This window comes from Papaver somniferum, chromosome 9, assembly GCF_003573695.1.
Source record: "Papaver somniferum cultivar HN1 chromosome 9, ASM357369v1, whole genome shotgun sequence".
Taxonomy (NCBI): Eukaryota; Viridiplantae; Streptophyta; class Magnoliopsida; order Ranunculales; family Papaveraceae; genus Papaver; species Papaver somniferum.
In genome coordinates, this window is record NC_039366.1 from 18,188,315 (window position 1) to 18,260,403 (window position 72,089).

The following is a 72,089-nucleotide window of genomic DNA, read 5'->3' on the forward strand; positions in this document are numbered from 1 at the left end:
GGGTTTAGGCTTGTCGAACTGACGACCCTTTTACTGTAACTGAAATTTCTCGGGTGAATTTTTTTTTTCCTTGGAGTCGTTAATGGAGGAGAAGAGAAGACTCGAGGGGGTGAGAGGGGAGGGAGTGATTTTTTTGTTTAGAACTTGAAATGAATTGGGGCTTAAGATTAAGGGTTAATAGATTTTTAAGATTTATTTTTAGTAAAGGGTAAAATATTATTTTCACAAAATTTTAGTACACTCCTGGGTGCAAATAAAATGGGTGAGGTCCCTAATTGTTTTTTGGGGCCCAATTAAACTAGGTTTGAAAAAATCTACTTGTTTCTGGGTAGATTCGCTTCTAATTCACGAGTTGGAGTGTTCACAAAAATTTAAGGGGACATGTACCAATCGAAGCGTGAATAGTACGCCTTTAAAAATCATGCCGGGCCGAAGGAAGGACTCTACTACACATGTAAGTAAACGTGTCAACATCAGTTTTGTAACAACGAAGACCGTTGTTACATACACCTCCTTGAAAAAATGACCTTGTAAAAACGACCCCCCAAAAAATGTAGCTACAAAGAGGAGTCAAGAAAAACGCGTTTTACTTTTATCAAAATTTCTAAGAAGTTGTGTCTTGAATGCTTTTAGTCCGAGTAAATCTTCACCAAGGGCCAGTCAATAGGTTTTATACCATAGGTCCCCAAAATTGAAAATTTTAAGGGTGAAAATAATGTAGGAATCTGAACCAAAAATCTTTCACTATGGATCAACAGCACATTGACTAATAACATCAACCGAATCTACGAAGTTTTGCCGAAGGAACTCGTGATTCAGGTGGCACATCCATACTGAATTTTCGTAATCTTTGTACGGTTTTCTTTATTTTTAACCTAATGTCAAGCTTTCACAAGAAGAACGGGATTCCTTGATTTACAAAAAAAAATACATTCTAAATAACGATTTTCTTAAATAGAAACGAATTAGAAAAAAAATATTTTAATTACACGGACTTTATAAATAACTGGCTGTTGCTCCGGTGCTTTGCACGGGCTCAGATTAGTTGTCCCCAGAAATCCAAGTACTATTATTAGCTTAAACAATAATCTTATTGGTAGAGGTCACTATATGGCTCTGAATTTCTTCAACTGACAATAGTGGTAATAATCCTATTCAAAATTATAAATCTGACTTTGACGAATATTCAGATATCGAGAAAGAAAGAACAAATTTCCACAAAAAATAAAATCTCAAAATCCAAGTTCCCGTTAAGCAACAACAATACAGTAACTGTGTTTACTGGTCAATTCTAGAACACAAATCCAAGCTAACAGTCCCATACTACCGCGTTATCTTTATCCTCATCGACTGTCTACTTCATAAAAGCATATATAGGCTGCAAATGTTTGCGATGTCCAATGTTTTTACTTTGCAGGTGCTTTATTCACTGATCTTCCATTGCCTCCTGTCTTCACTAAAACGTGTGGTGGTTTGCCTATGCCTTGTGCTTTTGCATCCCTTCAATTCATGAAAAAGAAAGGACCGCCAATTGTAAGCATATATAAGAAAAGTTTATGCACATCATGTAATATCCCGGGTTCCAGATCTGGGTCAAAACCATATGAAGATCCGAAGTCGAAGCGTTACGAGTCGGAACGAGACTAATGCGTACATTATTTTCTTTGTTTATTATGTTTCATACAATTAAATTTAAATACAAATATTATCATTTTAAACATCTTTTATAATATTCTTAACAAACTATAACACGTCAGGCAATTACAAGATATATGCACAATCAACAAGATAACTAACCTCTTAATTTCCACTTCCACATTCCGTAATATCTGCAAGAAATGTCAATTGGGGTGAGATGACAGCTCAATAGAATGCATTCCCTTTCTCAAAACATGCGAAAAATTATCAATCAATTAAAGAGCACATACACCATGAGACTTCAACAAAACTTCAAGGATTTACTTATATATATCCATTAAAGAAACTTATTCATTTATCCTTATGCACGAGTTTTCTCGGTCCGTACCCCGCATATCTATATTCAAGTGCCACAACATAGACTAAAGGAAAATGAAATTAGTTATGAACAACATAGTAATTAGCTATGTCGGGTAAAACCCGACACAAAAGATGAATAAAAATATTGGGTATTACACATCCATTTGATGATCCGGATTCAGATGTTTCACAAATGGCGGTGCCTACGCAGGACTGAGAGTGTCGCAACCATACCACTTAAAATTCAAAAATTCGAATAAAGAATTAAGAGAGAAACAATAAACTTGGTACGTATTTGGTATGTACAACCATAGGAATCCCAATGATGTCAGATTTTGAACCAAGCTCTTACACATCGGCAAGTTCCTGAAAATTACATTACTCTTCACTGATATTTCAGGGTTTGAATCATTTTCTCCATATCGAGCTCTATCAAACTATAAAATATCCACAACAAGTTCTTCGATTAGTCCTACAATTTGAAAACATCAACTCGTTATTGAAAAAGAATTGTTAACTAACACAGGAGGAATACTATACAAAACAGAAACAACTGAGCATTTTTGCTTCTTAGGAAGTACATAACAAAAACTTAAGATTGATTCAAAAATTTACCCTAATAAAGAGCAATAAATATCTAATTGATAATCTGAAAAATCAAATCAAAAAGAAATCTGAATCAGTCTTTAGAAAAATACTTGAGGGATTTTTACAGTAGCCAATACCTTCTAAGATATGAGGATTTTTTGGTACCACAAAGCTATGTCGTTCCTCCCTTCGCCAATATACAAAGCAATTTCAAAAATCAGACCAAAAAATGAGAAATTAAGTCTTACAACTGGTACTATTTTGGGTGTCACTTAATCTTCGACCATAGCAAGCAGAACGAACCCATTATAAATTAGGATTTTTTGGTAACACAAATAACTAAATGTAAAAACAAAACAAATAATCTTTGTAATCTTAAGAACAAACAATCTCGATGGAAGAACTTTAGATGTAAAAAAATAATTAAGGTTTGATTTCACCAAAATTAGCAAAATCAAAAGGAGTATTTACAAAACGATACGAGATCATTAACTTTTTTTGTTGTTGTTGTTATTGATTATCCTGCAATAAAAAACAAAAGAACAATTCTAACTGAAAAATGGGTTGGGTATGAAACAGTACATCGCAAAGGTTTAAGAAAGCTTGATCCAGCTTTTAACCACAGTAAAGGAAATTCAGCTGAAATCATTTTTACATTACGGGAATAAAGAGATAAGTGGGGTTGAAAATACCATAGTTTGTGGTGGGAAACAACCGAAAATTCCCGTTGGTCTAAATAATTTTGGTGAAACTAGAAGCTATAGGAAGAAAGTTTGATGCAGCTTTTAACAACAGTAAAAGAAAATCATCTGAAATTATATTGTTAATTAATTAATTAATAATTAATGTAGTTTGTTAACCTTCTTTGACTTCTGGTCAACAAAGGTCGTAGGTTTATCGATTCCACGTTTTACTCCACTGAGAATGAAATATATCACTTCCTCATATGATATCATTCTCATGACCATATCTAAGTAAAAAAGAAAAGGCTTGAAATTTTTGAGGAACCCAAACTTGGTTCCTCTCTCTTACAAAAATCCATCATTAAAATTGTATATATTTTTAGCCCAAAAAAATATAATCTACGATTAAAAATAACATTTTTACATTGAATTTAAAATTCCAATTTTTCAGATGGACTAAATTAACCTTCATCTGTTATTTAATAAAAGTAATTAAAAAGATTTAACGTAATTTCTTTAAAGATGAGTCATTAATCTGGGCGTTTTTTGTGGGCATTTTTTTTAGAAAGCGAAATTGGGGTTTAAAAAAAGTAATTGGGGGATATTGATTACTTCCCCCAACCCATGGTGTATGCTAAGGGGTGGGTATGAAAATACTAAAATACCCTTTGATTAATTAAAAAGCATTATGAAAAGACCATTATACCCTTTCTCCTAAAACATAAAAATCAAATAACCAAAACATATCCCCCATTCTCTCAATTCACTACAGGCACTCTTAGGGTTAGGTTTTGAATTTTTTTTTCATCGTTCTTCATCCGTTCTTCGTCGATCAATCGTCTATTCAAAAATTTCTTCGTTGATTAACCCACCTGAATCATAAACAATGCCTCCACGAAAGCAAACAAATGCCCAATCGAACTCAAAATCGATTGCTCAACAAAAACAGGAACAAAGAATTGCTAAGATTGCTCTAGAGAAAGAAGAAGAAGATTCGGAGAATCAACCTCTCGCAACCATGGCTTCTGTGAGAAGGTAAGTGATTTTAAACTACTTTATGAGTGTTTAAATTGATTTATAGCAATGGGTATAGGTTAGAATCGCGAACCCTAACTGAAATAGTTGAGTTTCAGTGAGTACCGACACTGAAATATGTATGAATACGGTGCCGGTCTTGTGTTCCGGCATTCAATCTTGGATGAATGCAATGCTGTTTCCAACCCCAGATTCACTTGAAACTGAATTTTCTATACCGGCATAGAATTTGGGTCGAAGTCTATGCCGGTTTTAGTACCGACAGTCTATAATAATAATTCATGTATGCCGGTAGTGGACTTAAAACATACATGAGAGTTTATGAATTTGTCACCAGTACCGACATAGATTTTGGGTTGCATTATATGCCGGTTTTGGGTACCGACATTCTTTTGTAATAATTCGAGCATGCCTATACCGGCACAGCTTTTAGGTTGATTTGTTTGCCGGTACAAATTTACGGCATGGAATTGATTTATTTCGAGAGTGCCGCTAGTAGTCTTTTGATATCTAGGAGAATTACATATGACTACCGGCATTCTCGATAGTCAATGTTCCCTGCCGGAACATTTAGACGGCGTGGTTAGTTTAAGTAAGTCAATGCCGGTACAAAAACTGAAAGTGAGTTGTCTCAAATTCATTCCGTGTGCTTGTGATATAGATCAAAATCCAAGGAAGCTAGCAAAATAAAAACTAAAGATGCGGTGACTAAGAGAAGAAGGAAGGACGGTCTTGATACTCCTCAATCTCTCCCTCCTCGAGGGAAAGATGAAGGTCGCAAAAAGCATTTGGGGGCTGAGACAAGAGGGATAATTTGGGAGAGTGGTGGTGACCGTAGACGAGTTGTAATCCATGAGCACGATGATCAAGATGAGCAAGATGAAGAGTAAAGTGAGGATGAAGATAATGTGGTTCCTCCAAGTCAATTAGCAAGCCAAAGCGAAGTTGGTGGGCCAAGTCAACAACCAATACAAGGAAATGGCAAGAAAGGAAAAGGAAAATCGAAAGTCAAAGGTTCCCACCTTCCTCATATTAATGACATGATACCGACCTTGAACGTGGTAGAATTTGGGGTGAAGCTCCGGAACCGAAAACACTATTTGGATACAAGCACTCGTGGGCTCGTACTATCTATCAAACCTATGTAAGCATTTTTATCTTGTGCATATGTATTGTTGTATATTTATGTAAAATATCTTAATTGTATTGTCTCCTAATTTTAGGATCATAAGAAGGCTGTGCGTGTTTGCCGAAACCAAGCCGCGGATTGTTGGAAATTGTCCGAGGAATGTGAAGAGGTCCAACAAATAGTAATGGATTCTGGTATATATGCTTTGGTTGAAAATTATGTGAAGCCTGATTTCGTGACTGTCAGTTGCTTCGTCGAAAGGTATCATGGTGAAACCAATACCATGCACTTCCCTTTTGGGGAGATGACCTTCATCCCTGAAGATGCTCAGAACATTCGAGGCTTGAGTGTCATCGGCAAATAAATTGCAGAAGGAGTTGAGTCTTTGGACCTAGAATGGTCGAAGTTGCACGCTCTGACTAACAAGTTATTTGGTTGGGACTACAAAACTTCTGTGTAGAGCTTTTATGATTCCACGTCTGGTAAGACAAAGACAATCAAGTTGACGCTGCTTAAGAACAAGTTTGAAAACACAAAAGAAAAGAAGTTTGGAGGATGGATGGGACCCTAAAAAAATTCGTTATACTGCCGCTGCGTACCTGTTATACATCTTGGGCACTAGGGTATTCCCTGACACTAATGGCAACAGGGTTAATGCGAACTACCTTCAGTACTTGGATTCGTTGGAAGATGTCTATGGGTATTCTTGGGGCACCGCGGTAATAGAACATTTGATGACTGAGATGAGAAGGGCCTCTAAGGCTAAAACCAACCAATTTGTCGGAAATTTCACTCTACTGCAGGTAATTTTGTTTTTAAACTTATGTTATTATGTATATTGCTCAAATGTACCCTTGTTGTGAACTTAGAAACAAAACTTATTTCTTCCCCTTGGAATAGGCGTGGGCTTATGAACACTTCCCAACCTTGTTCAAGGACTGGACCTCCTTGAAGATCAAAGACCTTCTCGAACCCGATACGCCTATAGCTAAGAGATACGAGTTCAACAATACTCCGAAGCTCGGTAACATGGGTCGACTGATCGATATGAGATTGGCTTTGGATGCGATGAGTACCAAAGATGTTGTGTTTGACCCTTACAAGGAGGTTAGAGGAAACCACCAAGTTTTGAGGTTTGGTAACGTTGCATTCTACCATGGGTCGTTGTTCCACCCAAAAGGATACGTTATGGACAATCCTATACGTGTGATGCACCAAATTGGATATAAGCAATTATCACATATCAAGACGGACTCTTTTCAATATTTTGTTCTTGACCTTTCTCGGTGTTTTTCAACTCCTAATCGGTTGCATGTAGAGTATAATCCAAAACCGGATCCAACAAATTGGAGGGATAGGGAACCACGTCGTTTGGTAGATATTAGTCAGTGGGATAAGTGGGAGCTTGCGGAAAACGGTGATGAGGTTGATGCCGACTACATGGAAGATTACCTGCAATGGTCACATCCTTTTGTCGTCCCCCCGGATGACGTCCAAGTTCCACCCCGGAAACACCCTCCCGTTCCAACTCCGGCACAGGCACCACCTACGATCGCCCAACTTAATAAGACCGTTGGATTTCTAGTAAGTATTGTTAATTACTTAGTCGTTTAATGTACACATAATCTTATATTAGCATATATATACTAATTATGTGTTGTATGTATGAAACTAGCGGCGTCGGCTTGGCAAGTTGAGGAAGCAGTTATATTGCAAGTACGATGAAGGAGAGGGGCTACCCAATGAAGAAGTGAAGGAAATCATGGAGAAGCTTGTTAAAATTGAAAAACCCGATCCTAGTGCAAGAAATTTGTTCGGGGAAATTAAGAAGAAACCGGCACAAAAGAAGCAAAATACCAAGTGATTAACTATTTAGTTGTGTTTCTTTTTCTGGATGGTGGTTGTTACGTCTTGAAAAATTCTGAAATTGTTTTCATTTGTGCCTCATGGTTAACTCTTTAGTTGTTTGGCTTGCTTTTAGTTTATGTTACCTGGATTAACAACATTTAAGCAGAATCCAGTTGTTTGGTTTATGTTGAACATGTTTAGATTTCTAGTGATTGCTTTATGTTGAACATGTTTATATTTCTAGTGAAATGTTATTTTTGGAAGATTTATTTACGACTGCTGCCGGCGTGGAAAAGCTTAGGTTCAACAACGCCGGTACTCGTTCCGGCATGCACGGAAATTGCAGTTCATAGCCGGTTCCTCGTACCGGTAATGAAATGTTTTATAAAACCATACCGGAACTAGAAGATTAAAAATTTTATGTTCTTGTATAGAAATTGGAAGGTACCGACATAGTCGTTTTTCTAACATCTGTGCCGGTTTTATGATTTTTTTCTAAATTTTCATAGTTGACAAAAAACCGGCACTGTAAGCTTGGTTGCTTCTATGCCGGCACTCTGCTAGTTTTTCATATAAATCCATTTCAAACATTCTTTTATTTTATTCCTAAGTAGTCTATTACATTGGATTTGAAACTTTAAATTAAAACATGCTAAAAAATATAGAATGGATTACATTTGGCTAAAGATTATCTATTTCCATCCCTTTTCAACAATTGCGGAACCTTTGAGCGCTTCTCGAATCTGTTCGAATACATCGTCCGGGATGGGGGTGTCAAGGATCATCTCCATTGGTTCTTCTTCTCTTTCAACATATTCCTTTCCCTTCATATAACACCCATCATACCTGTCGATAGGCTTGCATTGGCCCTTGTGGTTTTATCTTGACTCTGCTAGTTCAACAACTTTGTCAAACCATTGAAATTCATTGCACTTTGGGTGATTCAAACACCTTAGAAACATTCTTCCATTTTCAGCATCATCATTTTTTGCAATCCAAAACCGGCGTGTCCCATCACAATTTCTACACTTTGAATAAATAAAAGGACAGTCCATGGCTAGATGAGAAGGTGACTTGCAAATTTGACACTTGCAATGATGACTCTGTAAGAGAAAATTATATTAGTTATGCGTCATAGTAGTGAAGATTATATTGTTAGTAATGTTTAATCTACTTACTTTGCAAATAGAGCGATGATGAATCTCCCATCCCCTGTGAAGCTTTAACCGTGCTTGCTTTCTTGAGAGAAGAATTTTTTTTAATTTGGTGGGTGGTTTGTGTATATTTTTCCTAAGGAATGGGGAGTATTATATAGAAATGAATCACCAACGGTCTTATTTTCAAAAAACTAGCCGTTTTTTTTTTAATCTCACAAACGCCGACGTAGTCGCTATTATAGATCCAATGTCGGTTCCCTGTAACGGCATTGATTATTTTTTTAAAACCATGCCGGTAATGGTTGCATATTTAGCCCAATCTCTGTAAAGAAATTCCCTTGTGCCGGCATGATCAGTCTATGGCAACACTGTACCGGTACTTGGTGCCGACATCTTATATCACAATTACTACAATGCCGGTTTTGGTGATTTTCAAAAAAATAGTCGTTGAGGTTTTTCGCTATATAAAGTAAGCTAATACTTGGACCCAAAAGTCCTAAACTGGTGTGTTCTTATATATCTTATTGAGTCTCTTAACTTAGAAACCCTAAACCCTAAAATAATTACTATAAATCTTAGTATAGTACCTAATCCCATATACAACAAATGTCATCGTTCGACTCGGAGGAAGATTTAACAATCACCCAAGAATGGTACGCCGAAACTCGTCCTTCAACTATATATAACAACACGCGGGATTCCATGTGGTTGCAGATTTTTAACAAATTTATTCACGATTACGGTAACCCGAAAGGAAGAACTGCCAAACAAATCGAGGAACGACACGACATCATCCTAAATGCGGTGGTTGAGTATCTAAAAATGAAACACCGAATCAATCACGCTACCCGCAATAAATTGTCCCCTCAACAACTCGTAAGTATCTTTATGATTAATTCGACATAATCTACTCGTTTGCAAATTTTATGTAACAAACAAAGTTTGTGTGTTTTTTTTGTAGAATCAAGCCGTGAAAACGCGTTACTTACAAGAAAAGGGGGAAACATTCATGTTTGAAGCCAACGTAAACCATATTGTAACCGAAGTCACGGAGTACCACCAGCTGGGTGAATCGAGACGGATTCTTCTTAAGAAGATTGATAGTTTAGTGGTGTTTGCTTAGGTTTTTAGGGCATTTGGTTAGGTATTTCGTAAAGTTTTGTGGATAAATCTCTATGTAAACCCTCACGAGACTATAACTCGTCCACTAGGATCTCCTAGGGGTTTAAAGGCTTGATGCACGTGTTAAGTGCATTCGTTGTTCCGTCGACAAGGATTACATTTGAAATAAATTAAATTTCCAGCATATTATGTTTACATAATTCCATGCCGGTATCCTGTACCGGCGTAGATCTTATATATTTATTACACGTCGGTATATAGTGTCAAAAATTATATGGTTCCTGTGTATAATAAACCATGTACCGGCATTGATGTTATAGATGACACAATGCCGGCTCCATTTTCCGGCGGTTCGTTTATCCTTACTACTATGCCGGCAAATTCAAAATTCAAATTTTTGCAAGTACAACTACATTGATTGAGTACAATAACGACCATATTTGGGACCATCCTATAAATACACTTTCTCTCCCTACAAAAAACACACACCTGGTTCCATATACTCTCCAAAGCTGATATCATTATATAATATTTCTAACTATCCCAATACCTCAACATACAAAGCAATGGCATCCTTTGATTCAAATGAAGATTTGGCGATCACCAAAGCTCGGTACGCGGAAACTCGAGCTAGGAGGCAGTCCTCCGTAAGGGTGGATCCCGTAAGCTTGTCCGAGGTTTTCCCCACGATGTTGAACAACGACATATTGTACTTGTTTGTCTTGTAGGTACAATCCGTCAAAAGAACACCACAACATGTATTTGCCAATTGTGAAAGCAAACGATGCGAAATGAATATTTGAAGGGGCTTCTCGTCCGGCCCTCTTTTAATGATATGCGTGTAGTTGTAATCCCAAGCTATCTTCTCAAATTCTTGCATGACGGACCTCCCTTACCATTCCACCCTTCTAATAGTTTCTTCTGCACTATAAATTGTACGTAGAGAAGACACGTTAGACACATCCTTTTCCTTGAAGCCTCTGAGAATTTGTATCGGTTTGATAAGTGCTTTGGTAAATCTCTTTACATCCTCGAACTCATGAGGTTTTATCTTTGCAACTAGGGAGTAACCAACAAAATCATTCGGATCCCGGTGGTTATGACAGCCACCCAAAACCTCACAATCCCAATTGTTCATGTCATTTAAACGGAATACAAGCTTAAACGGGAAATTATTCTTCCTCATACGAGTCTTGTATACCCTATTAGTCTTCTTTTGATATACATAATCCTTTCTCTTGTGGCTATTCTTCTCCTTGTATTTCCCACTTCTCTCGCAAGCCATTTCAAAACGCCTCTTTGAACCTTCGGTATTCCTCACCAACACACACATGTTCTTAAGACCGTATCTTTAACCCAGGCGATTGCTTCATTTCGATCTATTATTCCCTACATAAGATCAATTTCACGTTCATTAGAAGGTTTATTACTAGCAATCCATTAGTGAAGTTCAAGATACTAGGTGAAAAGTATTCTTTGGTAACATACCAGAGGTATTTTATAGCATTCCGACGTATCCCGATGAAGCGTCTTTGCATTTGTTGGATCAATATATGCCACCACCTAAATATCGAATGAATATTAGTTCCAAACGAAATTAAAACACTATGCCGGAAACCCGTACCGGCATGCTCGACCAATGTTCCGGCATAGTCGAACTTAACCAAAACTGAAGACCAAATTTGAAACATATTTTGGCATAAAAAATTTATTAGACAGCAACGCCGGAAGCCAAGGTGTCGGCATTCTCATAATTTATTGTCCCAAGCCGGTACACGCTTCCGGTATTAAAAATAATTGATATGTAATGCCGGTATTTAGCTTTGGAAAACATTTATTCCTGTATGTTTTTTGGTAGGTACCGGCATTGTAAAATTGAAACTTAACAACGCCAGTTGCGCTGCCGGCATTCTCGATATTGATGGTACCACGCCGGTACGGAGTTCCGGCGTTGATGTTTATTAATTTCCCATGCCGGTATTTGGTTTTAGATGGAAATGTTTCCTGTATGTTTTTCATGCAGTTCCGGCATAAAAACCTATCAATGAAACCATGCCGATTGAATATTCAGTAGTATATTCCTTGGTAGGTAAAAAAAGTTAACTGCGTACCGGCATAGTTTTTTGGTAGAATACTATGCCAGATCAATATTCAAAATGGGGGATATCGCTCTACCGGCATGGTCGTAGTATGAATACCATGCCGTTATTGAGTCTGCCGCATGGTATTCATACCATTTCTGTGCCGGCGCCTAGGTTTTACAGTTGAAAAAATGGCGGGTTTAAAGAAAAAAATCGATTTTTCAACCTCCTAGCAGCTTTACCTGTGTATTGGGGATACTTGCATGTTGTGCAAGTTTACTTTCTTGTGTAGCTTCTTCGAAAAACTCTCCATACTCGTCAAAATCATCATTCAAGGGTGTTGGCTCAACAAAGAGCTGCAATTGAGAGTTGTTGTCGTTAGCTCCTTGTTGTAGTTGAGCTAAAGATTCATCAAAATCATCTTCCATTTTCACAAAAAAATTTCCACTCAAAAATATTTTTCCCTCCTTCTACTCTCATCTCACTCACCCAAATTGAACTAAAACACAGACTAATCATTTATCAAAAAAAATCTTATGATTTTACTAATTATTATTAATCACTAATCATGATTAGTGAGGGGTAGATTAGGTAATACGTAAAATTCTTAGATAATGGGGGACCCCGAATTGATATCTGGATCCAGTTTTTGTCATTTTCTTATATCCCCAATTGTTTTTTTTTATCCCCAATTTCGCATTCTTTTTTTAAGGTGGCAGTTTCTTCTTTTCTCTTTCCTTTTAAGATATTCACTTTCATTATGGTTACCTTCTTTTTCTCGGTGTTCTATTTCTTCCGGATATGCTTTCTTCTTCTTTTTTTCACAGTAAAAACCCTTTTTATTTCTCCCTGTTTTATTTATTTTTTTTTTTTTCACTGTAAAACCCCTTTTTATTTCTCCCTGTTTTATTTTCTATTTCCTTGTCTCTTCTTTTTCACAGTAAAACATTCCAACGTTGGACCTCGCTAATGGTCCGCGAATAATAAGTTCATAGCAACCTTTATGTGTTTGCTATAGAATTGCTTTGTAGCCTGTTTTGCTCCATTGGAGTAACTACTACGAATTCTACTAATCATATGGAGAAAATAATAGCTTGCTATCTGGATTGTTAGTTATCACTTATCATCATCATGGTTCATTGACTAAAGTCTAAAATAGCAAGATCAAAGAATAGCTCCCTGTATGTTACCCTACCAAGATAGGTAGAGCAAGGTACAGTACTTTATAAGCACGACAATGGTGGTGGCAGGGCTAATTGTAATGGAATATCCAAAAGATGCAATACCAATGTCTTTGTGGACATTACTTCCATTTTTTGCTTGGGTAGCCTCGTGAAGAATTAAATTGATGAATTTTTGAAATTTAATTAAAGTGACCAAAATTTTATTTTTCACCTTGTATATGGATGACAGGTTGATTTTTCACATCATATATTTGGACGATATGTTGATTTTCACATCATATATTTGGATAATTTGGGCTTTCACTTTATTATATATATGGACTAGGTATCACCCTGGCCTACGGCCGGGGCTCAACTTTTTCCGATTTTTTTTTGTCGTTTGGTCGGCTGGTGAGTGTTCTCCCATAAAATGTTATTCATTAGCAAAACTGATTAATCAGTACTATCAAATATCAAGCCTATAAGTTAGATGGGTCCTACGACCCAGTGTTTTGTGGGTCGGGTCAAATTAGCAGCCTCTCAAGGGTGTCCTAGTGTTTTGTTGGTCGGGTCAAATTAGTCGGGGCTTACAACCCCGGCTATGACCTCTCAAGGGTGTCCTAGTATTTTAGGAAAGAGTTTTCACCGCTGAAGAGTAATTTTAGGAAAGAGTAATTATTGGAATAAATTTTTCTATCTCAACTGTTTTAGATTTTCTTAAAATGAATCATTAATTTCCTAATATGGTAAAAGGCTATTTGTGTAATCAACTATAAAAATAATCAGTTACGGGTTTCTACTAGATTACCGCGCAAGGTGGGGGCCGACCAAAGATTCCATCAAATTTTTTAATTTTACTGAATTCTTTTACTTTACAACGTAAAATCTGAATAGGAACACATATATGCTTTAGTAATTGTTCTTGTTTTACATCACATTTTTTGTACACCACACTTTTCCAACTTTTTGGTTTAATTTCAAGCAATTGAAGGTAAAATTGATCGAATTCATCCGGTTTGATGGAGAAGAAATATAAAAGGGGACCCAAAATCATTGATTATCAAACCAATTTTGGAAAAGGACGATACATTTTGATACATTTTGGTCGAATTGAATGAAATTGTATAAAAATATGGCAAATTAGATTAGGCCATGATTTTTTCAAGGATTTTAGGTCGAAATAATTAACAACCAAGTTGCATTTTGATCGATTTGATGGTGCTTATTAGTAGTTGGGTATTATAACTCTTCTGTTATCAAATCAATTTTGGAAAAAAACTATTAATTCATGTTCAATTGAATCAATCAAAAATGCAAAAAAGGCGTTGCATCCAATTGCATTTTTGGCCTCCATTGTGATCACATAGAAGAACTCCCTTCGGTCGTCCAAATATATGTAATCTTATTGATGGGTTTCTAATAAAAAAAAAACAGGATTGGGCTAGAAATAATTTTCCCCAAAAAGAAAGGTATTGTACTAACATATCTTAGGTATTGTTCTGCCTCTGATGAATCGGTGCACTGTTAGAGTGATATATAATCTCTCTGATTCGAATCTCTCAATTTCTTTGATTATCTTTAAATCGCATGATTGAAGAGTAGAAATACCACCAGATCTAACAACGGAAAGAGTGTATTTGGACGAAGTTTTAGGGTTGATGGCCATGGTAAGCTGAGTTCCCGACGTAAGGAAGGACTCTACAATACATGTAAGAAAACAAGTCAACAACACTTCTGTAACAACCAAGAATCTGTCCGGCCGCTGCCAGGAGTAATCTGTGCCCAAGATGATCTGTTTGTTTTCCTTGAAGTTGTTTCCTCATAACATAAGCATCTTCCCCATTTTCATAATAATTAACTACACTCTCATAATTATATCCTCATTTTTCAGTATATAGATTGATTGCAGCTTGATTACTTGTACGAACATGAAGAGACACATATTCAGTTCCATATTCTTGCACCAACGCGTTATGAGCAACATCCATGAGCTTCTTCGCAATCCCTAGTTGACGATAAGTAGGAAGAACACCTAAATTTGCCATATAACCATGAGTTTCAGTACCTTCTCATTCCACGTGAGCAAAAGCAAATCCAACAATACCACCATTGCCACGGTCTTCTGCAACATAAGCAAGTCGTGGCCAAGAAACTATATATTCTTCATAAAGATAATAATCCCATGGGTCTTCCTCTGGAAAAGAAAGCAAGAAGCAAACTTGAATCACTGGTATATCTAACATTGTTGCTTGTCTAATATCAGCCATATCAATTGGATCGAAGAGATTAAGAATATTGATGAAAGAAGAATAAAACAAAAGGTAGAAGAGGCAAGGAAAACGCGTCTTGCTTTTGTCAAAATTTTGAGAAGTTGTGGCCTGAATGGTTTTAGTCCTAGTAAATCCTCAGGTAGTGAATGAGAAGATAGAGAAATACAGGAAGATTTTACTCGTATATATAGATGGACAGATTCCTTGATTAACAAGAAAGACTTTCTGAATAATGATTTTCCTTAATAGAAGCGAACTAGGAAAAAAACGTTAATTATGGGGATTTCTAAATAATGATCTTTAGGGCGGTGTACTGACTGTACTTTGTTAACCTTCTTTCACACTTGGTCAAACAAAAGGTCTAGGTTGTCCTAGCCATTTAAGATTATCATTTTGGGGGCTACTATCTCAAATCCTATGGTAAAATAGTTCAACACAAACTCAAATCCTATGATCAAAAATAGATATTTTTGCTTTACACACTGGACTTGACTCGGCCACTCACAGAATGCAAGCACATCTTGCCTAATGGCTAATGCTTGTATGTCATCTGGTGGTGCATTTTTTTTTTGACCCGTTCTCTATACAATTTGCGTCATGAGGATGCCAGTGCAGGGACAGGCATGACTCCTGGTGGATAAGCAGATGTGTATCCTGCTGCTCACTTAGGTGGGCTCTTCTGTTGTAGCACCAAGGCATTTGCATTAACAAACTGAGAGACTAGAGAAAATGGTTAGGTAATCTCTCAAATTTTGAGAATTCACTGCAAAATAAGTCTAGATTGTTTGACCCTAGGATATGCTCGGGTTGGCTGATGGTATGTTTTTACTGTTTAGATGTCACTGCAATCACCAGGCAAGACTCACCAGTGGGATAAGCAGAGTGTATCTTGCTGCTTGCTGAGGTTAAAGCTCCAAGTTTCATACAACATACAAGTTACAAGGCATTTCCACTTGGTGGTCTCAAATAAGTATTGGATGGGCGCTGCATTACTTGCTAGCTTGCAGTACTACTAAAACAATATGGTTTACACTTAAAAAGCTATGTTTATCCTGACTAGGCAAGACATATAAACCGAAACAAGAGTGGTGTTAAAATAAATTGAGACTAGTTAGGTAATCTAACAAAAAGAATTGAATTTTAAAGAACAAAACAGAATACAAATTAACTTGATCAACAAGATGTCGTTATAAAAATAAATAATTTAACACAATGCATTAATAACATATTTTAACAAATTGAAACTAACTCAGATGGGTAATCTAAAAAACAAATTGAGTCTTAGAGAATAAACTAATTTGAACAACCAACAATGGTGGATCTCATTATATATAATAAAAGTTATTTTACATATTATAATACTTTCACGAATTAATCATGTGGTGTTACTGCATTTCATACTTCACTTTTCATTTCCCTGCTTAATTTCTTCATTGCAGAGGACTGCAAAATGCCAAGATGAACGACAAAAATCCCCCAGCTTGATTCCTGTAAAAGTGGATAATTTGAGATTTATGAGAGGAAAAATGATAGTGCGATTATAAATTGTCGTTAAGCATATGTCATCGACAGGAATCATTCATATATGAAAGAGAGAGAGTTGCTGTTTGTTTAGGGTTCAGGGTTTGATTTCTTCTTTCCTTTGTTTCTCTCCACGGACGAGGGAGGGGTAGGGAGGCACAGACTGGATCTACTATACTTATAAGTGTTAGAACCTGCAAGTTATAAGCCCGTTTTGATTAGGGTTTACTCACAACCCTTGATTTCAGTTTTATTACTTCATCTATCGGGTCATCTGTGCACTTGACTGACCAGAATGGCAGACCTACATATATTTGTTATAAACGGCTGTGATATGGTGTTGATACACCTGTAAGATTTTATAGGGTCGGATATTTCTGTAAGGTCTGTCATCTGAATGTAAATCTTGGATATTTTGATTCAAAAAGATGATATAAAAATAAGCACGCTAGTCGCTAGAACACTTTCGCGGCATCAATGCCATATTAAGGGTGAGTCGGATGAACACCTAAACATGAAATATAATCCCGACACACAATATATCCAAAAATAGAGCATCATATAAAGTCTTTTGTGACATAAATAAGTTGAGGCAGTGAGAGTATAGAATGAAATTGAAAAGAGAAAATGTGATTTGGTCTTCCTCTGTTACAAAGCAAGCCACATGCTTTAATCCATGGTATATTGGCAAGTCTTACGTTTTTGATGCAAACCATATGATTGATTCGAACAGATTTAGTTTCCTGGAGACAGGGCTTGTATGTTGTTCCACATCTCTCATATATATCAATACACACCAGAAGTCAAATTTGACAAGAATGGTTAAACATAATGACATTCCTAAATAGAAACCAACCTAAACACAGCTTCGGTCTTAGAGGAGGTTCGACGTGTGGTCAGACCCAATTCCTAAAAGGAAACCGAAATGTATAAGCGTCACCAACTGAAATGATGAAGGCATAGTATTTTTTCACCCAGTGCGGCTTTCCATTTGCGTTGTGACTGTTCTCACTACTAATTAGACTAGATTTCTCAAACTTGGTTCACCAATTCAATCTACAACTACAAATACAATGCATAAATGCCTCTTTCTTTGAACCATATTTTGTATTTGGTAAAGCTCGGCTTCGCCTCGCCCCAGTCCCCATTTGATTTGGTAAACCTCAGCTTCGCCTCGCCCAGTCCCGATAAGATTTGGTAAAGCTCGGCTTCGCCTCGCCCCAGTCCCGATATGATTTGGTAAAGTTCGGCTTCGCCTCGTCCTAATTGGTGAACCAAATTTGAGAAGTTGCCCGGGCGTAGCACCTAGTGCTGCTCCAATAGAAAAAGTGATCAAACTCAAGTCAAAAAAGTGTTCAAACTCAAGTCTTTTCTAGGAGATGTTATACTAACTTCTCCTAGATTTTGTGCCCGTGCTACGCACCGAGCATTTTTTTTCTTTTGAATCATATTTTTTTTTGTTTGGTGTCATGTGGCTTCGTCTCTCCATATCGTGCATTTTTTATTTGGCGTGGCTCGGCTTCGCCTCGCCCCGACCCAGTGCATATTTAAGATTTTTGATTTCGTGTGGCTCGGCTTCGCCTCGGCTTTGCCTCACCTCGTCCCGGTGCATGCATAAGATTTTTTATTTGGTGTGGCTCGGCTTCGCCTCACCCCGTCCTAATACATGCTTAGGATATATGATTTGGTGTGGTTCGGATTCGCCTCGCCTCTTTAACAATATTTTTTATTTAGTGTTGTGTGGGGCGGTTAGGATTTTTGACTTGGACCCCCGTCGTCTTTGGGCATCTTAATCTCTTCCAATTTGGTAGTAGATTTTTTCTTTTCCAATTGTTTCTCTCTTGATCTTAACTGTTGTATTAGTAGGTGAAAGGCCTGTGATGCACATTCCTCTGTTGGCTTTTTGGAATCTCTTGGAGCATTTACTCCTTTGATCCCAATATCTCATATTCGCCCCTCATTTCAAGTTTCCTCTCCAGGTATCTTTTAACCCACAAGGCCACAACTGTTAATGCCCCTTTCCGCACAAAAGCCTGAAATATAGATTTGCTACTGGAGTACGAACGCGACGTAATGGAAAAAAGAAATGCAATTTTAAGATGCCAAAAATTAATGGGACTGCACTATAACTGCCACAGGCGTTTGATACGGACGTTTCCGTGTATCAAATGCCCTGTACTCTATCATTGTCTTCCGGGTTCCATCCTGACAATGATGTTGAACTCTTCTTCCGGGCTCCATCCTGGGAATGATGTTGAACTCTTCAGTGTTTTAGATGTATTCGGTGTATCCTAAACAGTCCTAAGCATCTGCACCCTTTTCTAAATCCCAAAAATGACCACCACGCATGTATTTAGACCGCAGCAACTGAACCCAAAGGGAATCCTTCTCAAATAAGAACCTCCAGGCTAATTTAGCAACCATGTATTTATTCAAGTGTTTAAGAGACCTAATGAGAAAGCACGGTACTTCCGTGAATAATGTTCCCGCAAGAGTAACAAAAAATCCTTTATTAGTATATATAAACATATCTACATTGTTGTATCATTATTACAACTTCGTGAATGTTGTGCTAAGACTTAAAATCAGTGCTTTCTGTTTAGCCTAGGAACACATCTCTTTCAGGCTTTCAGTCTAACTTAGGAACAAATATCTTTCTGTTTAACTTAGACAAATGCGTTGTTCAATCAACAAAAATATATCAAACAATTCATATAGGCTTCAGGATTTCAAATCATGGTCTTTTTAGGAATATTTGGTGAACTCTATATCTACATCTATAAACCGATAACCAGAGTAGACACAGAAGTGGTTAAGGTTTGTCTTCAACTGTTCATTCAGATTCATTCAGACAACTGTTTACATTCTAAATCTAAAAAACAATTAGGCTTTATATTAAAAATACAGATCAATTAAGGGTGCACAGGAACCGAGATGGACCGAGGAACCGTCCCGGAACCGGCGGAACCGAGCCGATTTTTGTCCCGAACCGAGGAACGGGGTACAGGTACCGGTCCAGAAAATAGGAATCGAGGCTGATGAGGTACATGTACACGGTCCTGTATAAGTCCCGTACCGTCCGGACCGAAAGAACCGACCATTCGTAGCCATTAGATTTAGGGGTACTGAACAAATATAGCCGTTAGATTAGGGGGGTATATATAGTACCTTAACGATAGGGTTTCTCTCTTTCTCATTTTCGTTTTCCTTTTCCGTCTTCGAGTTCGACTCTTCCCTCTGAGAGACTGATATAGAGAGAGAACTGAGTTCTTGAGTCTCTAATTCTCTGAATTCTGAAAGTGAACTCCATTAATAAGTGAACACGGAACACCGAACAACACCTCTCGATCCAAAAGAAGAAGGAGAAAAAGTCAGTGATTTCAATGATTTGATTTGTGTAAGTTTTTTATTTTTTTTCTTTTTTTCTTCTCCAATTTTAATCCTAGGACTATGGATTTCTATATGAAGTCGAGTTCTGGATGATCCTAGGACTTTTGATTAATTTAATTTTGGGTTTCAATTTCACAGGGTAAGTTATCAATCACGCCAGGGAGAAGACGAAGGGAAAGGATTCAAGGAAGAAGCTGAAGGAAACCCATTAAGGTACTTTGTATTTCTTTAGGCTTTTTATAATTTTTTTAATTAATACTGTTTGAGTGTTCTTTTAACTTCTTTTAGATCTTTGGAGCTAATCAATTTTGTTGTTTTCAGTTTTTAATTTTATGATGTTTTGAGTTTTTAATTTTATGATGGTTGAAATGTTTCTCATATTTGTCCGTGTAAAAAGTTACACAACTTTCATTCTTTCACATTAACATGCATATATAGTGCTTCCTACTTAATCTAGCAGCTTGCTTGTGTAATGTGTGTGTGATAGTAATTATGGGCTATGCCATTTACTTCATAAGTTGTTCGATGAACCAAATGTGTCTAAATTTTATCTCAATGCTCCTTGAATTGCTATGCTGCATACTCAATTTTGAGTAATTTTTGCTGTATCTTTTTGTTATCATTAAGAGCTATTGTTATCATTAGGTGAGTAGTTGATATCACTCACCAGCTTATTTATTAAGCTTTTTTTGGAGCGGGGTTATCTGTACTTACACTTGCGTGTGATTGAATTGTGATCAATGATTTTAAAAGTCTTTTCTCTTGTCAGTGATGGAAATATGGCGCCATTTCATTCGGTGAAATGTTGAAGAAGCCACTTGCAATTATTGTGGAAGGACTTATAGGACTAACATGTTCAGAAATGGAACTTCTGCCTTGTGGAAGCACTTTAAAAGATGCCCCAGCAATCCTAATCATAACAGAGCTCACATAAATAGTCTAATAGTTACTAACTGCTATTATTTGTTTTTGCAGCGTTACTTGGTCCTATCAACACTGATAACACCACATGTGCTGCTGACATGGATTAGAAGATCATGATTCAAGACTACTGCAGCACTAGCTGCACTGCTAGTTGTTCTTTTTTTCAGATTTTCTCATTTTCAAGACTTAGACTAAGTCACTTAGTGTATGTGTCTGTGGCTACTGCCTACTGCTACTTATTTTTTCAGATTTTCAAGACATTGTTTGTTTGGTTTGCTACTTATTAGTTGTTGCATTGAATGAGAATTGAGATATTAGTAATACTTAATATATTGAAAAACAGGTACTTAGATTGTCAGAGAAAAAGACATATTTCTGTCTGGAAAAGTACCGACGGGTACCTGGTACCGTACTTGGTACCGAATGGTACCAGAACCGAGGTACAAGGTACAGGTACCGGTCCAAAATTTTGAAACCGAGAGTAGGGAGGTACAGGTACTCGGTCTCGTCAAGAACCGAGCCGAACCGTACCGTGTGCACCCTTAAGATCAATAGATAACCAACGCAAATTTCAAGAAGAAAATCTATTCACGGCTCAATTTGTAGATAAAGATGAAAGAACCAATCCTTCTAAAGCTAATAGAAATAAAGTATCAAAATATCAATTTACCTGCCAATTTCGACAGCATAATCACCACGGATGGTACCAGGAGTAGAGGCTGCTGGGTTGGTGGCTCCGATGATATTACGGCAAGTAGAAACAACACTCTTTCCCTCTCAAACCATAGCAACAACAGGGCCAGAAATAATGTAATCAACCAATCCACTGAAGAATGGCTTTGAGGAGAGATCCTCGTAATGCTTCTCAGCAAAAGCACGTTCAACACTAATAAGCTTCAATCCTATTAAAACAAACATACATGCATATAAATCAATAATAAATTCTACAGTAAATATTTGATATTCACAACAATAAGATATGCTTAGATGATTTGTTCATACCCTTCAAGGAGAAACCTTTCTTCTCAAATCTGCAGATGATTTCACCAAAAATCAAAGTAAAAAAAGAAAACCACTGATAAACAAAAAAACAAAAAAAAACCCCAAAAACTCAAGAGATTAGATTTGGTGATAAGAAACTAACCAATCCTCTTTGTACACCATCGGGCTTGATCATGATAAAGGCTTGATCATTATAAACCCATCTAATTATACAGAGTTAATTAAAGAAACCCTAAATCACCTGGTTTTGTGATTCTTCATCGGAATGGTACCCTAACTTCAATTTATAACAGCAACGGGTTTTTCTTCTTTCTTCTCTCGTCGAAGATGTAGAGACGATTTTTGGGTACGGCTTGAGAGATTTGGATCGCGATAAGGTTTTTCTTCTTTGGCTTTTCTATGTTTTCGTTTTCGATTTTTTTTTCACGGATATATATAAATAAAAAAATTCTTTTATTTTGTGAGAAAAAAGCCTTGTTTTTCTCTCCTTTTAAGGAAAAGTGAAAATGAGCAATTCTGTTTGAGGGTGAGGATCACCGTTAAACGTGGAGCTTAAGGAGCTTAGGATTTTAAAGGTATTAGACGTCACAAGCTAACATTTATTTCGTCAATAAGTTGTTATGGCTTGCATCAGAAAAACGATTTGGAATACACTTGAAAGGCTATGTTTGTACTGAGCCTGCTGGCATACAAATTTGAACAAAAGGTAGATCTCATTACAAAATATAAAATAAATAATTTTTAGGGTGAAAAACATATATGGGCCTGTTTTTTTTCAAGGTGACAACCATAGGCTCGTTTTTTCGAAAGTTACAAATCTAGTCCGATTTTGACCGTTTTGTTGAAAAAAAGACTAACGGTGGTTATCCACCTTTTTGGCACCGTTAGTGCGAAATAAAAATACTTTTAAGCGCTCAAATCATTGAGTCTCTTGTTAACTCATTGAGTTTTTTGTTAACTCGGTTAAGTTTGTACACATCACCATGTGTACATTTCAGTATTTCACCATCTGAATCAGTAACCCGACTCACTGTATCAACTCGGCTGAACTGGCTTTCAGCCAAGTTCTAACCGTTTTCTGGTCATTTCGGGGTCATAAATCTACTTGAAATTTCATCTCAAGTCGTCTCTTGTACTGTAATCACCACCATTTCCCTGTCTATTTTCAGCATACCTTGAGTGCAATTCCAACACTCACCAGTTCATGGCCAAACTGTACTCTGATACATCTTTACTTCCTCATCATCTATACACGAACACGAACCAATTGCAGCAACCAATATCTCAACGCAATAACATAATCATTTCCTCTGCAATTCACCAGCATCATCCATGACTCCTTGCTTCTGTAATAAGCAACTAAGCACTTGAACATCAGCAAAAACTCCTAGACCACCACAACTTAAACTTCTCATCAGTACCAACTTCAATTATTTGTCTCCTTTCTTGTAACAATGACACTGACTACCACCATCAACTCCAACTCTCTAACATCAGCTTCATGTTCTCAACTGCAAAACAACATCTCCTCTTGAACCCTGGTAAACAATCAGTACATTTCCAACTCTAACAGATCCCTTCATCTCCAACTGCAGCCGTATTTTCATATTCAAAACCACTCTGCAACAATACTACCACTGCACCCTTTCTTTTCATTCTCTTCTCACCCCTGCAATCCCAGCTGCAAACAACCAGAACTCATTTCCTTCTTGATTCTTTTGTTAAACACTGACAGCAGTAACAACACCAGTTGAACTGCACATGCAATTGCTTACCACTGTCAAGCTCCTAACCATACATCTATTCATTCAAGTCAATCTGCAATTTCACCTACACAACACCCACCAGATTCCTGCAACCTCAAAACCCCTCTTTGAACAGCATACAACAAACCCTTAAATACATCTCAGATGGCATCTTATTATTCATAGCAATTCACAGCAGAATCATCATCTTTGTCTCAGCGCCATCAGTTCTTTCATCGGTATCACAGTAGCACCAACATTATTTCAAATCCCTGTAATCCCAAATCCCTTCATCACCTTAATCAATTGACAGTGACCACCAGAACCAATTTCTCCGATCTGTTCATCGCCATCACCAATTCTTCTTGATTCAATCCTATCTTCTAATATCTCGAATTCCATCCTGTAGCAGCAAAATTTCAATTCTCAGCTATCACCAACAACTCCATTGCAATTGAATTAATTTCTTTATTGCCTCGATATGATTCAGAAACAACCGTCCCGTAATTCCACATAACTCTCAGACATCTCTAGAAATCTTAACCCTGATTTATCACCTCAATCGAAAACCATAACAATCCTAATTATTCTTCATCATGATTTGTAATGACACCATCTCATTAACATCTATACTGATTCTTCAACTTATTCTACTTATTCTCTCAATCAAAACTCACCAATACCCAGCAGAAGAAGAGGGGAAATGAAAGAGAAGAAGAAAACGATTATTCTCGATCGGATTTTTTTTTTTTTTTTTTTTTTTTTTTTTTTTTTTTTTTTTTTTTTTTTTTTTTGTGAAAGAACATTCTCGATCGGGTTTGGTGATAAAACGAACAGGACTAAGGCGCCCAGACGTTGGATCTCATAAAGATTTGCTCGAACAAACTAATATAAGTCGTTGATTGTTTCTGGGATTACAACTATACGCAAATCAAACACCAAGATGGTTACACGTGTATATAGGGTAAAAAGGTAATGTGTCCATCATTATCTCATCTGGTTTGAGGAGAAATTGACCTTCTTGACCGAGAAATTAACAAAAGTAACGGATTTGGATGGAAACATTGATGGAGGCCTAGATTTGCAAATTTGAAAAAAAAGACCTATGGTTGTATATCGGGTTGAATATCATGCCTACATCTTTTTATAATCCTAATTTTTACATCCAGCCTTATAGTCTCCTTAGTTTGATTTGTTATTTTTTCTTCGATTTCATCTACAAGAGATCTGAGGAACTCCGTGCTCTAAATGAACTTCATCCCATTTTTTGGTGCCCTCCTCTGGCAGACATGCAGCTGGAAACTTACTTCGTTCAGGGTTTGCCAGTTGTTGAAGTGAAGTAGACATGTTGAAAATACCAAGAGTTTTTCTGATGATAAGGAAAACCCAGGATACATGATTTGAAATATTTGAGAGGAATCATAGTGCGAATAGGATTTGTTATTGATGATGCTATTGAAGAAGCAATTGCCATGATAATTTTGTTGTCATTGAAAACCAATCAATCATGAAATGAGTTGGTTGGAGCTGATTAGGGTTATGGTTTGATTTCTTTCTTCTCTTATTTCTCTACAAAGAGAGGTCGGCGCAAATTGGATCTACTCTATTTAGAAGAGAACCACCCTATTTTATAAGGGTTAGATTCTGCCCGTATATTTTAGGGTTAACTTGTTATCCTTTGATATTCAATTTTATTATTTCATCCCACGGCTGATCCTTGTGTTTGACTCACCGCAAGTACTTACTTATAAATATGTTATGTTGTGGTATGATTGCGTAAGGTGCCATTTGAGTGTACACCTTGGACATTTCGCTACAGCCCAAAGGCATCGCACCAACGCGAAAGTGAATTTAATGAAATCATTTCCTTGATCAAACCCTTGGAGACTGAAATTTTGATAACCCAACACCTCGGAATAATTCTCTGATTGACGATGAATCATAAGCCATTTTATTCACAAGGAAATCCATTACAGCCATTTTTTTTTTCCAGAAGCCACCATACAAAAATGCAGCTTGATGAATTGGATTTTTGGACTGTAGTTGTGAGAAATTTCACAACCACACCCAAGATAAAGTGTATAGAACAATCTAAGCAATCTCCATTAGAATCACAAGAACATTCATTAAAATTTTTAAATTGGATACAAAGAGATGAAGAAACCTAACTTGTTCTCCAAATAATCTTTCTCTCTCCTAAAAGTTTTGTCTAAGCTTTCAAAAAGATCCCCCAATACAAGGTCGCTCGACTCCTTATATAGGAGTTTACATAGTGGATGACAACTAATAAATCCCTTATTTTCGGATCTGGCGTGCGTCATTAACGTACGCTTATATTGACTCTTCTCGCACGTACTCTTAATACTGCATAACACTTCACATTTTACTCTTGATTAAGCTGACGTCAGCTGATGCGTCATTCCAGATATGTTATATGCGGTCGCCTTCGCTCAGTCTTGATGGTCATTACTTCGCATATCTGATAGGCCTGCGGTATTTTACTCCTAAATTTTGCCTCTTCTCATACCGTTCTTTTTAGAGAAAGAGCGATATGAGAAACTCTGATCTAGTCTGCCGCACCCATTCAACTTTTCGTATTCTTTTCTGCCGACATATTTCCGTAATTTCAGTTTAACCGTCTACACGTGTCAATTTCCTTCCTTTTTTACCGGCACGTTCTGATTTAACCGGTCACCTTTTTACCTATTTATTAACTGAGCTTGAGGAGAGATAATCCTTTCTTTTTACTTCGTCTTCCCTTCTCATCTATGTGATTCCTCTGCAAATCTTCATTTTCTCCACCCTCTCAAAGTTTCTTCATCCTCATCTTCTCGAAATCTCGACCTTGATTTTGTTGTTGTTCTTATGGATCCTCACCCAAGGTTCGTATACTATGTTGAGGTTGATCTTGTCTCTCTTTCTTTCTTTCGATTTTTTTACTGCTGTTGCTAATCAGTTGTTATTTTCATTCCCGTACTGGTCATATGCAGCAAAAGATCTTCCTCTGGTAATGCCAAGATTAGGATTTCTAAACCTAGATCTTCTTCAAACTTGAAAGACAGAGAATCTCTCAAGAGGAAGTCTTCGCATAACAAAGGAGTAAGAAATACTTTCTTTTTTTGTAAACAATATTGTTGCCTCTATTTCTTATCTGCGTTGTTCTTCGCAGGATTCGGATCGCGAGATTGATGGCAGGAAAAAGTTAAAGATTAAGAGAGTTCGCAAATCCCCATCACTCAACTCTGGTCTTATTGTTCCTGATTTTGATTGTAAGGAGATCGATGTTCATTCTCGCGTCAGCGTTGATGCTCCCACACAAGGTTTGATTGCCTCTTCCCCTTAGAATATTTTTGTTTTACCAATAAAAATCTTTCCCCTAAAAAGGATGTTCTAATCGAACATGGGATAAAGGAAGTCTCTGCTCCTACGACTGTAACCGTATCAATGGTGGATCAGACCGTCTTTACCTTTGTGAATGTTCCGTTGTTTGCGAATATTCCCGCATCTGTGGAGAATGGTAACATTTCCGCACCTGTGGAGAGTGTTAACATTTCCGCACCTTTGGATAACATTACCACTCCCTCTTCTGTGAACATCGCTTCTTCTGTATATGCTCCTTCTTCTGCTACATTCAGTTCCTTTTCTTTGGAGCCCATCTCTATTGACAAGGGAGTCTTGGAGGGAGTAAACTTTGATTCTCAATCTTTATATGATATCATCAATGCTGCTCACTCGTTTGTTAAAGATACTTTTAAGCTTCGTATATGTAATGCTCTGAGTAAGCTATTATGCGATTTTCCACCAGACAAGGCAACAACGAGCGATATCTTCTCTCAGATTGATACGAGCGTCCACATCGCTCTTGATATCTTGGTAAGTATTATTTCACATGTACTTTTATATTCAAAATGTCGTAGTGCATATTTATTCTTATCTCATTTTGTTTTCAGGAATCTCATCGTCGTATGATCTTGGATGAAGGATATTTTGAATCTAGTAATTCCATGCTAGAGCTTTCTCGTCAGAACACCTCCTTAGAAACACAAGTTAATAAGCTGAAAGGGGAACTCCAAACTGTAACTCTTGAATATGAGGATCTTCACAACAAAAACCAAGAACTCAGAGGTGCTTCTCCCTTTACAGAGAGGTATGATTTTCAATTTTTCGCTGAAGATGCTCGCGCGAATAATTAGAAGTTGTAAAACCAGATAAATCAATAAAATAATGAGCATTCATATTCGCTTGATCAAATTGAAAATCTAACACATGAGAATGTTCACTTAGATCAACAAAATGAGATACTGGTCTCCCAAATTTCCATCTATCTAAATTATTGTATAGTGCTGATTTAAGACATCAAACCTTGTCAGATGAGAATCAGGATCTATCCAGGGAGAAGCGATGTTTTCGCGTCAGTATCTAATTCGACATGATGAATGAACAAAGAAATTAACCACTCAAAATGAAATGATTATTCAGAGTAAGATAATCTTGATTGTGAAGATGAACCAACTTCAAGAACAACACACTCAGTTAAAAGAATCTCATGATGCCCTTATGAAAGAGAAAGCTTCTCTTTCTTTGGATGAGAAGAAGATTTGATCTCGTCTTAAGGGTTTGGTTGGTGATGATTTTGATAAGGCTATGAAAAATATGAAGAGTAGTGGTTTCGCTTTATCTCAATATCTTCTTTTGCATAGGGAAGGTACGTAGTCACAAGCAGCTGACTGCCTGAATTTACTTGTCCTTTTTGATTATTACTTAAATCTTGATGTTGCGAAAACTTCGCTCTGGTTATAATCCTATATTTCTTTTGCAGAGTCTGAGAAATTGCATCTGTCCACCATCTCTGAATTCAGATTTGATTTGGCTAAGGTCTGTAAAGAACATGCGAAACTCTCAGTTGCACTTACCTCTTCTCGAGACCGAGCGAATAGGAGATGTTCATATCTTTAGAACTTCATGGAGGTTGGTGTTAGGAATGCTGAGAAATGTGTCGCTCGTGGAGCTCACATTAAGGCTCAAGCTTTTGGTGTATTTGGAACATACTATTGTTGTTAACATAGGTTTCTTGACAAGGAAGATAATATATCTTTTGTTTTAATTTCCATACTTGCCTCTTATTATACTCCTTGTAAGAAACATGTGGGTAATTCTGTGTGGCCTTTTTTCTGTTCACATCTCTTGCAAAACAATGTTAGTGCGAATTTTATTTTTCTCATGAGGTCTTATTGGTCCTCCTTAAGTAGAGGTCTTATTTTTCCTAGTATATGACATTGTTTATGTGCGACGAGATCGCAGGCAGTCTTTACATTTTAGTATAACTACCCATTGATCTCACCTTATCATATTCTTGTATTATTTCCTCTGCAGGTTTTATGGATGCGCAAATACGACAAGCCTTAATACCCCCATGAGTAAAAAGCCTCATGATATTTGCGTCTTTTGACACAATTCAGCTCCCTAACGGAGGGTGCCGTACTTATATTCCCCCTGACTACCCCTTAAAGGAAGCTTACCCCTACCGGGTTGGGGTGGCTCTTCTTATCCAATGATTCAACAATCAGTTGTTTTCGCGGCCTCTTATCCCTCCGCCGATATGGCTTATGGTTACAAGACTGCACCCTAAGTGGGGTTTCTTCGGACTGAGTGCATCGTAGTCAAGACTTGTCACGAGAGTACCTGTCCTTGGAAGTCGAGTATCTAAAGAGTCTTTCCCTCTGTTCGAGTCACGTCAGTTCCTCTCCTTTTAGTCGGGAAGGCACCTGAAGCCAGGCCGAGTCAGAAAGATTTTGATAACGTATTGTTTTCATTGCTTAGAAGGAAAGGCTCGTTAGCGGGCCGAACCACTCACATGTAGAACATATGAGTCTCTTCGCCCCTATCTTGCTTCCCGATCCTTTCCTTCATCGATTGGTTATTACTTTCTTTCCATCTCTCTTTTACCATTTTTGTCTAGATTTGTTTAAAAGATTGAAGACGCCCCAAGCACTCTTGACTCAACCGTGTACCTCGGCGCCTTGATCGAGTTCATGCACTCCTTAGAAGAAACCTTGTCACCTTAATCTTTCGATGTAGGCGCCTCTCCTGAATGGGTTTTTGTTCACCCCAAATCTCCAAGACTCGGGTTTCAGGGTCGATGTAGCTTCCCCCCAAGTCATGCTAACCAGGTTTTACCCAATTATGACGTGTGTTAGTTCTTATCATTGCCTCTTGATGTATGTGAACTAGGGTGCACGCCACTATTGGATGCCTAGCCTCCCTAGTTGGAGTCTTTAATTTTGTTGCCTTCTATTAAGGTCTTATTGTAAGGCCTTATTTTTGCCTTTTTGTTAAGATATTGGTTATGTATAAAAGAGCAAAGTATTTATTTTTATTCATTCGCTTGAATATTACATCCTTGTGGAAAAATTCGCATCTTCATCTGCATATACTTCATTTGAAGTTGCATGGGATTGCCTTCTTCATACGTGCGGTAACCACCGCATGGCTTACGGATAATATTTCTTAAAATATAATATGTTCCACGGATGTTCAAGCTTGCGTCCCATGTTTCATCTCTCTGGATCCATCAACTCGTATACTCCATTTCCAACTACTCTCTTTATTATGTATGGTCCATCCCCTCCTCGCTGATAAGGCGGTATTTCTCTCAACACTAGCTATCTTGGATGAAATTATCTTTCTTTGATGCGCTTGTTATATTCTCGAGCTATCCTTTTCTGGTAATTTTCCATATGTTGCAGAGCAATTTCTCTTCTTTCTTCTAGATCATCAAGTTTTGTTAAAATTAAGTCAGCACTCAAATTCTTTTCCCATGCTTCTTTATAAGGTGTAGGAATGATGACCTCAGTTGGCAATACCACTTCTACTCCATATGTCAGACATAAAGGTGATATTCTTGTAGCTTCTCTCCTAGTTGTTTTGTATGCCCATACTGCATTATGCACTTGTTCGTACCACCCTTTGTTGTATCCTTCCAACTTCTTCTTGAGTATATCTGCAATTTTCTTGTTGGTTGCCTCTGCTTGTCCATTACTTTGTGGATATAGTGGAGTGGATTTTCCGCTTTGAATTTTGAATGTGTTAAGTAGCATTTCTATGTTTTCTCCTTCACATTATTTTCTATTATCAGAAACTAATTGCGCAGAGATTCTTAATATGCAGATGATATTCACAAATATGAACGTGAACACATCTTTGTCTCGAATATGCTGCACCGCTTTCACTTCTGCCCATTTTGTAAAGTAATATGTTGCTACTATTAGGTATCTCCTTTGCCATGTTTCTGGTATAAATGGACCCACAATGTCTAAGCCCCATTTTCCAAATGGCCACACACTTGTTGATGAGTTTAACGTCGCTCCCGGTGCATTATCTTTTTTCCATGACGTTGGCATTCTTCGCATCTCCTTGATACTTCTTTTGCGTCTTCATGCATGTAGGTCCAGTAATACCCTTGTATATTTGTCCTGTATGCTAAAGACCTTCCTCCACTATGATTCCCAGCATCTCCGTAGTTTAATGCCTTCAAGATTTCCATTCCCTTTTTTCGCGTTAAGCATCTTAGGGATGGTCCAAGGAATGATTTTCGATATAGTACACCATCTCTAAGTTCATAATTTGTTGTTATAATATTTAACATGTGTACCTACAACCTGTTTCTTGGGAATTCTCCTTTCTCCAAGTATAAATGAAGCTGGGTTCTCCAATCTGCGTCTTTGTTCGCTTGCTCTTCTTTTGCGTTTTCTACTATCATTACGTCTGCGTCTTCTCCCTCTTCCTTCTTAATTGAAGGCGAAAAGAGCGCCTGTATCTTTATATACCTTGCAGTTGGATCTACTAACATATAAGGAATAAAAGCCAGTGCATCCGCGAATCGATTGTCTTTCCTGTATATGTGCCTCCAACTTATTTTTGGAATTTGGGCTGCTAACTCTATGACTAGCTTCTTGTATTTCTGTAAAGAAGTCTCATTTGTGATATATGTTCCTTCTATCTGTCGTATTACCAACTGTGAGTCACTAGTTATTCTTGCATCTTCTAACTTCATTTCAATTGCTAACTGTAACGCGTGCACCACCGCTTAATATTCAGTTTCGTTATTGGTGGATGCGAACTCCAACTTGAATGAGTAAGCCATTCTTGCCCCTGCTGGTGAAGTAAAAACTATTCCAATTCCATTTCCTTCTCCATTTGATGACCCATCCACCAGTATCTCCCATCTATTTGAATTATGATCTGTCAACAAATCTTTAGGATTCACATGTTCTTTATCTACATCCATCATTTCTTAAACATGTTCATCTTCTTCCAATGGAAATTCTGCCAAGAAATCTGCGATAACTTGCGATTTTGGTGAAGATAATATTTCATACTTGATCTCAAAGTGCCCTACTTGTGCATTCCATCTTTCGATTCTTCCTGATCTTTTTGAATTTTTCATTACAGACTCGATTGGTATTTTTAATACCTTAATCTTGTGGGCTTGAAAATAAATACGGAGTTTCTGTGTTGCATAGACCAGTGCGAGAATTAGCTTTTCAATCTTTGAGTAAGTTTTCTCTGCGGTATTGTATGTTTTACTTATGTAGTATATTCTCTTTTCTACTCCTTGATCCAAACGTAGTAAGAGAACACTTAATACGTGCGGTATTGATGCCAGATATATTAATAATTCTTCTCCTGGTTCCGCTTTCTGCAAAATAGATACATTCATCAGGTAATTTCTTATATTTTGCAGTGATTTGTCGCATTCTTCTGTCTATTCGAACTTGGTCCCCTTCTTGTGTTCTTATCATGTATATTCTTAATTCTTGTTCCTTCCTTAGCTCTCTTTCCTTTCTCCACCGATCGTTTCGCTTCTTCGCGCGTCCTTCATAACTCTTTAGATCTATCTGACCACAGATCTTCACACTCTTTGTATCTCCTTTGATTTCTCCTATTCCACTTGGTATTGGGAATCTCACACTTGATGGAGAGTTGATGCTATACCTTTTATCGCATGCACCCATGGTCACCCCAATAGCATGTTGTATGGTGAATCTACATCGACCTCGCACAATGTTATCCGCGTTTCTATTTCTCCCAATATTATTCGCATAGTTATTTCACCTTTTTGTTTTGTTATCGTTCTATTAAAACCATGAATGTTGTATATAGAACGCGTCATATCCGCGTCCTTGTATCCCATACCTTTGAATGCGTGATAGAACAAAATATCTACCGAACTACCTGTGTCTACCAAGGTTTTCTCTATCGCCCACTCTTCTGATTCTTTCATTTCGTCATCTTTTTCTTTTCGCTTTGTAGTTATTGTAGTCACCAAGGGATCTGTTCTCCTTAAGTTTTCTTCCGAGATCTCGTCTGCTGCAAACGTTATCTTCCTCTTTTCCCATTCCTTTAAGGGAGATATTTTATCCACCGTCATGATCTTCCTTCCTTCATAATCTTGCTTGTGTATTCTTCCTGTTATTCTTGCGTGGAAATCTGCATCAGAGATACTCGTTTTAGTTATTGAGTTACATTGTATACTTCTTCCTCCTTCTGACTATCCTTATTTCCTCCATAGATGCTTGCTGTTCCATCTTTCTTTTCTTGTTAACAAATTAAAGAAAATTTGTCCCTTAAAGACCTGAAAACTTGAACAATGAAAATTGTTTTTCTGAGATTGAAACTTTTAGTGGAATTTTTTAGATCTAAGCTTCAAAAATTTTCAAAGATTCATAACGAAACTGTGATAAACTATGAGGAATTCAACACTTGTTTTTAAATAAATTCACCAACAGGGTATACCATTCCGAGCTGTTTTCTAGCGCCAAAATGTAGTTGTGAGAAATCTCACAACCACACCCAAGATAAAGTGTATGGAACAATCTAAGCAATCTCCGTTAGAATCACAAGGACATTGATTAAATTTTTTAAATTGGATGCAAAGAGATGAAGAAACCCTAACTTGCTCTACAAATAATCTCTCTCTCTCCTAAATCTTGTCTAAGCTCTCAAAAAGATCCCCCAATACAAGGTCGCTCGGCTCCTTATACAGGAGTTTACATAATGGATGACAGCTAATAAAGCCCTTGTTTCCGGATCTGGCGTGCGTCATTAACGCACGCTTACATTGACTCTTCTCGCACGTACTCGTAATACCGCATAACACTTCACATTTTACTCGTGATTAAGCTGAGGTCATCTGATGCGTCATTTCGGATATGTTGTATGTGGTCGCCTTCGCTCAGTCTTGATGGTCATTACTTCGCATATCTGATAGGCATGCGGTCTTTTACTCCAATATATCTGATAGGCGTGCGGTCTTTTACTCCTACATGGACCAATCCCATCTCTTATAAACGTTCATTTTTCTTCTCCAATAGGCTTCACTCATTGATGTAATACATGTGTAGCTAAAAGAAATATAGCTTTTCAAGGATCGAATCTGTTTCTTTAGTCTTTGCTACGATCTTTGGATATGTGAGGTTCAGTATATTTTTAAGATCCAAGTAGAAATAGTACTGAATCAGGTTTAGTTGTGGCTTTGAATTAGATTCTTTTGAAGCAGTAATAGTTTGTTCTTGTGAGAATCCACATGAATTGACCAGATAAGAAACAACAAACAAAGAATCATCACTAGTCTAACTTCATAAAACTACAAGCAAAGCATTTATTCTGGCCAGACATACAAACTAAAACAAGATTAGCGTTGCACTTTCATGAATCATCACTCCTTATAATAAAAGTTAATTCACATAATACAATAATTTCATGAATCAATCATGTGGTATTACAACATTTCTTACTTCATCGTTCTTTTCATTTCAAAATCTCTTTCAAGCAGGGAGTGAAACACAAAAATCCACCAGATTTCTTATCTGTAAAGGAGGCTTCAAAGATGAGAAAATCCCTTAGTTTCCTTACTGCAACGACAGACCTCCTCCAGATTTGAGATTTATGAGAGGAAAAGTCATAATACTAATAAAACAGAATACTAAGTAAGATGGGTTAGGCAATCTCAAAATTTGAATCAAAGAGAACAAAACAGAATACTAAGATAATTTGAACAAAATTCATTTTTACAATCATGTGGTATTACAAATCATTTTCATTCATACTTCACTGTTACGTTCACTTCTTAATTTCTTGCAAACAAGTATTGAAAATTAAAAAGTCATCAGATTTCTTCTTGCAAAGGAGGACTTAAAAGACAACAATTACACCAGATTCTTTCTTAAAAAGGAATGCAATTCTTGCCCCGAACAGCTGCACAATAAAAATGCTCCAGCTTGCTTCTTTCGTGCAAGGATAGACACCCAACAGATTTGAGATTTATGAGAGGAAAAGTCATAATAAGAAAAAAAAAATTCATAGATGAAAAAGAGAGAGTTGTTGCATTCGACAGCAATCATTCATAGATGAAAAAGATAGAGTTGTTAGTTTGTTTTGGGGTCTGGTTTTGATTTCTTCCTTCCTTTGTTTCTCAACACAGACCGAGAGAGGCACCCTACTTATACTACTATAGGTCTGTGTGAAAAAGACAATTTAGACATATATACACTTTACTTTAAATTTTATTCTTTATTATATCAATTTTTCTCCCATACTTATTTTCTATCTCTCATAATCGCGAAAAATGTCTTAACTTTCGAAATGTAAGTCGGATTTTAATAAAATTTATATTTTTGGAAAGGGCTCGAAAATCTCTACAAAACAAGATCCATTGTTGATATGAAGTTCGAAAAAAAAAATATTTTAAATCAGGATACATTTTGCACCCAGGTGCAACCTGGAAAAAATTATTTTACTATTATAATATGCATTATGTACCCAGGTGTAACCTGCCCAAATTTATTTTCTGTAAGAATGTGCGTTATGCACCCAGGTGCACCTGGCCAAAACCTATTTCATATAAGAATAAAAAAAAATATACATTATGCACCCGGGTGCAACCTGGCAAAAATCAATTCCCCTTTAGAATATACATCATTCACTCGGGTGCATCTTGTTTATTTCGTGGACAAATATAAGTTTATCCTAGTAATTACCTAGGATATATGATATAAACCGTAATCACTAATTCATGATCTTGAGCAATAAATCCACTACCATTACCGTTACATTCACCATTAAAGCATCAATCAAAAACAAGTATTAAAGAACAAAAATAAGAGTAACAACAAAAAATTCAAAAAATGTATACATTATGCGCTCAAGTGCATTTAGGCCAAAACCTATTTTCATGTTAGTATATGATGCACTCAGGTGCATCTTGAATAAATCTAGGTTTATCATAGTAAGTTGCAAAATACATCACCATCACCTTACTTCACTGTCCAAACCCAATTACCAACTTCAGCTGCTGATCCTTCTTGACTTCTATTAACCCTTTCAAACATAACCAGCACCATGGCTAGCTGACAGCAACTCTTGGTAATCAAAACAGCTGACTCAAGCATTTAGGCAAACACCTTGTATGCATGTTGCAGCTGTTGAGTTGTGTATTTACTGTGTTCTCGTAACCCATTTTAACAATGCAAACTCTAAACTAACATTCATTCATAGCCATCAATGCCCTCCATTTGTTTGGTATCACAATTAACAATACTTACTCAACAGAACCACATATTTGAAATAAATCAAGACATGCTAATACAAAAACTAACATACGTAATCAGATTAGAGAAAAAAGATAAAGAAGGTGAGACGGGGAAAGAAGACATACTACTATATAAGTTCGACTTTGTTGTTTTTGCCTACATTAACCAAAATAAAAAATTAAAAATGTTAGAATTCGAATTGAATTCGTCAATCAATTGCTTACCACAATTAAATTAAAACTAGCTCCTAATTAAATAATACAATTATACGTCAAACCAAAAGACTGTACAAACGGGTTAACTCTATTGCAGATCATGGAAGTAGATAACCAGCAGTGGTGGATCTACTTGAGTAAATGTGAACCCAAAATTCATGAGAAAAAATCAAAATAGAAAAAGAAAATTGTTGAAGAAACCGGAATCAATCAACTAATTTGTTCTTACTATGAATCACAAACATCACCTAAATAAATGGATCCGTACCTTCAAAATCCATAGCAGTACTTTATCCACTGGTATCAAAATAGAAAAAGATGACGATGATTTCATCTTCTCTAGCTCTTTTCATGGTATAGATGACAGCCCTCTCGTCTCGATGGAGTTGAAATATCCTCTCGCTCTTTTAAGGGTATTTAAGTCCTGTCCTAGAAAACCGATCACATTAAATTGGGTGAAATATCCAATTTGGATATTAAAAAAGTATCTTAAAGATACTTGGTCCTTAGACTCAACCCAATATTTTACTCCTCTTTTAGACCGGAAAATTCAAATTCAAAGGCTAATTAACCAAAAAAATGACTAACTATATATGTTTTACAAAGACGTCTATTTAGTTTAGGGTTTTCTTATTACCCTTGATTTCAGTTTAATACCACCCAACGGCTCACCACGTATATGACTGAATGGAATCGCTGACCTACGTACATTTGTTATAAGCGGCTGTTCATTCACGTGGAAGATTTTAAAGAGTTGATGAAGTGTTGAAGATGGCTAAGCATAAAAGTCAGGCAGAACAAGAAGTGTGGCTAGTAGAGGCGTTTATAACAATGAGTGAACTTTGGCCCGCCAAAAAAGACTTATTTTTGACAACGGGACTCTCCGGGTAGAAGGTGTGCTGAAAAGAATTGGTGAGTGTGAAGATCGAAATCGAATGAAAGAAACAATGCGGGACTGTGCTTTTAATGTTCATGTATTGATATTTCAATATGTGACAATAGTGGAGTGCCTTTTAAAATTTGCCAATGCCTCCTAAAATTCTAATATGCTGCCATGGAGAACGGAACCCTAGTATTTTGGTATGGAGATCAATTGGAGCATGATGATTCATACGACCATAAAGATAAACTTCCTCAGAACCAAATAATTATACCGAAGTCTCCTGTGCAATTTTTTAGTTGACAAGTATATTTTGATGATGTTATATACATGTTTACAAAATAACACGATATCATCTATACTGAAGAGGATGGTGATCCGCTACTCTTGAATATGATATGTTTTCAATTTGAAGAAGTTTCTGCTCAATAAAACGTCAAGGGTCTCTTTATGTTGAGTTTATTTCTTAGTCACCTTTGTTTGCAGCATGTTGCCTGATTCTTCACCCATTGGTGGTGCTTTATTCTACTTGTGTTTTTCTGAGTGTTGTGTATGTTACTAATGCACAGACTTGAGATTTGTGAGAGGAAAAATCATAATGCCAATAAAATTAAAATTTGTTGTTGATGAAGCATCTGCCATTGTATTTGTTGCCATTCATTTAGTTGTTGTTTGTTTGGGATTAGGGTTTTATTTCTTTGTTGCTTTTGCTTTTCTACATTATACACAAACTGAGGGAGGAGGCAGGCAGCCACAAATTGGATCTGTCGACTGTAGCAGGAGAAGAGAAGTTTATACTACTTATACGGGTTAGGAATCTTCCCGTTTCTGTTACTCTTTACCCATGATTTTAGTTTTATTGTATCATCTATTGGCTCATCCATGTATTTGACTGACCGGAATTGCTGATTGGTTATAAACGGCTATGATATGGCTTCATACACATGGAAGGTGTTAAAGGCTAACACCATGTTTGTTTACTCCTGACTCATCTGAGTCGTCTGGATCTGAATCATCTGGATCTGAGTGAAATCACCTGACTCATCTGGATCTGAGTCGATATGTTTGTTTTGAGTCAGATCTGACTCATCTGACTCGGAAATAAGTGAGTCAGTGGTTTGGTCCCATGAGTCAGGGGTATTTTGTTACCTGACTCAAATGAGTCCGAGTCAGGGGTTATGTCTGAGTCATATGTCGAGTCAGATCTGACTCAAAATGGAAAACAAACGGTCTGACTGCTGACTCGGTCCGAGTCAGGGGTTGACTCAGATTCAGACGCCGAGTCAGCTGCAAACAAACAAGTTCTAAGATCTTTTTGAAAGGTTGTGATATGGCTTCATACACGTGGACATTTTGATTCAAGAAGATGACACAAAACTAAGCACGCTAGACACTTTCATAGTTCCATTGCATTAAGGATTATAAACAGATGTTCCTCTATATTTACATCCGACTTAAAAATGCATCCCGTTTTCTTTCTATTTACAAATATACTCATGTTGGATGTTTTACATCGAACTCCGTTTTAAAAGTCAATTTCTCCTCTTTTTCCCATTTTGGTCTCGATTTGTTTGGAATTTTCGTCAATTTTTCGTTGACCGAGATGAGAAAATGAAGTAGTAGGTTACAATTTTATCCTTTGATAGTGGTGAAATCTGGTGTGAACTTGGACATCTCGAAGAAATAGAGAGGGCTATGATTTAATCCTGGGCATAGTTTAACGCAAGCTAAATCTAACCCTCTTCATTAGTTTTTCATTCTCCACATCTCTGTTCGTCTTCTCCACTTCTCCTCTCCACGGCAACATCAATCCCCATCGACATCACCACCACTCTCGTTGGAATTTCACAGCCGCCACCCACACTACCACCGGTACCACCTTATTCTTCAGTTACTTCTTTTTCTTCTACAGGTAATTCTTCTGATGTAGCGTAATTCAGTTATAAATTGATTTAGGTTTCTTTTTAATTCAACCCATTTTCTTAAATTCGATGTATAAAACTTAATGGGTTTCTTCAGTTTCGTATTTTTAGTTCATTGTTTGGGTCTTAATTTGAATTGATGGTGTTAATTTGAGCTGATTGAAATCGGTGGAAGAAAGTTCTAACCCGAACTTGGTACATCTTTTTCTTAATTAAAATCCAGATAATCAAAGGATATGCTGATCATTTGAGATGAATTAATAATCGATGATGTTAATTTGATCAGCACCACCTTAACCAGGTTACTCAGCTTTTTGAGTTGACCTTATTTGTTTATTTATTTTCATACGTATTATTACTCTGCAGGTTACCCAGCTTGATATCCACCACTTTTTTCATTCACTTGGAGCTGGAGTACTTGAAGAAGTTCGTGTCCAACGAGATAAAGGGTTTGGTTTTGTGAGATACAGTACCCACGAAGAAGCAGCTATAGGCATTCAGTTGGGGAATGCTAACATGCTTTATGGAAAGACAATTAAGGTTAGTGTCACCATCTGAGTGTCCTAAGTAGCTTTCTTCAACATTTTATATAAACAAAGATTAACTAAGCAAAGAAGTTGATTCTTATTATGTGCTCGTCGATTTCGTCACGATGATAGGCAAGCCGCCTTGACCTTCACATTTCGTGTTTTTCATCCTAACCTGATTGTAGGCTCACATATTAATTCAGGCAAGTTTATTGAGCTCTTAATATATATAAGTGAATTGTAAACATAAACCTGTTCAGTAATTCAGTAATGGAATTCATTCTAATGGAAATTGGTAATGTTTCTTGGTCTGAATTTGCAGAAGGCAATTGAATGTAGGAGGGGGATGTGATGCTAAAAATGAAGGGAACAAACCATCTCAACATATCAAGTATGACTGACAGCAGGCACCTCATAATGTGGTGTAGCTGAGATTGAATTCTAATATGCTGCTTCCTTTTTTCCCATAATTAGCTAGTACTAAATGTTGTTGGTGCTGCCAATTTGCTAGTTCAGACCTTAATTTTTAACTGATGGATTGACTCGGTACTTTATTAATCGGATTCTTAACTATAACGTACTAACTTATTCCATGTATTACTCTGTTTAACCATTCAATTTTGTCTTGGATAATGATGCTCTAATAGTGCTTCTGGAAGCACAATTTAGCAACCACGAAGCGTGGAAAACGACAGCTTCTTATCTGCAGTTTTTGAGTCCCCATGACCCACACTTGATGATTCTGTATTTTCTTGTAGTTCTGTGCAGGGAGACACTGTTTTCCTGTGTTGGTATTAGATGTATTTCTTGTAGTGGAAGGTCATTCACCTTATGATTTGGTTCTCAATAAAGCTTGATTCAAAACGACAACCTGCTCCTGTTTATAACAGACTTGTGTTTGTGTTTCGATAATTTAGAAAAATGCTAGAGTTAAAATTAGAATAATGCTATAGTTATATTTGAGTAAATGCAATTGTTCGAACTAATGGAATGGTTGAATATATTTGAACAGATCAGAACATTGAGATTCTTTTAAAATGTAATGGTCGTGGGGAGATGTCATTTTTGAGGAGAAAGTCAACATCTACAACTATTGAAGTTTATGGAGGGGTGAACAGTAGAGTGTCAAACCCATTGATGAAGATCAGATGATTCAGATCCACTATAGTGTCTTTATATCTAGAACTGATTTCTACTTTTATGTATTTTTGTATTAATTAGATGGAATGGATAATGTTTTCTATGATATACAGTTTTTAATGAATTTAAGTAATGTTCATTGGATTTAGATTGAATAATGAAAAAAAAAAATACTTTGTTTTTAGAGTTGTTCATTTGTCTTATTATGTTATAGAGGATCCCGAGTTAAGAGGTTAAATTGGTGATTTAAAACAGTTAAACAGGTTCCTGGTTTACTTGGTGATTCAAAGGACTAAACAGTCTTTTTAACAGGGTTACGTCTGTATTTCACCATTGCATTAATGCCTAATGACACAAAACAAGATTAGCGTTGCAACTTAAACATTCATCACAGGCCAAGGTTACGCACTGATTTTCACTATCATGGGTTAGGTGGTCTCAAAAATTCGATACTTGGGGAACAAAATTGAACACAAACTGAGAACTTTAATTCGAACAACAAAGGTAGATCTCATTATTGGAAAATAATTTTACATACTAGAATAATCACAAACCTGAGTTATTCACTGACTCTCACCGCTATTTCAAATCTTGGAGATCAAAAGAAAAAAAAACTATGAACTTAAATTAGAACAGCAATGGTAGATCTGCACTTCTTTCTTGCCGTGAGGAGAGATTGTGTAGAAAGCCAACATAACCCACACCAGCTTCTGTAGAAAATTGCGTAACTCAGCCATGCAATCTACTCATTATTCTCCTTGTAAAGAGATCAGCATTGTTTTTTTTCTAAGGGCAGAGCAGAAACATATTTGAGATGTATGGGAGGAGAAATCATAATGCGAAAATATTTTGTCACTGGTGAAGCTATTGAAGCAATTGCAATGATATCGTTTGCTTGCCATTAACAATGATCATTGATGAAACTATACTACTTATAGAAATGACGTTTGGGGTTTGATTTCTTCCTTCCTTCCTTCCTTCCTTCATCTACACAGACTGAGAGAGGCAGCCATAAATTAGATCTCCAAGAGAACTATACTACTTATACTATCAAGATAAGATATCAGCCCCGTTAATTTTAGGGTTATTTCATCTAAGGGTTGTAACGTGTTATATGACTGACCGTGCTTTTTGACAAGCATATGTAATTTGAGTGTTCAAAAGGGTTGGATTTTTTTGGGGGAGCTTGTCCAAGTGTAGCTTGAGTTTAGGTGGATTTGAGGTGCGTCCGCACATTTGGAATTTGACTGGAACCATATAAAATCTACAGGGTTAGCTTAATTAAAATATTGTTAGTCTAGAGGTTCCGGTCATAATTGATGTAATCTGAATCGAATTGTATGGGTCGCCAATGAAATATTCTGGGTCGCCAACGAAACAATTAAGCTAAAGGTTAACGCTTAAGTGCCTTGTATAGTTATATTTGCAATAAGATTAATTCCAGAGTAGTAAAAAAGATACATACTATAACTCAGGAATCGATCAATCACGACGTTCAGTTCTTTTAACACCAACATATCCAAGGCTGCAAAACTGTATATTAGCTTCATTCTAAGTAAAGTCGCCTGGGTCGATCTTCCTCCGGAAAACAAAGGCTCATGCAAGAGGAAAACATAACCATGAGTACATATGAGGCAAAGACGATGCAGTTGTTTCCCTTGCAGTATAGATATAATTAAGCATATTCCCCATCACTGAAGTTAGCTGCATTGCCATGGATTGTAATGCCCTAATATTTGGTATAACTACAGAATGGTTACTTATATGAACATGAAGATAAACATTTTCAGAACCAAATACTTGCTCTAAAGTATCCTGTGCAGCAGTCTTGATTTGGTTGCAATGCTCCAAAGAGATAAACATTGTTTTTCTTTTTCTTCTATGTTAGAAACAACATAGCAATTAATATGACCACCATAATCTTCTACGACATAAATAAGAAGCCTATTATTAGGGCTCCAAGTTTTTGGTTATGAGGACTTTTATACATCAAGTGCCCCAAATATAGATAGAAAGATATTTCACCATTAATATAAAAATATTCTTTAATTATATTTATTACAACTTTATTACCTTTAAATAATTAATCTAAAGCCAGAAATTGAACCTAAACTATTCAATATTGCTTCTTCTTCTCTTCTTTTTTTCATGTCTCTTCTTCTTCCCTTGTATTTTCCTTTTAGTGCTCTTCAACGAGGATTAATCATTGATTCTCCGCAAATAGCTACTTCAATTGGTGAGAATCGAAAACCTACCTTTTTTTTGTTGTTTTTGACCCCATAAATAGGTTGGATTTAATCAAATTAGGGATTTTGAAAACTTTGAGAATAACATACAGTTGAGAAATATTGGTTTTCCCAACCGTAAATCAATTATAAGGTTGGGAAAATATGAACTCCCAACCGTATTTGAACCTTTTTTCTGTATACGGTAGTTACGGTTGGGAAAATATAAACTCCCAACCGTATTTTAACATGGGTTTCTTTTACGGTTGGGAAAATTGGAGACTGTCAATTATAAGTGAAATTTAAAAAAAAAATTGATTTTGATTTTCAAACCCTAACTATAAATTAGTCTAACTTAATCACTAATCATACTTAATTTAGTTAATCTAATTATTAATACTAACCACTGAAGGAGATTACCATTAACAAAATTAATAGGCTAAGGTAAGGAGTTTTTTTGTTGATTACTACTCCCTCCGTACCACATCGGAGGGATTAAATCTCTTAGATTAAGAATTTTTTTTGATTTCATAAATATTCATGACTTTTCCTGTTTATCCCTTATTATATTCCCTATGTTAGAAACGTAAAATTAAATGTGAGGATAACCGAGCAACATAAATAGGGGTAAAATTGATAAAAATCATCTTGAATTTGTCACTCTGTCTATCTAATGGTACAAAGAAAATGTCATATTCCGCCTATATAATGGGTACGGAGGGAGTATTTCATAAATCTCTATTTTGTGGCCTTGTGAGCCTTAAAAACCAAAAGTTTGGAGCCCGTGTAATAGGATTCATAAGTAAGTTGAGACATTGAGAGTATTGAATTAACAAAACTAGTCATAAAAATCCAAGGTGACCAAACTTGTGGTACAAAAACCCCACTCAAATGTTGGGATCCATTAAAACTCCATCGTAAACAAAATTGATACAAAAATCCCAAATTTTTAAAAATTGATATAAAAACCCCAAATTTAAAAGTTGGTTTCATCATAAAATTGATGAAACCAACATTTAAATTTGGGGTTTTTGTGTTAATTTTGTTTTCATGGGGTTTTTGTGTTACTTTTGTTTTGATGGGTTTTTTGTGGAAGGATAATGACACCTCTGGGGTTATAACTCGCGGAACATTGAATTAATAAAAATAAATAAATAAATATGTGATGGGGCAAGTCATAAACTAAAACATGACTAGGGTTTCATTTTGCACGTTCATAACAAACCATCAATTTTTCAATTGCAACAAATTGAGATTTGAGACAAGCTAAGATGGTAGATCTCCGGATTAGAATGTACATAAACAAAGGTTGTCTCATTATAAAAACAAATAAAATAATTTACGTACTACAATACTTTCATGAATCAATCATTTGCTACATTTCACATTTCATTGTTATTTTCACTTCTTAGTTTCTTGCAAAGATGGATCGAAAAATGAAAATCCATCAGATTCTTTTACTGCAGATAACTGGAAAATACAAAGACTATCTGATTCTTTCTTATAGAGGAGACCTTAAGAATAAAAATGCCCTACGTATCACCATACTTGAAATTTATGAGAGGAAAAATAATAATGCGGATATAAATTGTAGTTGATGAGGCCTCTGCTGTTGTATTTGTTGCCATCCATAGGAATCATTTATAGCCGAAAGAGAGATAGAGACTTAGTTGGTTGTTTGGACTTCGTTTGATTCCCTATACTGACAGACGGAGGCAGCCACAAACTCTAGCAACAATATATTCTACATATCGGGGTCAGAAATCTCCCGTTTCAGATTAGGGTTTACTCATTACCCTTGACTTCAGTTTTATAGTATCATCTACTCGCTCGACTGACCGGAAGTGCTGACCTAGTCACCTACAAATATTCGTTATAAACGGCTGTGATACGGGCTTAATAAACCTGGAAGATTTTAAAGGGTATGATCCTTAAAATAAGGTGGGTCATCTGAGTGTAAACACTTCCATAGCATCAAACTTCAATGCCTAATTAACATTGAGTCGGATGAACACCTAAACAATACGACCTAATTTACATTGCTTTTAAGATTTGATCCGCATAATGATAAACTTCTGCAAAATGATGAAAAGAGAAAAGCATGTGATTGGGTCTTCCTCAGGAAATAAAGCAAGTCAAAAACTTTAACCTCTCTGGTATCTCGGCAAGTCTTGCGTTTCTGATGGAAACCACGATTGTATGGAACGGATTTAGATTTTTAAATCTAGGGCTCGTATCTTGTTTCCATTGATATATATATATATATATATATAACTCCCATATACCAAAACACACTAGACCAACAAATTGATGCTTGCTTCATTCGTATTACCTGTAGTGAGCTTGTTCAGATAAACATCTATGAGGTGTATGTTTTCACGAATTTCAAACAAAACGGAAAGAGCACGATCTATCAAAAAGGTTTAGCATGTCAAGAAAGTTTGACAGTTCTCATGTCTTTAGAGTGGTAAGAGACAATAGTTTTGGCATGCATGTATTTTAAGGCCACTATCTCGTAAACCAAGAGGACTATGATCCAAGTTCATTACTACCAGACATTTGTATTAAGTTAATGTGCCGATAAGCATTGGATGGGCCCTGCATTACTTGTTAGCTTTCAGTAGAAAAACAATTTGGAATACATCAAAAAAGCTATGTTTGTACCGAGACTGCAGGCATACCAACTGAAACAAGTTGAGATCAAATGCAACAATTTGAGATCTGAGACTAGCTTAGATGGGTTAGGTAATCTCAAGAATTTGAATCTAAGAGAACAAAATAGAATACCATACAAATCAATTTGAATAACAAAAGTAGATCTCATTATGGAAAATTTATTTAGTTTTACAATCATGTTGTATTACCGCGTTTCATACTCCACTGTTGCTTTCACTTCTTAATTTCTTGCAAAGAAGTATTGAAAAATGAAAATTCACCAGATTTACAATGGAGGATTTAGAGAAAAAAATCCACCTTTCTTGCAAAGGAATGAAACATGCAAAACTACCTGATTCTTTCTTGCAGCGAAGAGCTTCAGAATAAATATTCTAACGCTGCTTTCCTGCAACGATTTGGGATTTATGAAAGGAAAAGTCATAATGAGATTATATATTTGTCGTTGATGAATCATTTGCTATTGCATGTGTTGCAATCGACAATCAATCACAGATTCGTAGATGAGATGAGAGAATTGTTGATTGTTTTGGGGTTTTTAAACACAGGCTGAGGGAGGCAGCCACAAATTAAGGAAAACTATTAGTAGTATATACTACTTATTAGGCCTAGAAATCTGCGGTTTAGTTTAGGATTTCCTCGTTACCCAAGATTTCAGTTTATTACTTCATCTAACGGTCCATCCATGTATTTCACTAACCGGAATTGCTGACCTACAAATATTTGTTATGAACGGCTGTGATATAGGTTAATGCTGGCTAACCATAAAAGTCAGGCAGTAAAAGAAGTGTGGCTTGTAGCGGCGTTTATAACGTTGAGGGACTTTGGTGCACCAGAAAATAGATTTTTTTGATAATGGGTCTCTCCAGGTAGAGCGTAGCTAGTGGGAGTGCAGAAAATAATTCGTATCTTCGTTGGTGAGTATGAAGATCAACATCGAATGGAAGGAAATATGTGAGACTGTCCTTTTGATGTTCCATAAACTCCATCATGTTAAATTCACCGGAACTCTCTCCTTCTTGAGCTAATTTTATAGCTACTCTTCTATTGTTCCTTCCTGGCAATTTTCTCTTACCATCATCCCCATAATTATTAAAAACTAAGTTACCTTTTGGGATTCTTGCAGTATCTGGTGAAGAATTTGAATTTGGTGTTGAGGGAGAAGAATTATATGGTGATCTTTCAGGTACTTGTTGATTAGATATTAAGAAATATGGATTATATTTGTTCAACACCTTCAAAATATGATAACAACTTTCGAAAGCGAACTGTTTACCATGTTTTCGCTGCCAATCTAAATGAACCTTTATTTCAAAATCAACATCGTTCTGACCACTCTCCCTGCCTGCTCCCTTGGCTTGCATTAACAATACAACATAAGCGGCTACTTCCCTGCTGATTGCAATGAAGTGTTCTGCCAATCCTTTTGCATCATGATAATTGATGTTCATGGTTTGTTCTTCATATTTCAAAAATATATTATCCCACATGGTGTTACCATGTTTTTGTGCACCATCGACACAATCTTGGGTAAAATAAACATAATTACGAAAATGCATTCATCCTCTATCAGTGTGTATTTTGCAGCACAGATTTTGACTTTTTTGGCTTTGTCTTTCTCTTGACTTTGAGATTGTGAATCCATATTACAAGAAATGAAAAGAATTGTAGAGAAGATGTGATTGTTATAGATTTGAAGAAGAGGATTGAGAAACTCTAGAGAGGTTTAGAAATTCTGGGGTGAGTTTATGAAATTGAAATTAAGTATTTATAGGGGGAAAAATACTAGTTGTTGGATGAAGATCTGGTAAGCGATTATCAGACCAGCGAGCGACAGCTTGACTAGCGCTTGTGATTTATTGACTACCGAGCGCTGGCTTGACCATCGAGCGATGAACACTCTATCGCTCGCTGGAAACTCTGTCGTGTATGCCTGTATGTTATTCTTGGCATATTAGCATATGAGTTTGGAAATTTGGCATACCCATAGTGGGTGCATATATGACAAAACTTGATGTTTTCCATATGCATAGGAATATGCCTTATACTAATCAGACGAGGAGACGCATACAAACTGAAACAAAACCAGTGTTCGAACTTGCAGATTTCAAACTAAACAAGGTTATTCACTGACCCTCACCATAAATTACTACAAATTGAGTTTAGATATTAGCTTAGATAGGTTAGATAATATCTAAAAATAATTCGAGCCCTAGAGGGTAAAAAAGAACAAATTAAAATTTGAAACAACGAAGGCAGATCTCATGACAGAAAAATGATTACACAGACTACATGAGTTTTTCTTGAATCATGTTGTACATGCTTCATTGATATAATCCATCCTTATAGACTCATTATTTTCTCTTTGATCTGTTATTTTCACTTTGATATGCTGTGTTTATTTCTTTAAAAGAAAAAAAAAGATGTATTTATTTCTTGATAACTTTTCTTTTCGACATGTTGCCTTATTCTTCGCCCATTAGTGGTGCTTTATTCTTGTACTTGTGTTGTCATTTGGTATGTTATTAGTAAAACCGAATCACTGTTACTTACACTCAAACTAGTGTTGCAACTTGCACCTTTGAAACTAAACAAGGTTGTTAACCGACTCTCACCATAAATTTCAATGAATTGTGTTTAGAGACCAGCTATGATGGTTGGATAATATCTAAAAATGAGAATTCAGATTAAAATTTGAAACAACATAGAGGTAGATCTCATTACAAAAAAAAAAAAGAAAAGATTTTACAGAATACATGAGTTTTTGTTGAATAATGTGGTACATGTTTCACTGATATAATCAAGCCTCATAATATGTTATTTTCTATTTGGTTTCATCTACAAGTGGTCTGAGGAAATCCGTCCTCTTAATGAACTTCACCAAAATTCATCTTTTTCTTCCATTTTAAAACATGCTGAAAATTTCCATTTCTTTGAAAATACAACAAGGCTGTAAAGATAAGGGAGAACCCGACGCACATGATTGGGTATTTCTGAGAGGAAGAATCATAATTCGAGAATAAGTTGTTGCTGATGCTGCTATTAAAGGATCTGCCATGATATTGTTTTGTTGCCATTGAATATCAATCATGAAATGAAAGAGTTGTTTGTTTGGGGTCAGGGTTTGATTTCTGTTTTCTCTTTTTTCTCTATACAGACGAGAGGTTGGCGCAAATTGGATTTACTCTTACGGAGGCGAACTATACTACTTATAAAGCTTAAAATCTCCCCGCATACTTTACTAGGGGTTAGGGTTTGATTTCTTTTTTCCTTTCGTTCTCTACATAGACTGAGGGAGGCAGCCATAAACTGGATCAACTCTATCGGTAGAAGAGAACTATACTACTTATAGTCTTATACGGGTCACAAATCTGCCCGTTTCGTCTAGGGTTTACTCATTACACTTGATTTCATTGTTTTGTCCATTTATTTGACTGACCATAATTGCTTCCCAACATATATTTGTTATAAACGGCTGTGATATGGGGTTTATAAACATGGAATCTTTTTAAGGGTTGGATGTTTTCGTAAGCTTTTTAATCATGGACATTTTGGTTCATGACCCAAACTTATTATGTTATGTGGTATATATTTTAGCTGAGACTTAATAGCTAGCCATCCATTCTTCTAAAAACTTATCAAGTTTGATCAATTTGTTTTTCAATTTCTAAATCTTAGATTTTGGAGTTCATCCGTCTCCACCGCAAAGCCAGGGTGGCTTTGCTGGAGAAGAACCACCACCATGTGTAAATCTGTGCTAAACAAAGAAGTGGTTCTTTTCCTTTTACGTAGTTGTTTCCTCATAACATTAGCATCTTCCCCATCATCATCATTTTATTGAATCTACACCACTAGTATTTTGGTATGAAGATTAAAGGAACCCCAAGGGACATTATTCGGACTCCATCAACGGATGAGGGGGAGACCTCTAGATAAGGGGTGACCTTCTTCACAAATTCAAAAAAATATTTTTGCGGGAAAATATTTGCTCTTCACTGGCATATTTTCTCGATTGCATTTGGACGTGATTTTGTGCGATTCAATCGCTGAAACTTTGTGGAAACATGTAATATATCATAACAGAGCTGGTATGGGTGATTGTTTCGACTGAATTTGGCTGGATAATCACGTGGAAGAAATCAGGGCGACACGGGTTTGAAAATGATATTCACGGATTTTCAGCAAGTTTGATGTGTGCTTCTCGTGTTTGGATGACACTTAGTCATTGAAGATGCCTGTAGAAGCTAAATAAGGGAGTATCAGAAGTTGTTTACGCGTTGAGAATCATTTCAGGGAAGAAAATATTCGGAAAATATTTTCTTTTAACACCGAGTAATGGAGGATCATGGAAAGTTAATAAGCGTGATTTCTTGTCGCTGTTGGGTATAAATAGGTTCCCTGGGTGTCCTAGAAGGGTTGTCGAGAGTTGGAGGTCGAGAGGATAGCTCAGGAGCAAGAAATCACGAGTTGATCAAACTATGTTTCTGCTGCTGATGATGATGAAGAACACCAAGAACACGAAGAACAGACTGGCGTAGACAGTCGTTAATCAACAGTGTCTAAGACGCACACTGGAGGGTCGCAGTGCAGTCTCAACATTAGCAACACCTGTCTCTTATCGTTCTTTTTGTGACGCCTTCTGTGGGTCGTACATTCACTGTTTTACTCATTTTTATCATTTTAATCAACTTTTGAGCAACAAACATGTATTTTGAGCAAGTGATTAACATGAGAAGCTAAATCCCAACACTGGGACGACGGATGGAGCCCTATTTCACGTATGTGGTAATTTTAATAATTCTTTTTATGACTTTTGCACTTGTTTTTAATTGATTTATGGTTCGAATTAATTAGTTATCATTTTATTTGATGGGTCATGCTTACTTAAATGTTTGATGTTCCATGCTTACGATTTAATATTTGAGCTATAATTGCATGGAATTATTATTTGGATCACATGAATGGAATTTGGTGAAATTCTTAGTCCCAGTACCTCTCACCATTGTTAATATTTTTTTGTATATAATTTTATTAAACCTTTAAATTTAATCTTCACAAATCTTTGAAACGAATCCTATTTACTACAATCACAATCAAAAATCAATATCAGTACACACCTACAAAAATCAGAGAAATTCAACTTCAAAAATTATGAAACATGTCATATATCCATGAGATAGCTTACTAGTATATACACCCAACAAATCCAACTTCGAAAATTATAGAACCCGCGGCATTCGTACTCACAAAACAGATCATATATCGATGACATAACATACTAGTATACAAGTATGTGCACACCTATATAAATCTTACAAATCCAATCTTCATGCTCACACAAGAAAGGTCATATTACTAAGGCATGATACAACAGTGTATAAGTATGTAACACCTATAAAAATGGCACAACCTAACATCAAAACCACAAAATAGGTCATATTCCCATGAGATGATACATCGGTGTACAAGCATGTACACAACTACAAAAACTTACAAATCCAACATACATGCTCACACAAAATATGACATATGTCCATGACATGAAGATCAATACCGTGGATACCACACAAGGATTCATTCTATCTTAAATCATTATAAGAATAACAACATTTAATAGACATCATCCTCGCAAACAAAAGATTTTAACCTATCTTCCGTGAAAGATTGACAATATAGGCTTAACTTTTGTGTATGACAAAACTCTATTCATCCTTAGATCAATACATGAATACCGATCGTTAACGACTTTACTTTTGACAAAAATATGGGACACAAAGTTCAAGGACGTAAACATCAAAGTATCCCATAACAAGTTGCAATATAACAAATCAAAAATATTAAATATTGCAAAAACATCATCCTCCAAAAAGTTTTAGAATTTAAACCAAAAACCTAAAAACAAGAAGATGAAAACAAAAGCTATGTGTAGTCACAATCATCGCTATTCAAAGCACTAGTTATTCTTCCTACTAAGACAAAAAGAATACTTCCTAGGCATAATCAAGAACACATGTTATGCATCTTCTTCCTCATCGGAGACATTCCAAGATGCTTTAATTGTGTTCAATTCTTCCTCAAGCTCGGGAAACTTCGTTGCAACCAAAGACAATTGTTATTGAACACACTTCACTCTTTAATCAACCTTACACACACCTTTATGAATTTTTAGAAGAAGGCTCATGGTAGTAGGATCACTAAAATCAAGAGAACCGATTCTTTGTCGCTTGCAAGCATTTTCCCTTATGCGCCTAAAGGTACACGGAAGAACCGGTTTGGGGACCCCAAGAGAGTTGCCAATTGAATCACACCCACGATCACGACGAATTTGACTAATCAAGCAAGGGTAACCCAACATCTTGACGGGTGAAGTCATCGAAATCATTTGAGAGATAATGAAACCACAAATATCGAGACTTGAAATACCCGATTCAAGGAGATAGGCAAATTCCGCAAACTCATGACTCCACCAAGAATTTTCAATTGTGGAGGGACAAAGATTGAGGATACCAAGTTTTCCAAAAGCTATCAAAGCAATACTAAGATCATTAGTAGGGAACTTTCCTTGACTCCAAACGACCTTCTTGCCACAAAGCCCAACCGAGATATCATCACAAGATGGACGTTCATCACTTGGTCTAGGTAGCCGCACGTTCCCCAACGGTATATTTGTAATCCTTGAAATTAATTTTCTGTCAACAAGAAACCTTTCTCTACCAATCATGGAGTTGAATTCCATCTTGTTGTAATCAACATCATGAATATTAGCCTAGAAAATCCTTGTAAGAGAATCAAATCCTTGACCAAGACCATCAAAGATATTTCCAAGCTTGAATTTTTTAAAGAAAAACAAATCCTCTTCATGCCCACTAGAGAAATCCAATTTCTTTTCTAGAATAAAACCTTGTGAAACAATCTTATCAAACAATCTAGCATAAGACTCATCCACAAACCTAATTGTAAAAGAGTTTTGGTCACAAGGAGAATTCAAGCTAGAGGATTTTGAGTTTTTAGAGCTCCTAGGTTTCATCATGGGACTAGAAATATGAAAGGATCCAGAGAAGATTACTTACTTGGATTGAATCTTGAACACCCTTTCTTCCAATTTCTCCAATGAAGCTTTAATGGAGAAAACACACAAAACCCTAGGTTCACGTACGCGGACGGGTAAAGAAGAAGACTAGGGTACGCGGACTCCTTCTTTATAAGAGCACACATGGGTTTGGACCCGTTTATGAACCGTGAACCATAAGGGAAGATGGGATTTACTTGCCAGTTCACACAATAAAGATTATGCAATCCGTGACAACACACAAGGGAGCGACACAGAATGCAATAGAAAGCTAAATTGATATTCAAACAAAGAACAACAAAACTGTACAAAACTCAAACCATTTCTTGCCTCATTCCAAGATATATACACATGTGGAAATGCCACCCTTGTTACCAAGAGGCATAATGCGCAGAGGATTTCTCATGCGACATTTCTGGTATATGTGTGAACAGTCCCTGTGGTATAATCAAAATAATGATGATAGTCAGGGTAGTTAGAGCTTTCTATCCTTCGTTTTTTCTGGATAGAAGGAGGATACTTCCGATTTCTGGGTTGCACAGTATTAAAAGATTTAACACGTACAAAGCCTTTTTCGGAATGATTCTTAGACTTAACTGATTTAAGTTTATTTAAGAATTTAAACACGCCTTCGAACGCTTTAAATAGATCTTTATCAATCGATCTGTTATGATAGTAATCCTTAAAGAGATTAAGAGTTAATCTAGTGAGGTTCCATATCCTTGAGCGTGTAGAGCAATTTCTCAATCTTTCCTTCCCTTTAATTTTTCCTTCTGATTGATTCTTAACATCTAAATCTTCCCTTTTAGATGAAGTAAGATCATCATGAGAACCCAGAGGTTTTAACCATAATAATCTTTGAACAATCTTTAAGGAAATCTGGCGTGCGCTACAGATGCCAAGAGAAAGTTTTCCAAAGAAATTTCCCATGGGATAATTTTTCGGGAACGATCAGACACAAACTTATTAGGTTTAAGGTGTTTTCCTGCTCTGATACCAATTGAAAAAGCGGGGGTCTAACAACACCAAACAATATTTCTCTTAGAAATATGTATGGGCTAACTCGAATATACTTTCAATAGAATCAACAAGACTCAATCAACTAAAAGTATATCAACGAGTTAATATCTCTGTCTTGTTTTGATTTACTCAAGCTAATAGAAATCATCGAGTCCTAATCAAACACAAGGAATAACTTAGATGGTACCAAAGACCAATATCGAAGGATCAAATAATATCAATCAACAACCAAAGGTCGGATTTCCAATTGATTGATTCAAACACACAACCTGTATTATTTCAATTATATAAAAAATATAATGCGGAAATAGAAATAACACAGACACCAAAATATTGTTAACGAGGAAACTGAAAATGCAGAAAAACCCTGGGACCTAGTCCAGATTGAATACACAATGTATTAAGCCGCTACTCCAAGCTAACTTCGGACTGGACTATAGTTGAACCCCAATCAGTCTTCCACTGATCCAAGGTAGAATTGTACTCCCTACGCCTCTGATCCCAGGAGGATACTGTGCACTTTATTCCCTTAGATGATCTCACCCACAACTAAGAGTTGCTACGACCCAAAATCGCAGGCTTTAATAATAAACAAATCTGTCTCACACAGACAAGTCTATCAAATCCCACAGAAAAATCCTAAAAGTTTTTTTTTTCCGTCTTTCAATAATAATCAAGGTGAACAGGAACCAATTGATAATCCGATCTTATATTCCCGAAGAACAGCCTAGATTAATCAATCACCTCACAACAATCTTAATCGTGTGGTAGCGAAACAAGATGTCGTGGAATCACAAACAATGAGACGAAGGTGTTTGCGATTACTTTTTATATCTTGCCTATCGGAGAACTCTCACGATCTCAAGCAAATCAATATGATTTTACTGTTACGATAGAATATGCAAGATCAGATCACATAACTACGATAAAAGTAGTATCGGTCTGGCTTCACAATCCCAATGAAGTGTTTAAGTCGTTAACCTGGTCTTAGAAGAAGAAAACCTAAGGTTAAAGGAGAAACGACTCTAGCATGCAAACTAGTATCACACGTAAGGTGTGGGGATTAGTTTTGCACAATACTAGATATCTCCTTTATATGGCCTTTAAAATCAGGGTTTTTCCTTAGTTACAAAGAAATCAATAATCACCGTTAGATAAAAATATGATTTAGATTCAAGCTAATATTTCTCAACCGCTAGATCGAAAACTTAGCTTGTCAAACACAATTGACTGTACACTTCTAGGTCTGTTAACCGCAAACAAACGTGTACATTGTTGGTTCAACAATAGTCTACCCAAAGAGGTTAACCATATGAGTGTTTCATACCAACCATGTTCTTCTTCACCATAAGTAGTTCAATTGACTCAAATGAACTAGTTAAGAGAGTTATTCAATTTCAAGGAAATCTTATGTAACTACACAAGACACAATTGTAGTAAAGATGATTTGATTCAATCGAATCAGTTCATGAACTTTAATATCCACGGTTTGAAAATGCATTCCTTAGTCTTTTAAGATTAAGTTCAGAAATCATCTTTAGATATATAACCTTGTCAAGTTCGCAGACTAGGTTCGCGGACTTAAGACACCCAGCAGAAATTCTCGGGTTCGAGAACTACGCCGGTTCGCGGACTGGGTTCGCGGACTTGGCTCACGAAAATAGTTTGTCAACTCCAGCAGAAATTCTCGGGTTTGAGAACTTCGGCAGTTCGCGGACTGAGTTCGCGGACTTGGCACTTTCCATTCTTCCGGTTCTCTTGATCAACAAAGTTCAAAACTTCAATTCAAGGAATCCATTGGTTATGTAATCTAAACTCTCATTCCAATCATTGGAACATTCTTAGAGGACGTTATATAGTTGTTATACTATTTCTCGTCAAAGCAATTTTCAAAGTGATCGAAACATTCATGACTTTCGTCAGTAGGTAAAGATAAACTTGGTCGAAGCGAAAAGCTTACCAACATATATTTCGAGATATAGATAGGCGAGGTATACTCTGCTCGAAATACCAAATGTGTATGATATAATCTATATATATACCAAAGAGTATGAGATATAATAGATATCCTTTTGAGTGACAAATAAGTTCAAGTCTCCACATACCTTTTTGTCAAGAAGTTCCATCGGTTCTTTGAGTAGATCTTCTACTTGTATGATGAATCGCCATGAAGTCCTTGAGCTCAATTGCACTTACTATCCTAGTCTGAGACATAGATATAAGAGACTAAAAATCAAAACTTATAGTTTTGATCACTAACATTGACAAACATGCTTGAGATAGCAACGCATGCGAGTTTGACCGAGCAGTGCTCTAACAGTATCAGATAAGTTGGGTTCAATTAAATGTTTTGTATGTCAGTGCTTTGAAAATGTAGAATTCTTAAGGGTTAAATCATGGGTTATGTAATCTGTATCCCCATCAAATTGATCATCTAACTATCATCTATAAACGAGAAGGAGACACACTTTCCATGGGGAAACAATTTTAGCTTGTAGAAATTGATGTTTAGTCCCAAATTTAGTGGGCTTTAGACACTCTAGTCCAGCGTCCTCAGGCATAGTACTCCCTAGTCCAAAACAAATTCGTGTAAACAGTTTGGTCCAAAAATTTTACGAGTTAGTCCAAACTCGTAACGATCCAAACTAATCTGTTACCATAATTTCCCTTCCTTATGAGCATACAGAAATAAGAATGATTTTTTAATTTTTAGATCTCAGATTCAAACCAGGAGGGAGACAGAGAGATATTTTGAGCCAATTTCTTGGACAATCGTTTGTTCATCAGATTTCAATCTCAGGTTAGAGACTAAGATTTCAATCGCATCTTTCATTCGATTTTGTTTGTTACTTCGATTATGTGTTTTTGATTTTTTTTTGAATGCATGAGATGAAATCAATTTTATCTTTCATCTTGCTTTCGGTCTTTTGATTTCTGATTTTGGTTTTGATTTTGTTATTTGTTAGGTTTTGATTTTCATGAAACTCTTTTGATTTATGTTTTTCATTTTGATCTTTCTTTTTATATGTTTTTGGATGTATGATATGAAATCGATCGATGTTTTATTTTTTTTATTTTTTATTCCTTGATTTGTTTGTTTAATTAATGGTTATTCATGGTTTACATTGATAGAATAATTGATTTTTTTTTACTATGCGGAATGTGTACTTTCTTATACATTGTACATGTTTTGATTTTTTGTGATTTAAGGTTGATTCGAAAAATTAATTCTATAAGAAATTTAAATATGATTCAGATCTTACGATGTTACATCTTTGTGTTACTAGATTCGATTAATATCTTTTAGATATGACCTAATTTTTTTTATTATTTATTTGATTTATCGTTTGTGTGTTGATTGAACCTAAGAATGCTATTTTTTGAGATATTTTGTATGTTGTTTATATGATGTGTTTTTGATATATGTTTTCTGTAATATGCAGGTTATCAACCATGTCTGAGAAGATTGTGTATGCTATCTTGAATCATGGTGAGCATTCTCCCCTATTTGGTAGATGTGTACATATTTGTACAATGAAATTATCTATGATGAATGCTTGAGTTGTATTGTTTGAATCAATGCTCTATTTTGTTATTTTTATGTAAATATTTACATACTTGGACACTAGTATGTACTGTGATGAATGCATGATCATTTTTGTTGGTATATATGCTAGATTTTGGTATTTTTCTGTAGATGTGTACTTGTTTGTACACTGAAATGCTGTGTGATGAATATATGGTCTGTCATACGGGTATGGATGCTAGATTTTTTTAGGTTTTTATAGAGGTGTACATGTTTTGCACACCGGGATGCTCTTTGATAAATGCATGGCATGTCCTGTGGGTATGATGCTAAAAGTTGTTAGTTTATGTAGAGGTGTAAATGTTTATACACTAGTATATATTTCACTTTATATAGCATGTTCATTCACTTTAATGTACACCGTATATGATATTGATATATGTTTTTTACTGTAATATATAGGGTACCAACCATGTCCGAGCATTGTCATATATTGGTACTTCCGTTTATATTTTTACACTAAAACTTTCTCTCTGATAAATGCATGGGTTGTTTTGTTTGAGCCACTGCTCTATTTCTATTGTTTTCTACTGATGTGTAATATTTATATACTAGTATGGTGTCTAATGACTTTATGCTAAGTCTTACGGATATGGATGTTGGATTTGGATTTTTGAAGGTGTGTACATAATTTTACACCATTGTGTTGTCTCAATATTAAATGGAATGCTTTATTGGTATGAATTTATACCCTTATCCACCTTTGACATTATTTTTTTTTTGTAACAGGTGCATGAATCATTTGGTCACAGTTAATGAAGATTGTTGGACATGGATATGATGCAGAGATGATTACCTCTTGATTATTCTATTTATAAATGGTGGATGTCACTAGGGTAAGTTTCTTTACCATCGCAATTGAACTTGAAACCTTATTTTGAGCATAGTTCACCCTAGTAATGATGCAGATGTTATTCGGATTGATGATATGTCACACTTCATACTCGTTAGGAATTATATGATTTTGTATGTTATAAATTTAGGGACTCAAGCTCAAAGTGATTTTATTCAATATGGGTACTGATATTATTGCTTAGGTACACGATTCAAGTTGTATGTGCGTATAAAATGGTGCACGTTGTGCTGTATCATTTATATATGGCATTTTATGGGTACGGATGTGCACAGGTTGATTGTTTTGAATATGTGGATAGTTCTGCAACTAAGTGTACATAGTTGTACACGTGCTTTTTTCTTCATGTGTACATATTTATACACATGTTTATTGTTTTTGAATCTGCGCCTGGTTCCACAACTTTATGTTGTTTTGCTTTTTCCAGATCATTTCATTGGTGTTTTATGTTTTATTTTTCTGGTTGAAGATTATCATATTGATGTCTAAGAGACAGGTAAAAGCTCTTATGGACAAGATCATTAGTCACATATTCAGGACTCCATTTGGAAACGAAGAACTCAACACAATAAAATTGTTAGGGAGAAGTAAAGAATACCTATGATGTGCACTGAGTGCTTTACTTACCACTGCCTTGATGATTTACTACCTTTCTTGCTTACGGCTTTGTGATTTATGTATTCATGTAACTTGTTAAAATGGATGATACTATCTTATTTATTTTAAGAATCTATTTTGGTTTTTACTTCAATACATGTGTCTTTAATTCTGTAGGTATGAATAATTTTCTAACATATCAGTACATGTTCAACATCATGTGCACTTTAGTTTTCTAACATGTCAGTACATGTGCACCATCATCTATACATTTATTTATTTTTACCTATAATATACCATGTAAATCTGACACAAATCTACATTCAAAACATCATTCACACTAATAATAAGATTAATTCAAGGTTTACTAGTAATAATACTTGTTTAAGAAAGTTAAGAAACATAGTTTTCAAAAGCTTAAGAAAGTTACAGATAATTTAAGAAAGTTTTAAACAGCAATCAAGTTGTTTCTCTCCTACTCACACGCTAATCTTGGTATTCTTTATCTTCTGCGATATTTTACAGTTTGGCAGGATTACCGACAGGTTTTTCCAGGTTCTGATGCTACCATCTCCAATAAGTATGTACACACCTACAAAAATCAGAAAAATTCAACTTCAAAAATTATGAAACATGTCATATATCCATGAGATAGCTTACTAGTATATACACCCAACAAATCCAACTTCGAAAATTATAGAACCCGCGACATTGGTACTCACAAAACAGATTATATATCGATGACATAACATACTAGTATACAAGTATGTACACACCTACAGAAATCTTACAAATCCAATCTTCATGCTCACACAAGAAAGGTCATATGCCTAAGGAATGATACAACAGTGTATAAGTATGTAACACCTATAAAAATGGCACAACCTAACATTCAAAACCACAAAATAGGTCATATTCCCATGAGATGATACATCGGTGTACAAGTATGTACACAACTACAATACAAACCCAACATACATGCTCACACAAAATATGACATATGTCCATGACATGATACAACAATGTACAAGTATGTACACACCTACAAAAATGGCAAAACTACAACATTCAAAACCACAAAACATGTCATATTGCCTATGACATGATACATCGGCGTACAAGTATGTAACTCCTGAAGAAATCTAACAAAAAAAACATCATGCCCACGAAATAAGCCATACATCCTTGAGCTATCACACATGTACACAACCACAACTAATTTAAGTAAAATGGAATTGCAGTCCATATACCCCTGAAATAGCATGTTGTTGTACTAACCCGTACAAAACTACAACAAATCTAACAAAAACAACGTTCATACCCACATAACAGTCCATAGATCCCTGAAATAGAATTACAATGTATAAATCTATACACTACCATAATAAATCTGTAAACTACCAACATTCATTCCCATAGAACAATCCATACATCCCTGACACAGCACTGCGGTGTCCAGAACTTTACACTATCACAAAAAATCTAAGAAAATCGACACTCATACACACAGAACAGTCCATACATCCCTGAAACATCACTACGGTGTACAAACATGTACACTATAACAAAAAATCAAACAAAAACAACATTCACACACTAAACAAGCCATAAATCCCTGAAACAACATGTCGGTGTACATATTCGTACACTATGTAACAAAAATAGCATTCATAGACACATAATAGGCCATACATCCCTGAAACAACACGTCGGTATACAGATCTGTATACTATCAGAACAAATTTAAAAAAAATAGCACTCATACATAAATAATAGTCCAATATATAATAGATGTTCTTACACTTTGTTACTTGAATAGATGTTGAATCTTCTTTTGTTGTTGTTTTTCTTCTTTGAAGGTCTTGATTTCTCTTCAATCGCCGATTTCCTTTAAGATAATGGTGGTTTTTGATCTTTTACTACCTGATTAGATGTTGAATCTAATGCTTGTTGTCGTTTTGTTCTATTTGAAGCTCTTGGTTTGTTTTAATTTAGATGATGATTCTGAACTGTTTTGTTGTTGTATCTTCTTCACCATGATGTTACTGCTGCTGCGATGTTCATCCATAGCTTGGGTTTTGATTTGAATCTTCACTAGTTTTTGTTTCTTTTTTTCTCAGTTAAATGATTTTATTTTATTCCAGATTTTGTTCAAGTTTTGAGGAAAATAATGGTTTTAATTCGCATCACGTGTGGATTACAGAAAACGTGTGAAGGATATTAATGTCTTTGCATCTTTTTTGGACTAATGTGTACCTAGTTGGATCGGGATGGACTAATCCTTATATTTGTGGACGGTTTTGGACTAAACCGTATTTTTTCCTTTTAGTTTCACCTTGGGGCAGTAAAATGTGAGGGCCGGCCCTGGTCACAGCACATCCCCAACGGATCTTTTCACATCATCGATAGGTTGTCTCATCTGGACTGGTCGTTTATATACATACCTCCGAGAGTTCGTAAACCAGATCTTCTCATGATTCCGTGCTTCTCTCGGATGCACAACTCTTCATTGCGTCTTTTTTATAATCGTGCCACGTGCACAATGATTATTTTGCAGAGAGGTCAGCCGTGGCCTCAATTTTTGCAATCCCATGGGAATATGTATGTTGAGGCACCCGGACGGTGTTGCTAATTTATTTGGGATGTCTTCATAGGTTTGACTCTTTTATAGTGTCATCCAGATGATGTTCTTGAGTCTTATACCGGGGGCCAAATAAGCCTGGTTCTTGCAGGATATTAAGTTTTGCATAACGAGGAGCCGAGGAGATTGGATTTTTCTCAATTTCGTACTTGCTCAAAATTAGGGCTTATGGCTTCTTCCTCTTGTGTTCATCTGGTCCGTCTTGCTCTCCATCCTTGTAATCTTCATCATCAACAGCAAACCCTTAGAAAATCCGCATCCCTGTTGGTATCACCAGCGTCCGTACGTGCTGGCAAGATCAGGGCTTCTTTCTCTTTTCCTAATCCTCAGATAATCATCCAGAAATACAAACTCCAATTTCTTTCATCTAAAACCCAACAGAACCCTAACTTTTGGTTCACATCTTCTTCTTCTTCTTCTTCTTCTTCTTCTTCTTCTTCTTCTTCTTCTTCTTCTTCTTCTTCTTCTTCTTCTTCTTCTTCTTCTTCTTCTTCTTCTTCTTCAACAAAGAGTAGTACAGTCTGCATGGCAGCAACATTATATGAAGCAAATACTAAAATTACTCAGAAAATTCCAGCTACAGAGATATTCGTTATAGTATTTATGTACATCATCCCATTCTTAAACCACCGATTAAATCTACTTACCAAATTCCCAGTTTTAAGATTAGCAATGACTCCATTGTTAGGATTCTATCAATCAATACCCACTCTTGGGTTAATTGCGTTCCTTGCTTTATTTATTGGTTTCCCGAGATATCGCGAGCGGAATTTTGCTAAGCTGGACTTGCTAAGAGCAATTGTTTTGGATTGCCTGGTTGTTATTGCGTCTTTAATCCACTCGGATCCTTTGGCTAGAGGAGGAGCATTAGGATTCAAGTTTCAACTGTTGAATGTGAGTATTATGATGTTTACTGTCTTCCTACTTTTCTTTCTTTATGCGTTAATTTGGTTATTGTGTTCATGCTAGTGATCTATGTTGTGTGAGGCGTGAGGCGCCAACCATTCGTCTCATGCATTATAGGTGCCTAGGTGCGCTTAATGCGACCAAAAATAACAAAAATTAACTAGAAGTAACGAATAGGCGCTTTATTGGTGACACACCCACTTTACGAATAGTGCACATTAGGCGCCTTTGCAGGCACCTCCCTCGCATTGGACAACATAGGAGTGATTAATGGCAAATATTTTCTGGGTACTGACAACGAACTGCATAGTGCTGACTCTATAAATGTGTCCATCCAGCATACCCGCCATATGTACCGTTATTATTAAAGTGCAATATGCTTGTCTAGATTCTGCTAGACAAAAGTGCAAGAGTGACTTGTCTCCACAGTCCACATCCTCAAAATTTATCAGCTACCATCGAGCAAATTCTTCCGTTTAAGGTTTTCTATTCAGCACCAAGTGAATGCAAACTCTTCTACTTCCTCTTACATTTTGATTTGCAGGTTCTTGAATTACTCAGTTTCCAGACATGCCTACTTACATGTTTAAAATACTTGGAGGCTGTTCCGTGGTGGGTTGTATCGTGTCCCTCTATGAACATACTTTCCAACATCATGGGGAAGGTTCTTAAAACTGATGGAAATGAAGGTCGACGTGTGGGAAAATCCATGGTGGTGAAACTTCTAAGAGAAAAAGACAGTCTTCTTAGTGATGTTAATTCCGCTGAAACATGCAACAAAATTATATTATCCTCATGTCGAAGCTGCTTAGATTCACTGCAGAAACTATTTAAGGAAGCTGCCCGTGTTAGATACTATGCTGGATATTATGATAAGTCCAAGGACAAACAAGTATCTTTAGAAGTCGATAACCTTTTATGGTTGCTTGAAATTTTAGTTGATAGGCAAGCGGCTGAGGAGTTTGCATTAATGTGGGCTAATCAACGAAAGCTGGCAAACCTACACACGAAATTCCGGATGCCCTCTCGCCGTCTAGTCAGCTGCATAACAACACGACTTTTTGTTGGTATAGGAAAAGGGGAAATCCTTCTGGCGAATGAAACCCGACAGCTATTATTAGCGACATGGTTTCAGCCACTGGTTGATGACTACACTTGTTTACAAAGACTTACATCATTTGATCGAATAGTGGTGGAAGAGAATATTGAGAAGATAATACTCGAACTTCCGCTAGAAGATCAACGGCGCATTTTGTTGGCATGGTTTGGATATGTTTTGAATGGTGATGTCTGTCCAAACCTTCAAAAAGCCATTAAAGGCTGGTGCACAAGAACTTTCACTCTTTCAGTATAAGCCGCCGTTCAGAGTTAACTGGAAGAAGAAACATCTCTCATCGTATGCCATGAATTCTTTACTAGTTCGACATGGAAGCTAACGACCGTGGAGAAGAGAAAAGAGAAGGAAAAAAAACTTGAAAATGCACAACAGAAGCTTAATAGTTCAAATTGTTGTACTAAAATTTATCCATATTACCACTATAATTGTTGAACTTTCACGGACTTGATTTGTTTCCGTTTCTGCTACCGAGATTCCCTTTAACTTCTTTCATTCGCTATACCCTAGTAAGTGGAAAATGCTGGAACTGAAATTTTATTTGCTCTGTTCAAGTCTGAGAACATGAAAATGCTGGAATTGGAATTACAAGTACGTTGATGATTAAGAATCTGATCTAGTAGCAAGCAAAGGAAGTAGGATTTAAAATGTGAACAAAAGTTACTCTAGAATGTTTCTCTCATGTTGCCTAGAATTTTGAAGCCCAAGATTTTTTTTTTTCAATTCCCTCTTGCTCTTTTGGTTGTGTGTTGGGAGAAGAAAAGAAGAATCCGTAGAAGTGTGTACATGATCCACTGAATGTTTTTTCTTTTGATTAGCTGAATCCATGAGTTTCTGTTTCTTATGATGTGGTTACATGACGTGCCTTGAGTATTCTGTTTACTGATCCATTGCAGATTGAATTCCAACTCAGCCTGGTGACCTGACTCAGTCTTACGCAACATCTGGCTGTCGCGTGACAGATGATGCGTCCCGATGTACAAACCATCAAAATTATGGGTTTGGCCATCCGTCTTGGTGATTTGCACATCCCATAGTGGAGGCAAAATGATTCGGCCATTCTGGAGGAGTGTAAAGAAAAGTAAGAAAGCTAGGAGACATGAGATTCCACACCTGAGTTTGTTTACTGATCCATTTCGGACAGAGTTGAATGTTGTTATGCGCGTAACACGCCTTAAAAATCACAACTTAGACCTCCTATGTGAATTGTTAAATACATAAATGTTCTGTACTTCCCATTTTTGTGAATTGACGTTCATGTAGTTTACCATTTTTGTGAATTGACGTTCTAAGGTATCAGTGTCGCTACTTAATTTCTATAAAAAAATTCCTGCAAAGGGAAGCGGGAAAGACGAGGTTTAGAATCTTGATCTAAGAACTTACACTACACTACGGACTGACAAGTAGGGTATGTAGTTTATCCCATAGCTCTCCAAAATTGCACTGCAAACATAACTAGCGTACTTGACGAAAGTGCTGTGTTCTTGAGAGGTCTCTATGAATTTTCTATTCAGAAAAATTTGATCCTATTCATCAGGGGCGGAGCCAGAAATTTGCTTATGGGGAGGCAAAAACGGTTGGTAGTCAAAAGGCAAAATTTAGTTTTTTTTTTTATACTAAAAGAAATTATTTCATTAAGAGGAAATATTACAATTGTCTTTCTCTACTGATAAGTAGATATCAGGTGGAAGATTTCCTTCCAAATTAAAATTTGAGTTTTCCTCCCTAGCTTTTTTTGCTAGTAAATGAGCTACATGATTACTTTGTATGAGTACAGACTTACAAAACCAGAATTGCTTGGTTTTAAAGTTATTTCTAACTTGTAAAAGAGTACTCTGATTAAACCAATGGACCTGCAACTCTTCTTCATTTAGGGATCTATCTACAGATTCACAGTCCACTTCAAAGATTGCATAAGTAATGTTGAGTTCCTCCATCCATTCCACAACTATTTTTAGAGCTTTACATTCAAAATATTCAGCTCCATACTCCTCTGAAACTGCCTCTCCCAATTGTACTCCTCTTGCACCTAAGCATTGACCTGCACAATTACGAATGATTAGACCAATGCTTCCTTTTTTGGTTTCTGACATATATGAACCATCAATATTGATCTTTACTAGGGCTGCACATGGGTCGGTTTGGGTCGGTTTTGGCCTCACCCACCACCCAACCCACTGATGGCGGGCAACAGAAGTTGTGACCCGCAACCGACCCAACATCAAAATGGGTCGGTTTTCACCCGACCCACATTACGGCGGGTTTGGTCGGGTGGGTGGTGGGTTACCCACCATAAAATAAAATGACATTACATTATAAACTTGATGCAAAGTTGCAAACTCCAAAGTTGATAAAGCTAACAATAAAAAGGAACAGAGTTCAATTGTTCAAAGCTCAAAAGATAAAAGAGTGCATTACTATTGAGTAATGTAGATGTGATATTCTCTAGTCATGAAAGCAACTTGCTCTTTATTCAAACTAGTGAAAGTAAACATCCCAATTTGTTTAATAATGTGACTCCAATCACCCGGTGTACCTGCTTACCAATAATCAACAATAACACATCACACACTAAACTTCTTGAGAACTTGAACTGATATTTACTATCAGAATTTTACACAGACCACAGAAAGATTAATGGACATTGTGCTTGAGATATAGAGACGTCTCTGTTGGAAGCTTTTTAGGTGAACAGAAAGAAGGTGAGACGTTGTTGGGTTTTTTGATGAACAAATTACTGCTTTACCTCTTGCACGTAATGCATCGAATAGTTCCTGACGCATACTTATAATTCTGTCAGCCATAGCTTTCAGCTCTAGAGTCCACTCATTGTACAAGTCTCTGTAAAAGCATCATGTTAGCATAGGATTCAGTTGACATCCAAAGCAATAGTACGAGTACTGATGTATAAATGAATTTCATATACAGACTCTGAATCCATTTTATATTTGTTTCAATATTTATAGATTTGTGAGCTATGTTACGAATTAGTTGTTCCTGCAGCAGGAGTTATATCACATGGTTCCATAGTCAGTCTAGTCTAGCCTTCAGAAAAAAAGAAGAAAGAAACGCTCTAATTCTAAACTAACAAATAACATTGTATTATTAACTTCTATGCCTTAAGAGTCTTCAAAGCTGCTGGGTACGTTTATTACCTATCTTTCAGGACGGTGGCCACAATAGATGGGCCATGCACGGGAGGATTTGAATACATAGGCCTGATAACAAGTTTCAGTTGACTTTCAACTCTGCTAGCCACATCCGATGATTTGCAAACCTACAACCACACAAGTTTCAAAGGTTCTCATATTAAATAGGAAGCTTTGTAAATAGAATAATAATGGTACTATTTCACGAGTTGAAAAGTTCTCCAGATATATTTTATGATTCCATGTCAATGTTGTGTGAGACTGAACTCTTGGAAATGGATGTAACAATTGGTTTCAAGGTTTTTGAAATAAATGGCGAACGTTGCCACGATAAATGTACCAACACTTGATCACCTTACAGATCCAATATATAAATAAATACATAAAACAGAATGCGATAGAGAAAACAAATCATGAAAATTAAAGAAAAAACGAAATAATCTATGCACCCTGTTGCAGAATACTTCTTCTTCCCAGACCTATCCAAAATCGACCTAAAATGCCAGCGTATTTGGTAAGATACTGACACCATACTCAATTGAATATTTGCAACAATTAAAAGTACTAACACCATACTGAATTGAACACCATACTCATGACTTAGTTCAAATACCAAATAAATTAACTAGGTTGTACTAAAGATTTGAGATTGATTTAAAATTTAAAATCAAACAACTGGTTCTGAACATAAATGAGTAATTCCAAATACTCATTGTTGCAGCTTAGAAGAATAACACCTCTAAAAGCACATAAACATTAACAGCGAGGTCCACAGTAAGACTTCTCCCTGATATTATCATTTATACAAACAAGTTGTATTCGTCTCATCTAACTATCTCAATGAATCAGTAAAATAAGCAAAACCAATTTGGGTTTCTCAATAACCCAAATTTTGGTTTCTCAAATACCAATTTGGGTTTCTCAAGAATCCTTTGAATATACTGATTAAACTCTTCATTACTGAGTTATAACATCATACCAATTCATTCCAAACTGAAATTAAAAAACAACACCCTAAACAGATAAACCCTAAATTGAAAATTACAAGAAATCACATCATCAAAAAATTACAAGTTTACAACGGTTCCTAATCTTACCTTTCGTTATTGGTTTGCTTCTGGTGATGCCGATGATCCACAAAGCGAATCTGAGACTGAGCGAAGAAAAAAGAATGGAGTTGGAGTGATGGAGTCTGTCTGAGAAGGAGAGAAGACAGAAGAGGCCGCGAAAGAGAAGGGTTCGTGAAAATGCGATTAGGTTAGGCCTTTTATTTCATCTCAACAGTTGCGATTTATTCTAGGTTAGAATTAGATAATCTAAGGGTCAGGAATAGTTTTGGGCGGGTGGGTGGGTCGGTTCGGGTGACGGAAGTTTCTACCCGCAACCGACTCAAGATAGGTGGGTTCTGGCGTGCCTCACCCATAATCGACCCATGCCTAGGTGGGTTGAATCGGGTGCGGGTATTTTTGGTAGGGTACGGGTAGGGTCGGCGGGTTGGGTCGGGTATGTGCAGCCCTAATCTTTACATAGTACTTATCAGGAGGTAACCATTCCTTAACCTGCAAAGTAGTACAACTATAATTACAGTCCCTGACTAAATTTTTACTACATTGTTGCAGAAGATAGTTGATTCTACAAATAGTTCCTTGTTGATGAGGTTTGGTATTTCCTGAAAGATTAGTGAACACCTAATCCTTCCATATACACCATAATGTACACATGAATCTTTGTATTATATCTTCTTCCAAAATGAAAAGAGGAGGCATGTTTTGATCTGCAGAGATATACCAGTTTATGATCCAATTTATCAAACTAGAATATTGCTCAGAGATAACAGAAATATTGATATTCATACCCAACCAAATAGTTCTAGAATAACTGCAATCAAAGAAAAGGTGGTTAATGGTTTCAACATTGTTGTTGCAAAAGGCACATTGAGTAGTCATGTTAGGATTATATCTAGCAAGAAAATCTCTTACAGGAACAATATACACTTCCATATGAAAAGTTGTACTCTATGTGGAACTCTTGTTTTCCATAAATGTTTCCATATCTCAGTGGGAATAGTGTCACAAACAACGTGAGTATTCACATAATGACTACATAAGATGTTGTAAGCATTTTCCACAGAGAATTTTTCTTTTCTATCTGGTTTCCAAATGAGACAGTCTTCACCACTAGATGGTATATGCATACTAAGAATCATGGCAGCACAATCCTGGTTGAAAAGAATATTGATAACATCAGCATTCCAAGTTCTAGTACCAGGTAAGAATAAATCATAAACAAAATTATAATTTTCAAAACTAGAAGCTCCAGTAACTGGAACAGGTGGGCTATCTAAACCAGTAACTCAACAATCTTGCCAAATACTAATTTTTGTGCCACATCTGACAGACCAAATTGAATATTTCTGAATCACTTCAAGACCAGCATAGAAACTTCTCCACAACCAAGAACAGTCCTCTTTTAACTTATCAATATGAAGAAAACTACCATTGTTAGCATACTTAGCTCTAATAATTTGAACACAGAGAGTATCTTCTCCACTGCAAGCTTTCCAAGCTTGTTTAGCAAGAAGAGAAATATTGAAATTTTCAACATTTCTGAAACCTAGTCCCCCTATAGCTTTAGGAATGCTAAGTTTGTTCCAACCTATAGGATTATAGCCTCTATTATTTTTATGACCCCACCATAAGTGTCTTTGTACAGAGTCCAGTTGATTCAAAGTATTATTGGGAAGTTTGAAACTTCCCATCTGATGAGTAGGCAAAGCATTTAGAACATGCTTGACCATGGTAGATCTAGCAGATTGATTTATGGTTTTTCCTTTCCAGTTCTTTAATCTATAGCTAAAGGAGTGAATGAGAGGTTTAAAACCTTTATTTTAATCCCTTCCTAATAACAAAGTAACACCAAGGTAGATGTCAGAGTCTTGCATTTCAGACATGTTTAAAGCTCTAGCAAGAAATTGTTTATTGTCAGTACTCATATTTTTACTAAAATAAACACTAGATTTATTAAAGTTAAGCATTTGACCTGAATACTTAACAAAATCACTAATAACTTTCAAAATACCTGAGATGTTATACAAGTCAGCCTTAGCAAATAAAAGAATATCATCTGCAAACAGTAAATGAGTGATTGCAGGTGCATTTCTGGCAGCTTTCACACCTGAGATGAGATGATTATTAGAAGCAACTAGCAAGAGCCTAGAAAAATATTCCATGTCAATGATGAACAGATAAGGGGATAGAGGATCCCCTTGTCTTATACCTCTAGTAGGGCTATATTCTTGTGTAGGAGAACCATTAAGCAGAATAGAGATTTTAGTAGTAGTAATGCATTTTTCAATATAACCACAAAATTTTCCATTGAAACTTATTTTCTTAAGCATACCCAAAAGAAAAGGTCATTCTAGCCTGTCAAAGGCTTTAGAAATGTCTAATTTAAGAGCCATAGTACTATTATTTCCTTCCTTATGTTTCATAGTGTGTATCATCTCATGAGCTATAACAATGTTGTCATGTATAGCTCTACCTGGCACAAATGCAGATTGAAAAGGTGAGATAATATGCTTTAAAAAAGGCTTCATTCTATTAGCTAATATCTTAGAGATAATTTTATAAATTGTATTACAAAGACCTATGGGCCTAAAGTCTACAGCCTTTTTAGGAACATCTGTTTTTGGAATTAGACTTAAGTAGGTCTTGTTAAATTCTTTAGACATTAAACCAGTTTCAAAAAAAGTTTGCACAGCACAAAACACATCATTACCAACAATCTCCCAATTAGCTTGGTAAAAAACAGCTTGAAAACCATCTGGAATATCAGTCAACCTGCCATTATCTTGATCATTTAAAACAATAGGTATAATGTTAAAAACATCGTCAGTTAAGGCAATATCAGAGGAAGTACTAACAGTTCTAAAATGATCAACAAGCAAGTTAGCAATATCTTCTTTTTTATCAAACCAAACACCATCATCATTACACAAATTGTCAATGTTTTTCCTAAACATCCTTCTATTAGCAAGAGCATGAAAATACTTAGGACGTGGAGAAAATGGTTTAGGATAGACAGAATTGGGCTTGGGAGTCAGCCCGGCAGGGTAGGCAGCCGCCTACCCTTGCCGTTAGTTGGCTCCGCCACTGCTATTCATCCTATTCATGGGGAATCCCTTCAAATATTTCCACTCTGGTCCAACAATTTTGGGTTCATTTGACATCGATCAATGAAAAGAGTAACAAAAACATATTAGATCGAGACAACTGAGTCTAGGATCCTGTTGATGATTAAGAAAGAAGCCCGAACCAAGTTGGAATTACATACAAACTGTTTTACTGAAAAAATCTAATTGACTGGAACTATAGTGTTATTCAGATGCTACTAGGAAAATGGATGTATAAACATTCATGGGGAAAAAAAAAAAAAACGTTTGGCTGGAACCCTCAAAAGCTAACCTCACCAACATATACAGCTCACACTGGCTGGAACCCTCAAAAATTAACCTCACTAACATATACAGCTCATACTGGTGGTCTCAGTTGGGCACAGACTTCCATTGCTCCATGGACAGGGTCTGACAGAAAGCTGCTAATCAATGCATGGTTTAACGGGGCGTTACGGTCGACTGCTACCAAAACCTGTTGAGTAAGAGCATAATCAAATCTTGGAGCCCATTTCCTCGATCCCAATTGAGTCCCCATGGAACAGTTATCATCGACGACAGAAACGACATCTGTATCCATGTCCCTTCCTTCTCAACATCTGAATCTGGATATTTGGCATCAAGTAAAAACATACATTGGATCAGACAATAATAAACAGGATCAAATTCGTTCATTTTTTCTTACTCTTCTGATTAATCTATCAAATGAGAAAAGAGCTAATCACCTGAGCCATCAACAATGCCAGAAAAACTCCTGCTGTGAAAGGATAAAGCGGACCCAAATCACCTTCTGTTCTAGTTGCTCTAACTCCTTCACCAACCCTCCAAATCCTTGTTTGATCGATCTTTACAATCGGAAAAGCTGGCAGGCCATCTTTTTCCTGTTCAGACGATTGGAGTCAGATTACCTATATTTATTTACTCATGCGGCAATACATAAATGACATAAATGACAGATATTGTTGAGATTATTAGTCCCACATAGTATGGGCAATCTAAGATCCTGCAATTTATAACTCTATGGGCCTCTCCACTCATTGCCAATTGGTTTTGAGTTGGATGCCCGTATTCTAACAGATATACATACATAAATTCGGCTCGCAGCCATGACAACACTTCTGATCTCTATTCCACTAGCTATATCCTCATAGCACT

At 36.3% G+C, this 72,089-nt stretch overlaps 1 protein-coding gene, 4 long non-coding RNA genes and 1 pseudogene across 5 annotated transcripts; 2 read left to right on the forward strand and 4 right to left on the reverse strand.

The window, feature by feature from the left end:
* Positions 1-19,873: 19,873 nt before the first annotated feature.
* Positions 19,874-22,034, reverse strand: LOC113308394. Its single transcript, XR_003339736.1, has 3 exons — positions 21,912-22,034; positions 21,580-21,811; positions 19,874-19,888 (listed from the first exon to the last, which is right to left on the reverse strand). It is a non-coding gene; the product is annotated as an uncharacterized LOC113308394 (long non-coding RNA).
* Positions 22,035-35,739: 13,705 nt separating this feature from the next.
* Positions 35,740-36,884, reverse strand: LOC113308037. The gene is made up of 2 exons (XR_003339451.1): positions 36,730-36,884; positions 35,740-36,402 (listed from the first exon to the last, which is right to left on the reverse strand). It is a non-coding gene; the product is annotated as an uncharacterized LOC113308037 (long non-coding RNA).
* Positions 36,885-39,038: 2,154 nt separating this feature from the next.
* Positions 39,039-41,078, forward strand: LOC113313224. The gene is made up of 4 exons (XR_003341751.1): positions 39,039-39,253; positions 39,630-39,803; positions 40,113-40,181; positions 40,803-41,078. It is a non-coding gene; the product is annotated as an uncharacterized LOC113313224 (long non-coding RNA).
* Positions 41,079-41,415: 337 nt separating this feature from the next.
* LOC113314089 lies at positions 41,416-43,376 on the reverse strand. Its single transcript, XR_003342264.1, has 2 exons — positions 42,396-43,376; positions 41,416-41,926 (listed from the first exon to the last, which is right to left on the reverse strand). It is a non-coding gene; the product is annotated as an uncharacterized LOC113314089 (long non-coding RNA).
* Positions 43,377-62,266: 18,890 nt separating this feature from the next.
* LOC113311504 (BTB/POZ domain-containing protein At3g50780-like) lies at positions 62,267-63,854 on the forward strand. Its single transcript, XM_026560338.1, has 2 exons — positions 62,267-62,488; positions 63,045-63,854. The coding sequence occupies exons 1-2, from the start codon at positions 62,267-62,269 to the stop codon at positions 63,852-63,854; spliced, it is 1,032 nt and encodes a 343-aa protein (XP_026416123.1).
* Positions 63,855-71,130: 7,276 nt separating this feature from the next.
* The window catches only part of LOC113314078, a 5,148-nt pseudogene continuing 4,189 nt past the window's right edge, over positions 71,131-72,089 (reverse strand).

What these genes read in the sequence shown, in the direction of transcription:
- LOC113311504 (XM_026560338.1), top strand. Translation starts at nt 62,267, where the DNA reads ATGACTCCATTGTTAGGATTCTATCAATCAATACCCACTCTTGGGTTA. An exon ending in TCAAGTTTCAACTGTTGAAT is followed by an intron (nt 62,489 to 63,044) that starts GTGAGTATTATG and finishes TTTGATTTGCAG; the next exon opens with GTTCTTGAATTACTCAGTTT.